The 72,089-nt window shown below is 40.3% G+C and overlaps 3 protein-coding genes across 3 annotated transcripts; 1 reads left to right on the forward strand and 2 right to left on the reverse strand.

The window, feature by feature from the left end:
* Positions 1-12,253: 12,253 nt before the first annotated feature.
* On the reverse strand, positions 12,254-27,386 carry pctp (phosphatidylcholine transfer protein). Its single transcript, XM_061712205.1, has 6 exons — positions 27,222-27,386; positions 24,258-24,375; positions 21,400-21,479; positions 21,142-21,313; positions 19,463-19,530; positions 12,254-12,980 (listed from the first exon to the last, which is right to left on the reverse strand). The coding sequence occupies exons 1-6, from the start codon at positions 27,345-27,347 to the stop codon at positions 12,906-12,908; spliced, it is 639 nt and encodes a 212-aa protein (XP_061568189.1). The 5' UTR covers positions 27,348-27,386; the 3' UTR covers positions 12,254-12,905.
* A 1,590-nt stretch (positions 27,387-28,976) lies between these two features.
* On the forward strand, positions 28,977-33,204 carry tmem100a (transmembrane protein 100a). Its single transcript, XM_061711138.1, has 2 exons — positions 28,977-29,180; positions 31,379-33,204. Exon 2 carries the CDS (start codon positions 31,466-31,468, stop codon positions 31,895-31,897), a length of 432 nt encoding a protein of 143 aa, XP_061567122.1. The 5' UTR covers positions 28,977-29,180; positions 31,379-31,465; the 3' UTR covers positions 31,898-33,204.
* A 428-nt stretch (positions 33,205-33,632) lies between these two features.
* On the reverse strand, positions 33,633-34,169 carry LOC133422556 (cell surface glycoprotein 1-like). Its single transcript, XM_061712576.1, has one exon. The coding sequence runs from the start codon at positions 34,167-34,169 to the stop codon at positions 33,633-33,635; it is 537 nt and encodes a 178-aa protein (XP_061568560.1).
* Between the last annotated feature and the right edge of the window lie 37,920 nt (positions 34,170-72,089).

Raw genomic sequence — 72,089 nt, forward strand, 5'->3', positions numbered from 1 at the left:
AAGGGTTAGATTGATGCCCCCTACCCCTCGTTATGTCCACTAGCCCTAGATGCAAAGAGGAATTGGGACACCACTACCCTCACGGGAACGTGCAAAATTTAGGGGTAGGGATGAAAACGAGGGGTAGGGGGGGGAACTGGCCCTAAGTGTACTGTTAACTGAATAAATGTACTATAAACATCCTCATTTGAAGCATCGCCACGGAAACGACATCTGAAAAAAAGTTCTGCCAGAGCTGAAATGAAGACCAGCAGAGCTTTTAAACATCACCAGTCATGGGTTGACAACCTTATCGAAGGCTTTCAGGGTGAACCATAGATGGTTGTTCGGTCTCCTAGCAACCGTTTTACCTCTCATATGTTATGTTCCTGTAGCAGGATCCATCTCCTCTCGTTCTCTAAATAAAATCAGTGGATTTGCTGCCAATAAATGAGGACTTTAAGGCAAATATGCGGCTCAAACGCAACAAGGACGACTGCATTTAGGCACAGGTGAACACACTTTAGGACAGGGATATTCAACTGGCCAGGAGATTTTATGTGGCCCCTGGTCATATTTCAAAAAGGGGGGGGGGGAGTAGTGTTGTCCCGATCGATAGGACGTCACTTCCGGCCGGCAAGCAAAACTAACATGGTTTACATATCGCATTTTGTTAATTAATAAAAGTTTCAGATGCTCGGTAGCCTTTTCAGTTGGTTAATGATTCATTGGACAGTGTTTGTACATGTTAATCTCTGCTGGAGATGTTTTTTATTACTTCAGATTTTTTGCCAGTGTTGCACAGTGATAATGTTTGTCACATTATTTGTTATTAACCTCCGTTTATAGAGGACTTGTTTACATCATTAGGCTTCTAGGATTGGCCTGAAATTTTTTTCAATTGAATCTCTAAATGAGGACTTTGGATTTCAGACGGACTTCTAAACCTCCTATAGTTTCATGGTAGGGCTGGGCGATATGGACCAAAAGTCATATCTCGATATTTTCTAGCTAAATGGCGATACTCGATATATATCTCGATATTTTTTCTGTGCCTTAATTGGGGTTTCCCCCAAAGCATTATAGCATAGCATCTCTGTTAGCATCTATGTTAGCATCTCTGTTAGCATCTCTGTTAGCTTAATTTTTTTCTGAGGCAAACCCTTAAAAAAACAGTCAGTTTTAATACAAAGCCTCGTGCCAAATGTCACACAGGTACCTTTATTAACAGAGATCTGCACAATATCAACATGTATAAAACAAATGAAATAAAAATAAACTGCCTTCATATATAGAATAAAAATGCTTCTTGAATAAAATAAAACAAATATCCCTTTCCTGCATAACAATTAAATTAAAATACACTGTGCAATTAATACAAAGTAGACAGTAACAGGCAGACTTTTCCACTGAGGTTGACAGTTGTGCAAATAACAAAACATTTGTGCAAATCTCAAATAAAACATGCAAGTCAATTTGTCACGAAATAAGCTAAATCAAAATCATTAAAAAAAAAATGTAAAAAAAAAAATAAAAAAATATATATATATTTTTTTTTTAAATCGATATAAACGATATTGTCTCGTACCATATCGTGTTTGAAAATATATCGATATATATTAAAATCTCGATATATCGCCCAGCCCTATTTCATGCGATTGTTTTGTTTTGCTGATATAATGCACTGATGTGTCATAAATGAATGGTTAATATTTTGGTTGCTTATTTATAACATCAAACTGGCTACTATGGACTGAAATGCTTGTGCTCAATGCTTAATATAATATTCAAATAAGGAAATCTTGGTGGAAAGTGGTGCTTTGTCATTATGGCGTGTTTTATTAAAAGTAGGTCAATATCTTTATTAAGTTTGCACAATGCATGGTTTCAAAATGAACTTGCATTTTAAATAATATTTCTTTATCTGAATATTATATTTAACATTCACAATGAATAAATCTGGAGACAATTAATACATAATTCATATGTAAACTAGACAGATATATCCTCCTGCTCATTCCTGAGCACAAATGTATTATATACATAAATCTTCGTCTTTGAGTGCAAAATACATTTTGAAAACCCCCAAATTTTCAAATTGTGCGGCCCTCTCCATACAGTCTTTTTGCAGATGTGGCCCCCGGCCTAATCTAGTTGAAGACCCCTGCTTTAGGAGCTGCATCCTTTCAAGGGTCTAAATACTTCCTGTGGTCCTGACTGAGACGAGTGAGCTCACAGAACCTTCACGATCCGTCTCTTTCTGGTATCCATCATGTTGTTTTGGACTTGTTTCTGTCACAACCTTGATGGCCAACATGTGGCATCTCCAGCTTGACCACTAGATGGCAGTAGTAGATACATGAGTGAATACAGAGATAAATAACTGGTGGTTTTCTGGCGGCTACGGGTGAAACGTGCACTAGGATGAGCTACCAGGAGTGGAGGAAGTGATGCTGGGCCACATGTTTTAAGTTACACCACAGAAACTACATGTATGCGTAACTAAACCTGAGTCTGAGCGTATCACACTGCTTCTCTCACACTTGGATCCAGTCCTCGAGTTTAAAAAAAAAAAAATCAGGGGGGATGGTGGATTTTATCATATGGGGACAGATAATTTGTGCTGATTACAAATAATATATTACAAATAATAGCAGTGACCAAAACACCTGCAGAAATACTGCAGGAATGACATAGCAGCAGTTAAATGCAGCCTTCTGTAAGCTTCAAATATCCACTGGGCTTACATCAAATACATCAAAACACAACAATAAAAAACACTTTTCTGAACTTATCAATATGACTCTGTCCTTCACAGGATAAGTAACATGGATCACTGCAAAAACTCAAAATCTTAACAAGAATATTGGTCTTATTTATAGTTAAAATGTCTCATTTTAGTAAAAAAAAATCTCATTACACTTAAAACAAGACTCATCACTGGAAAAAAACAACAATTTTCACCTGTTTCAAGTAAATTTTCACTTGAAATAAGTAGAAAAATCTGCCAGGGGAACAAGATTTTTTTGCTTGTAATGAAAAGATAAATCTTGTTCCACTGGCAGATTTTTCTACTTATTTCAAGTGAAAATTTACTTGAAACAGGTGAAAATGGTCAAATAAGTTATTTTTCTGGTGTTACTTTTCTGGTAATGACTATAACTGTTGAAATTCATTGATGAAATGACATAAGGGATGGAAAGGAGGGATGGCAGTTTTACAGGGGGGATGATTTGGACCGTTTTTATTTCATTTACATCCCCCCTCAACTCCAGTACTGGTTGGATCCAACTCTCTTGTTGCATCTCTGTGGAGCTTTCTTTGTCCCGGTGGAGTGTTTGAATTTCACCAGCAGCACCAAAGAAGATCTGTAAAGTTTCTCCATCAACGGGCAGCAGGACTGGACTTCTTTTGTCCAGACTGGCCCACAATCCGCGTGCAGATACTGTCCGTTGATGTACATTAGTTTTAACTGTAAAATGTGAAACGGGTCCGTCAGTACGTGCACATGCAGCGATTCAAGCTGGTTGCAGATTGGTTTGAGACATCTGACAGACTTTTAAACTGCATGTGAACACCATAAGCCAGTCAAGTCAACCTGGTCAAACCGGATTCATCAACCCGCTTGGAACACCTAGATAAGCCAGTCGCAACCGCCTTGTTAATGCCATGTGTACGGGGACATAGATATTACAGTCTGCGCATGCTCGAGATTTTCCCCCGGGTGGGGTTATATAATAGATCCATGGGTTTTCCCCCGGGGGAGGGGATTCACCCGGAAGTGAAAGGAGACGACGCGACGCGTGCTCAGTAGTAGCACCCTGGGGTGTCGTTTGACTGCTTCAGGGGTGTCGTCAAAATATTTCCTATTCTGACATTTCATATATAAATACTGTATTTTCGCGACCATACGGGCGCCGTGTGGATAAGCATAGTCTCAGTCTTGTGTCATTTCTGTATTTAAAACCGACCGACCGAAAAGGCACACACACAAGAACACACACACAAGAACACACACACAAGCACACAAGCGTGCGTATTTAAAAATACAGCGGGAGCAAAACTTTGTTTGATTGTAGGCTACTTTATTTCAGTTTGTACATTAATCAAACCCATCGAAGTCTCATCCTCTGTTTCTGCATTAAAGAGCTCCGCTAAATCAGCTGTGCAAGTCCGAACTCCTCGCTGTCAGAGTCACGTTCCGTGCCGTGCGGCGCCTCGGAAATGCACGCTTTTGCAAAAGCTCGCAAAATAATCCCAGCAGACACGTTAGCCCACGCATCAACAATCCATCTGCAAACTGTGGCATAACTTGGCCGGCGCTGCTTCCACTCCTGGAGAAACTCTTCTCCCTCTCAGTCATCCGTCGCTCACACGCCGGTGCAGCCTTAAGTCTGATTTATGGTTCTGCGTTAACCAACGCAGAGATTACGCCGTAGGTAATGCGGCGACGCACACGTATGGTGCGCTTTGCCGCGTACGTTACAGCGTAAGCTCTGCGTCGATTTAACGCGGAACCATAAATCAGGCTTCACTTTGAACGGCCGGCGTGGAGCCGGCTGGAAAAGTCTCTTTAGGCAGTCTTTCTGTTAAAAGTCACCATAGTTTCTGTCCATCAGCGTGGCAACTAAGCACAACAGTGAACGATGACTTCTAGTCTGGTGCAGTTAACGTGTTCAAGTTATTGCTACAAAATAAACAGGACTTAATGCATTTACAGTCAGAGCGATGCAGTGCGGTTTTTAATTATATTTTACTCTGGGGTGTCGTGAGATTTTATTCACTTTTGAAAGGCTTCATGACTGAAAAAAGGTTGAGAAAGGCTGTTTTAGACAGATTATTAATAGGAAAGCAGTGAGAATGCACTTTTTCCTTTCCTTGTTGTTAGGCGGAGGTCAACCGGAAGTGGCTCTTTGTTGAAATGGTTATCTTGGGTACAGCGCCACCTAGCGTCACGGAGTCAGCCATGCTCTGGTTACAGTGGCTTATTCAATCTGATTCAGTCTGATCTCAGAACAGCATGTGTGATCAGACAAGTGATCCAATCTTCTGCATGTCATTATCTGATCAGATCTGCAACCATGTTGAATCGCTGCATGTGTACGTACTGATTGTCTTCTTGTCTCTTATTTGACACACATTTTCTGTTATATTGCTCTCTGTATGATGAACTGAGAACTCCATTATTTACTGAAATGTCTGTTAAAAACTCAGAAATGTTCTGGTGCTCTGACGATGATAGAATGGACGGGTTGTTTTACTTCAATGTTTTTAAGTTGGCTCATTTTGTTTCTGAAGCCTGGATAAAGCGTCAGGATTGTTTTTATGTTTAATTGGTACAGGGTCTGTTGTCTGGCTTTCATTTGCTTTATGTTCCTTTTTTTGGTGTCTTGTAAGCCACTCGGGCTGGGCACTTCATGTGCATGACACGTAAATAAAGTTCAATCAATCAATCAATCAAAAATATTTGATGTAATTAAATCTGAAAATTTCCATAAATAAGTGTTCAAAAAAAGAAAAGCAAGGGCAATAAACCACAAACACTGACATAAACACAAACACTGTTACTTTATACCACTGCCGGCCCATTACTGCCCCCCCACCGGGAAAACCCCCGGTACTCCCTAAGGCCAACCGACCGATGATGAGCAGGTTAAAGAGAACTAGGATCAGAGGTGTCTTCAGTATTCACATTCATTACTCAGGTAGAAGTATAGATACTAGAGTTTAAAAATACTCCTGTAGAAGTTGAAGTATCAACTCAAGTTTTTTACTCAAGTAAAAGTATAAAAGTACTGGTTTCAAAACTACTTAAAGTATAAAAGTAAAAGTAATGTAAGGGGGAAAAAGCCATTAAGGACAAAAGCCATTGAAAATGATGTATCTTAGTATAATGTAAATATATTAAAGAACCATATATGTGTACTATTGAGCATTAACATGTGTTTCAGAGAGCAGGAGATATGATGACTAGTTGCCTATAAGTATTGTAATGGTGCAAAAAGTCAAACTTCATGTTCATGTTATCATTTATCCTAACCTTTATTGGAATGTACATCCAAGTTTAGTTGCAGGAATCTGAGGGAACGGATGTAAGAACAAAACTGGACAAGAACATCTGAAACAACCACAACCAAATTCACTCGATCCGGATGGAGCAATTTAACTGGATAGTTTTTATTTAAAGGCTGAAATGAAATAGAGTAACGAGGCTGTTTTTAAAATGTAAGGAGTAAAAAGTACAGATAATTGTGTGAAAATGTAAGGAGTAAAAGTAAAAAGTCGCCTGAAAAATAATTACTCCAGTGAAGTATAGATAACCAAAATTTCTACTTAAGTAAGGTAACAAAGTATTTGTACTTCGTTACTTGACACCTCTGCTTAGGATCATGCAAAAAGCATAAAAGTGCTGTAAATACACATCGAATTACTTTGAGTTACTAGCCTTTAGTTAGTGTTCAGTAAAGCCTTTAGTTAGTTAGCGATCGTTCTGCCATTGCCATGTTCCTGCGCTATAAAGACGTCCAGTGCAGGAAGTGCAGGGAAGAAATGCTAAATACAACAGGCATCTGAAAAATGCTTGAAAAATAATGAAGTTAAATAAATCATGTGATAACACATGGGTACCTCTGTGGTCAAGTGTGGTCTAATACAGGTAAGGCTTCGACAACCAACGTCATCATCAGCATACACTTAATGCCAGAGATGGTAGTAACGAGTTACATTTACTCCGTTACATTTACTTGAGTAAGTTTTGGGAAATGTTGTACTTTTAGGAGTAGTTTTGAATCACTATACTTTTTACTTTTACTTGAGTAGATTTGTGAAGAAGAAACTGTTCCTCTTACTCCGCTACATTAGGCTACGTTGAGCTGTTACTTTTCTTTTATCCCTTTTATCCGCGTACACGTCAATCTCATGACATCACTGAGTGATTCTTTGGGAAAATTTTTTATTTTTGCATGTTTTGTCACATTTACACAGACTCAAACACACACAGAGTTTCTATGAGTTCATGTTTGTTCTAGTTCTGCCTGGTTAAAAAACAAAAGTATGAAGGCTTGAAATTTTTTATATATAATATAATATAATATAATTTGCCTGAATATGATTATTTTGTACTTTTGTCTGTTTAAATGGTTGTGTTAAAAAAATTAATCAGATGTTACTCAACAGTTACTCAGTACTTGAGTAGTTTTTTACTTTTTCAAGTACTTTTTTACTTTTACTCAAGTAATTATTTGGATGACTACTTTTTACTTCTACTTGAGTCATATTATTCTGAAGTAACAGTACTTTTACTTGAGTACAATTTTTGTCTACTCTATCCACCTCTGGTTAATAATAAATACACTCAAGATTGGTCTTCAAGGTTTCACCAAAGTCCCTGTACATGGTTAGACTTCAGAATCGTAGGCCGTTTTCGAATTTGCATACTGTACTACAAGTATACACTGATTTGGGCAAAGTGTAGTAAGTAGTATGCTGTATGTGAACAGAAGGAAATCTGCAGTGTGCGAAAAATACCCGGATGTTGTACTGATCTGGAAAAAAATCCGCAGCATGCTTCAAACCAGCTACCTTGCCTACGATATCCCAGAATGCAATGCGGCCTCGGCCGGGCAGCGCTTTTTTCTTTGATTGTTCAAAACTTTATTGAGAAAACAGCTGCAATCGGACAGTGATGTGATGTGAAGGCAGAAAGGACTAATTGCACTGTGGAGAGGGAGAAGGAGGAATATAAATGTAAGTAACTTTAATATATAACCTTTTTAATTCAATTTAGTGTAAGGACAACGATTAAAAATTGTGGGTTTTTAATAGTATGTTAGGTTTTTGTTAGTTATCTTAGCGTGCTTTCTACGTAAATAAAAGTGAACTAAGTGTTATGACAACGTTATATATCGGTAGTTCGTTGTATTTTCATGAAATAACTTTCATTGCTGTGTTTTGACAGAGAATTTGTCCGGGAGCTGAAATAAATAGATGCAGAGAGAGGGTTTGAACAAGGAGGAGAAGATGGAGAGAGAGCTACTCGACAGAGAGGAGAAGATAAATAAAATAAAATTAACTTCAATAGACTGATATGTTCATTTCAATACATTTATTAAAATCCATTTCCATCCCTTATGTCATTTCATCAATGAATTTGGTTTTACTGCTATTTCAACATTTAAGATAAGATAATCCTTTATTAGTCCCACATCGGGGAAATTTGCAAAATATGGCCCGACTGGAATCGAACCCCCGTTCGCTGTACGAAAGTCACTAATCAACCCATTGAGCTATAAGATATACAGCTCTGTACAGCTTCACTTTATATTCAGACAAACTAACGTGACAGCTACAACAATTAGATTTCATGATTTAAATGATTTATTTCAGCCGGCGACAATTCTCCACAGGGCTGCAGGTTTCTCCCCGGGACGAGGCCGTGGGTTGACCCGGCGATCGCGTCTGTTCTCCGGCCGTGAGCTGCTGATGCGGCCGGACCGGCGGCTCTTTTGATCCCCGAAACATCGGATCAAATTTCTACGCCTTACTTTTACGCCTGAATGTTAAAAGATGTTAAAACGTAATAAAGTGGCATATTAACAGCGCTACAGCTGGAATTACAACAGCTTCTAGTCCAGTGTTTCTCAATCCTGGTCCTCCTGCATGTTTTAGATGTTTCCCTGCTTCAGCGCACCGTGATAAAAGTAAGTGTGTCATCAACAGAGTTGTGCAGACCTTGGTGACAGCTAATTAGGACCTTTAATTAGAATCAGGTGTGTTGGTGCAGGGAAACATCTAAAACATGCAGGACAGGGAACACGAGGACCAGGATTGAGAAACACTCTAGTCTGCTTTTAAATCTCATCTTTCGCTGACGTTTTGGTGCGAGATGCATTCTGGGATACACTGTAGCACACTGCTGTGTGAACGGTCTGCTGGACCAGCGTACTGAATCCTTCATTCAGTAGGCAGTATTCAGTGCATACTTTGCAGTATGTAGCATATAGTGCGGTAGTGTCTGAATTCGAAAACGGCCATATTCTGGAGGCTCGACCTTGTTTGCTGTTTACCTGAAGGGTGACGGAGGCCACGCCCGTTCCGGTCCCACCTGGAGAAGGCCCCGCCCCCGGTGCTCGTCACCTGTCAGGAGAGATTTCCTGTTTCAATCACTTCATTCTGACTTTAACTTTCAATTAATTTCATAACTTTCGTATTGTGTGGGAGTTTGGGGCTCGACGTATAAGACAACAGTAAATGCTATAGTCCTCTTACAAAAACGAGCCATACGTATTATTAATAAGGTGGGATATTATGAACATACAAATCCATTGTTTATAAAATCCCATGTTATGAAATTTTATGATTTGGTTTATTATAAAATAATGCAAATAATGTATAAAGTTAGATTAAAGTTACTCCCTGTCTGTGTACAACGGTTTTTCTCAATACATGAGTCAAAATATAATTTGCGTGATGTTTGTAAATTTGTTATACAAAAAGCTAGAAAAGAGACTAAAAGTAGATGTATATCTGTTGTGGGTGTTAAATTATGGACGCTAACCTAGATTTACAAATGTGCAGCTAATTTTCAGTTTACAAAAAAAAGATTTGTAGAGCAATCTTTCAAAGCTACAAAGGTTAATATTTATTTGTTTTTGTTTGCTGCTGTTCTTTGATATATATATATAAAATGTCTTTACTATTATATATGTAAACCTTATTGCTCCTCCTTTTCTGGTTTTTCTGGTTTAGTTTTGCTATTATTTGTTTGTATGTAGGACAGGCATTAATATAAGTACTATGCTTCTGTCTATTAACGGTATGCCAATATAATCCACATAAACACAAACAAATAACCTTAAACAAAGTGAAAAGTGTCTGAATATTTGAATATATATATAATATATATAATTTTAGAGTGACCTCATTGATGACGTGTTATGAAGTTGAGCAGCTTGTGTATCAAAGAGAACAAATATATAATGAGAAAAACACATGGGTCTTGCACGAACATGTATTATTACCAACAAAGTAAGAGAGGTTACTTTTAAAATACTTCATAGACGCTATCCAGTCAAGACCGATCTTATTAAATATAAGATAAACATTGACACACTCTGTTCTTTTTGTGGTAATCTGGATGAAACTGTATCTCACTTATTCTGGAACTGCACATGTACCCATGTTGTCTGGATGGACCTTAATAATTTTATAAATGCTAAGGTTGATTCTTTCTTTAAGTTGAGCATTCAACATGTACTACTGTATTTGGTGTATCAAAAAATGATATGACAAGCCCAGACAAAGTATATTAATCAACCTTCTCTTAAACCACAAAGCGGTTAAAACGAGAAGCCTATGTGAAAAATATGATATTTCCTGATGTTTTTGTTTTTATTTATTTTTCCTCCTTAAACTTCAAGCCTTCTATTTTATTTTGATATATAATTTACTGTTATAATTGGTAACTGCATTTTATCCTGAAGTTTTGTACCTTTTCTGTATGTATCTGTCAATAAAAAAAAAATCAAGTAAAGAGTTGCACCAAACCACAGCTGACAACGAAAAGAGACACATATAGAGACACAATTAATAAACGCAGGTCCCAAATAAACGCCTGTTGATTTAAGCCAGGGGTAGGCAACCCTGGTCCTCGAGTGCCACTGTCCTGCATGTCTTAGATGCTACCCTGCTTTCAGCACATCGTGATAAAAGTACCTGTGTCATCAACAGAATTGTGCAGCCCTGGATGACAAGCTGATGACGATGATTAATTAGAATCAGGTGTGTTAAAGCAGGGTAGCATCTAACTCTGACATGCAGGACAGTGGCACTCGAGGACCAGGGTTGCCTACCCCTGATTTAAGCAAATAAACCCCCATTCCTTTTGGTGTTTTACGCAGTACTGGAGTTGAGGGGGGATGGCACCCCCCCCCCTGAAATAAAAACGGTCCAAATCACCCACCCTGTAAAACTGCCATCCCCACTTTCCATCCCTTATGTCAGTGTTTCTCAATCCTGGTCCTCGAGTACCACTGTCCTGCATGTTTTAGATGTTTCCCTGCTTCAGCACACCGTGATAAAAGTACCTGTGTCATCAACAGAGTTGGGCAGACCTTGGTGACAAGCTAATGAGGACCTTTAATTAGAATCAGGTGTGTTGGTGCAGGGAAACATCTAAAACATGCAGGACAGTGGTACTCGAGGACCAGGATTGAGAAACACTGCCTTATGTCATTTCATCAATGAATGTGGTTTTACTGCTATTTCAACATTTAGAGTCATCACCAGAAAAATAACACCAGAAAAATAACTTATTTGACAATTTTCACCTGTTTCAAGTAAATTTTCACTTTAAATAAGTAGGAAAATCTGCCACTGGGACAAGATTTATCTTATTACAAGCAAAAAAATATTGTTCCACTTGCAGATTTTTCTACTTATTTTAAGTGAAAATCTACTTGAAACAGGTGAAAATTGTTGTTTTTTCCAGTGATGAGTCTTGTTTTAAGTGTAATGAGATGTTTTTACTAAAATGAGACATTTTAACTAGAAATAAGACAAATATTCTTGTTAACATTTTGAGTTTTTGCAGTGATCCATTTTACTTATCCTGTGAAGGACAGAGTCATATTGATAAGTTCAGAAAAGTGTTTTTTATTGTTGTGTTTTGATGTATTAGATGTAAGCCCAGTGGATATTTAAAGCTTACAGAAGGCTGCATTTAACTGCTGCTATGTCATTCCTGCAGTATTTCTGCAGGTGTTTTGGTCACTGCTATTACTTGTAATATATTATATTATTTGTAATCAGCACAAATTATCTGTCCCCATATGATAAAATCCACCATCCCCTCTGATGTTTTTTTACAACTCGAGTACTGGACACAATTAATAAACACAGGTCCCAAATAAACGCCCATCTGGTGTTTTACCGTATTTACATTTAATTAGTATAACTTTAATAAATACAATAGTATTAAATGAACTGATGTGAAGATCCTACCTGTAAATATTCATCTTTATTGAACCAGCGCGTGCAGGATGACGTCACCGCCTCGTGCGGCTTGATGACATTGATGAGAAACAGCTGCTGCTGATGAAGCCACGCCCCTTCCGGTTCCCTTTTCTGATTGGTCGTTGACAAAAAAACTGCTCCAGGGTACAAAAGTCAAACAAATAATAAGTTGCTCTCAGTGTGGAGGTAACCATGACAACCAATGGACTTTCACTGATGCTTTTACACGGTTTATGCCTAAAAAAACAGACCAGTCACAGCCTTTAGGGTAAAAGAGAGGTTTATTTGTACCAGCAGCACAGCGATATTACACAGTAATAGTCCGTCCACGACCAGAACCAACCACGAATCCCAGTCCAGCCCAGATCAGAACTTTTTCTGAGGTAATAATGCAGCCGTTGGTGTGTAATTGGTGATGGGTCAAAAGCAGAGGACACATTTCCCCCAAGGGGATTCAGAAAGTATGCATATATATATATATCTTTGTTCATTCTTGCATAAAGTATTTAACACTCAACATTTCTGCTGGTTTATTGAAGAGACGACTGAATTCCAGTGGATCAAACAGACAATCATTTAAAATACATTGCATCCGTCTGGTGTAACACAAACATCAAACAGGATAAAGACGCAGTTTTCTTTTTCATCCACACTAATGTTCCATTCGGACATTTGATTAAAAAGATTTGATTGCATGATTGCACAAAGGAGACGCCACAGCACCGGTAAATACAGCACGAAGGGTCATGCAACAACATGCCCGGGTGAAGAGGAACATGAGGAACGTGAGGAACCCACAGCACGTCGCATTCACCCGTCACAGCTTCAGCAGCAGGAAAACCACGAGACGACAGCCAGAAATCCCCCCGAGCCCTTGAGTTTCAGCCTCTTCCTCCTCTTCCTCCTCCTCCTCCTCACTTCTTCTGGCAGTAGCTCTGGTAGTTGCTGCAGGCCTTCTGCATGTCCGTTAAGAAGCCCGGGACCCCGCTCTGCTCCAGAAAACAAACACAAACACACACATATGGAGAGTGTGTCACAGAAGAGCCGATCAACACAGCTCAGAAGATCACCATCAACAAGGAATACAAACACTGTAAATATCATTCTACTCTGCCTTGCTTTTATTTCTATTTTTTATTAATTTTATTCTATCTTATTTTATGTTTTATTTATGGCATTTTATTTATTGTGGCACAAAATTGTAGAATCGCTCAAAATTTCATTTTATGTAGGGGCTATTTGTCCTCCAGGTGAATTATTAAAAAAACTCAAAAAGTATCAAACTATAATAAACTGAATCAAATCAAACGGCCACTGAGACGCCTAGGGAGTGACTTTACGATGGATAAACAGAGTCCATTGTCCAGGCAAAAAATAAAGTTTCCAGGATGAGTTTACCTCATCCTAACAATTCACAATTGTCATACATTCATCTAAAAAATTACAGTTGAGTCACATAGTAGTATATCTTAAGATTATACAAATAATGCAAAGATGAAAAGGTCCTTCCATCATATTCATGTCTTTGAATAATGTTTGATGTTTTTTTATCTGTGCTGTATTTATTTGTACCAAGGGACTGCAGATGCAAATTAGCCTAAGGCTAACTCTGGTGCAATGCATCAAATGTTTACATTTATGTTTTGAATTGCACATGGTCAAATAAAACTTAAAGGGGACCTATTATGAAAAACAGGTTTTCTCTTGCTTTAACATATATAAAGTGGTCTCCCCTCAGCCTGCCAACTCAGAGAAGGAGGAAAGCAACCAGATTCTGCAGTGTCTGTACAGCCGCCCGGATGAGCCGTCCAGTGTGATGTGGATCTACGAGCCAATAAGATTCTGCCCATTTTCGTTACGTAACCAAAATGCAAACCACGGCCACAACTATAAAACCGTGTAACTGCATGAGCGTCCGACTATCGTAGCACTGCGTGACATCGGACGCTCTCTGTCCATCTCCCTCCAGCAGCTGCCACTTTATTGAGGTTTTTGTAGTGAAATGAGGAGGTATCATAGAGATAACTTCTCATTTCAACTAACTGGATCAGCCGTTCCTCATCCGTGACTGTTTCCTACAGCGCTTTCAACCGGCTTTCAACGCGAGCTGCAGGAAGAAAATAGAAGCAGGGCGTCCGACAAATGTTCAGCTCAAAACGGCGCGTTGTGCTGCGTCGCTGCGGCCAGTTAGGACAGTCCAATAGAAAATAAAGCAATGGAATTGATTTTGTCGCTGACGCTCACATCGCATGCAGTTAGGACACAGTAACTCCGCCGGCCGGAGCTTCCGCCGTTTTTTCGTAGCGGTGTATCACGTCATTCATTCAGCCAATCAGCACAGAGCCTCATTATCATAGCCCCGCCCACTCAGAATCCTGCATAGATAATGAAGTTAGAGAATGGGATGATAAAGACATGGATCAGATGCTGAATTTCTAATTTATTTAGCAAAAACGGTGTGACAAACATAATCCATCTATCCCAGGGGTCTGCAACACAAAATATTTTAGAGCCATATTGGACCAAAAACACAAAAAACAAATATGTCTGGAGCCGCAAAAAATGAAAAGTCTTGTATAAGCCTTAGAATGAAGGCAACACATGCTGCATGTTTCTATATTAGTTAGAACTGGGGGAAGATTTTTTTTTCATTATGCACTTTGAGAAAAAAGTCGAAAGTTTGAGAAAAAAGTCTAAATGTCAAGATTAATGTTGAAGTACAATCTTGAGAAAAAAGTCGAAATGTCGAGATTAAAAAGGAAGGTAAAAAAGAAAAAGGAAGAAAAGAAAAAAAAGGAAGAAAAAAAGAAAAGAAAAAAAAGAAGAAAGAGAAAAAAAGAAGAAAAAAGAAAAGAAAAAAAGAAGAGAAAAAAAGAAGAAAAAAAGAAAAGAAAAAGGAAAGGAAAAAAAAGGTCAAACATTTTTGAAAAAGCTCCAGGGAGCCACTAGGGCGGCGCTAAAGAGCCGCATGCGGCTCCGGAGCCGCAGGTTGCCGACCCCTGATCTATCCCATCTTTTCAAAAACACTCCTTATTGCAATCTTATGGCAAAGGTCATTATTTCCATCTTAAAAACATCATAAATGAAGTCTATCCACTCATCCACCGTAGGTTTCTTTCTAGTCTATACTATTCAGCGAGCGTCATGAGCGAACTCCAGAGGCCCCGCCTGGGGGGCATCACGGAGGGGTAGGGGGGGCTGCTGGCGTCATCCTGCAACACATCTGCAAACAATAACACAGGGAAAGCAGGGCCGAACCCGTTATGGGCCCGGATCCAAACCCCCGTCAGAGACGGACTTCGGCGGGCCGGCCGAGAACACGTGTTCACTTCAGAGACGCTGACGTGCCAAAGCTTTACGCGTCGCTCTTAATCAGAGACTGGAAATGACGGCGGGCGAGTCGGGAGGCTTTAGCAGCTGCGAGTGACTCACGGGAAGTCTTTCAAATCCAGTCTGAACTGTGAAACATCCCAGAATGAGGCGGTTTTACATGAACCGAAGTCGTCTAAATCGACTATCCATCACGGCCGAGCTCAGAGCCGTGTCGGGAGCCCACTTCATCACGCTTTATCGTGAGTTCCCTTCATCATTTCTAACATGGAAGAGGAGTATGTGAGCGCGGCCTCTACCCATAAGGCTTTGTTTAGCTGTCATGACTGAAACTCGAATCCATCATTGTTTAACATCTGTTTCTCTGTTTTTCTGAGAGGGTTTCAATCAACGTTTGGCCGGCTGGAGGCAAATAAACAGTTCCATGATGGTTTGGATCAAAATGTCCACCGTGGGGCGAGTCAGGGGCGAGTCATCTCAGTACCGGGCGGCTTGTTGAGGCTTATTAGGTACACTCTGATTGGCCTGTGAATCTGGAATTAGGTGTGAGGTTAATTGCGATAATTACGATCCTGCAGAACAACACTAGAGATCGGGTCAGGGGTGAAGAAGACTGCAGGCTTCAAATAAAAGGAGGACCAGATAGATGGAGGTCTGGACAGAACCAATGAGCTGAACACATTATTCAGACCTTCAGACCTCTACAGGAGACTCTTCAGACCTCTACGGGAGATCCTTCAGACCTCTACGGGAGACACTTTAGACCTCTACGGGAGACACTTCAGACCTATAAAGGGAGATCCTTCAGACCTCTACGGCAGATCCTTCGGACCTCTACGGGAGACACTTCAGACCTCTACGGAAGATCCTTCAGACCTCTAAGGAAGACACTTCAGACCTATAAAGGGAGATCCTTCAGACCTCTACGGGAAATCCTTCAGACCTATAAAGGGAGGTCCTTCAGACCTCTACGGGAGATCGTTCAGACCTCTACAGGAGATCCTTCAGACTTCTACAGGAGATCCTTCAGACCTCTACAGGAGATCCTTCAGACCTCTACAGGAGATCCTTCAGACCTCTACGGGAGATCCTTCAGACCTCTACGGAAGATCCTTCAGACCTCTATGGGAGGTCCTTCAGACCTCTACAGGAGATCCTTCAGACCTCTACAGGAGATCCTTCAGACCTCTACGGGAGATCCTTCAGACCCATAAAGGGAGGTCCTTCGGACCTCTACGGGAGACACTTCAGACCTCTACGGAAGATCCTTTAAACCCCTACAGGAGACTCTTCAGACCTCTACGGAAGAGCCTTCAGACCTCTACGGGAGATCCTTCCGACCTCTACGGCAGACCCTTCAAACCTCTACGGGAGATCCTTCAGACCTCTACGGAAGATCCTTCAGACCTCTATGGGAGGTCCTTCAGACCTCTACAGGAGATCCTTCAGACCTCTACAGGAGATCCTTCAGACCTCTACGGGAGATCCTTCAGACCTCTACAGGAGACACTTCAGACCTCTACGGAACACTCTTCTGACCTCTACAGGAGATCCTTCAGATCTCTACGGAACACTCTTCAGACCTCTACAGGAGACTCTTCAGACCTCTACAGGAGACTCTTCAGACCTCTACAGGCGACACTTCAGACCTCTACGGGAGATCCTTCAGACCTCTACGGGAGATCCTTCAGACCTCTACGGGAGATCCTTCAGACCTCTACGGGAGACACTTCAGACCTCTACGGGAGACACTTCAGACCTATAAAAGGGAGGTCCTTCAGACCTCTACGGGAGATACTTCAGACCTCTACGGGAGATCCTTCAGACCTCTACGGGAGATCCTTCAGACCTCTACGGGAGATCCTTCAGACCTCTACGGGAGATCCCTCAGACCTCTATGGAAGATCCTTCAGACCTCTACGGGAGACACTTCAGGCCTCTACGGGAGACTCTTCAGACCTCTACGGGAGACACTTCAGACCTCTACGGGAGACTCTTCCGACCTCTACGGGAGATCCTTCAGACCTCTACGGGAGACTCTTCAGACCTCTACGGGAGATCCTTCAGACCTCTACGGGAGATCCTTCAGACCTCTACGGGAGATCCTTCAGACCTCTACGGGAGACTCTTCAGACCTCTACGGGAGATCCTTCAGACCTCTACGGAAGACACTTCAGACCTCTACGGGAGACACTTTAGACCTCTACGGAAGACCCTTCAGACCTCTACAGGAGACACTTCAGACCCATAAAGGGAGACCCTTCAGACCTCTACGGGAGACACTTCAGACCCATAAAGGGAGGTCCTTCGGACCTCTACGGAAGACTCTTCTGACCTCTACGGAAGATCCTTCAGACCTCTACGGGAGACTCTTCTGACCTCTACGGAAGATCCTTCAGACCTCTACGGGAGACACTTCAGACCCATAAAGGGAGGTCCTTCGGACCTCTATGGAAGACTCTTCTGACCTCTACGGAAGATCCTTCAGACCTCTACGGGAGACACTTCAGACCCATAAAGGGAGGTCCTTCGGACCTCTATGGAAGACTCTTCTGACCTCTACGGAAGATCCTTCAGACCTCTACGGGAGACACTTCAGACCCAGAAAGGGAGGTCCTTCGGACCTCTACGGAGACTCTTCAGACCTCTACGGGGGAGATTCTTCACACCTCTAAGGAAGACACTTTAGACCTCTACGGAAGATCCTTCAGACCTCTACGGGAGATCCTTCAGACCTCTACGGGGGATCTTTCAGACCTCTACGAGAGACACTTCAGACCTCTACGAGAGATCCTTCAGACCTCTACGGAAGATCCTTCAGACCTCTACGGGAGATCCTTCAGACCTCTACGGGGGATCTTTCAGACCTCTACGAGAGACACTTCAGACCTCTACGAGAGATCCTTCAGACCTCTACAGGAGATCCTTCAGACCTCTACGGGAGATCCTTCAGACCTCTACGGGAGACACTTCAGACCTCTACGGGAGACTCTACATACCTCTACGGGAGACACTTCAGACCTCTACGGGAGACCCTTCAGACCTCTACGGGAGACACTTCAGACCTCTACAGGAGATCCTTCAGACCTCTACAGGAGATCCTTCAGACCTCTACGGGAGACACTTCAGACCTCTACGGGAGACACTTCAGACCTCTACGGGAGACACTTCAGACCTCTACAGGAGACACTTCAGACCTCTACAGGAGATCCCTCAGACCTCTACGGGAGACACTTCAGACCTCTACGGGAGACATTTCCGACCCATAAAGGGAGGTTCTTCGGACCTCTACGGGAGACCCTTCAGACCTCTACGGGAGACCCTTCAGACCTCTAGAGGAGATCCTTCAGACCTCTACGGGAGATCTTTCAGACCTCTACGGAAGATTCTTCAGCCCATAAAGGGAGATCCTTCAGACCCAGAAAGGGAGGTCCTTCGGACCTCTACGGAAGACTCTTCAGACCTCTACGGGAGACACTTCAGACCTATAAAGGGAGATCCTTCAGACCTATACGGGAGACCGTTCAGACCTCTACGGGAGACTCTTCAGACCTCTACAGGAGATCCTTCAGACCTCTACGGGAGATCCTTCAGACCTCTACGGGAGACACTTCAGACCTATAAAGGGAGATCCTTCAGACCTCTACGGGAGACACTTAGACCTCTACAGAAGATCCTTCAGACCTCTACTGGAGATCCTTCAGACCTCTACGGGAGACACTTCAGACCTATAAAGGGAGATCCTTCAGGCCTCTACGGGAGATCCCTCAGACCTCTACAGGAGATCCTTCAGACCTCTACGGGAGATCCTTCAGACCTCTACAGGAGATCCTGTTGACAAATATATTTAGGGGGTAACCTGAGCACTAACCCCCCCCCCCTGGCGAGCATTTGTATGTAACTGGCTGGGATTCAGAGCATTTTCCTCTTTTGCCACAACTCTGACGTTAGTTACACTTCGTTTGTCTAAGTGAGGAAATTCCTTGCATGCCCCCCCCCCCCCGGACTTAAAAGATTAATCTAGTTTAATGAGGTTGAGGGTTTTATGTAACAGTCTAAGTCTTTTGCACATTTGCTGTATAAATGGCGAAGAGATTAATTTGCTGACGCGGTGCACGAAGCCGCGCATGAGCGCACTCACCTTGGCCGCCCAGTTCACCAGCCACGTCGGGATCATACCGCCGGGGTTGTCGAAGTAGTTCATGAACACTGAAACACAGCAGAGTCTGTTTTCACACGAGAGCTGCGACTGGAGATCGACTGGTTAGTGTTCAAGTAACTAAAAAAAAAAAACATGCACAGTTTCATATATAAAAGGGCTGCAGCACGTTTTTACATGTTTTTAAGCTTTAAACTAAATTATATGAGAAAAAAATAGATTTAATACTACTTACCTGATTCAAAATCTCACTACGAATTATCAAAATATATAACAACAGCCGGTAAATGTCCATATTTAAGGACTGGAATTGGACAACGCTTGTTTAAAGGGTTAATAAAACAGAAAATTGCAGTAGCCTAGTCTTAATTCAGTTTTAGAGACCTGGACGGGTTGCTGTTTGTGTCTCTGCCTGTTGCTGTGTCCGTTTGTTTGTTTTCTCTCTTGCAGATTCCAAAGGCTTGTGGGTTTTCCTGTTTCTCTCATTTCAGATTTGCAGCGGTTGCGACCCCTTAACACCCCCCCCCCAACTTACACCACCTATATGTGAGGGTGCTTTCAGACCTGTGGCCCGTTTGTTTTGTTCCGATTCAGGGGCTAAATCGATACAGTCGTCTCGTTTTTCGTTTGTGGCGTTTGTCTTCACAAGAAAACCATCTGTAGCGATTCAAAGCTGTTCACAAATGCCATGCGTGAACCAACTGTTCTCTCATTGGTCAGAAATGAATGCAGACGGAGTTTCCTCTTCCGTACCCCGGGAAAAAACAACAACTATGGAGCACCGTAAGCAAGTGTGGCTAGTTTTTTACTGTATGTTTCTGTGTGTTTCTGTGTGGATTATGTTCTCACTGCAAACAAACTGCTCCAGGTCTGGAACGCTTGTTTTGTCCCGCATCCAAGCGATTGCTGTGTTCACATATACCAAACGAATCGATCTTTATGGGGAAACACTCCCTGTTTCGGAACAACTGCCCCAAACGGGACAGGTGTGAAAGCACCCTAAGAGGGCTACATATATGTTTTAAAAACCAAAAACAAAAAAAAAAAGATTAAAGAGATTAAGGCCCCGTTTACACGTAGCAAAAAATTGTGGTTTTTTCATGCGTTATGGCCGTTCATTTACACGAAAACGAAGCTCAAAGTCACCAAAAACGATCATTTCTGAAAACTCCGGCCAAAGTGGAGATTTGCAAAACTCCGTCTTCACGTTTGCTTGTAAACAGAGAGAAACGGATATTTAGGCTTCAGAACGTCACATTATGCTACAGAAACGTCTCCAGCGCCATGTGTGCGACCTGTGTTTACAATTTGTTTGGCCACTGTCAATATTTTCTTGTATTTTACCTGTTTTATATTCTAAAGTCACACTTAAAGTAACTCCACTTCTCTGTCACTCCAAACGTTCATCTTGGAAGTAACTGGAAGTTACTCGTGTCATTTGTTGATGTTTTTTTCCAGGATTCTGATTGGCTAGCATGACTTTATCTTCTCGTTACACTGCCCCCTGCAGGTTTGGCTGCTCATAGCACCTTAACAGCAGATTTATGCGGGTTCGTGTAAATGATGGTATTTTTCAAAACGTAGAGGGGGAAATATCCGTTTTTGTAAATACCTGGCTATGTGGAAACGTGGCCTAAGAAGGAAGTTGCTAAAACTGTCACCTTTAGTTCCACTGGAGCCGTCGGTCTCCATGGCGACGCTCTGTTTGTAATCTTTGACCCGCAGCACGCCGCTCTTCTCGGCGCACGGCGTCTCCTGGGAACTCCTGGCCAGGATGACCCGGATCTTCCTGCCGTCCACGTCCAGGTCCCTCCGCTCCCGCACGTAGACGTACTGAGGTCGGCGGGGTTAAGGGCCGTCTGCCGTGAAACCTGAACACCTGAACACTGAGGTCCAGCGGGATTACAGCTCAAGGATACGTCTCTGTTGGACAGGGGGAACGGGTACTTCACCTCCCAGTAGATCGCCGCCTGGCCGCTGAAGTCCTGCTCATACAGCTCTGAACACACACAAGTACACGCTTGGAAATGAAAACAGCTTTAATTCCTAATAAATAAATGCTGTATTTTTGTGAAACCTTTGAACTTAAAGCTAAAAGTGGTCACATTTTCATTAATTTATTTAAAATGCGTTTAAAAATCAAAGAAACCGTGTCCATCATTGTCCAAATAGTTCTAGATCAGGGGTCGGCAACACAAAATGTTGAAAGATCCATATTGGACCAAAAACACAAAAAACAAATATGTCTGGAGCCGCAAAAAATGAAAAGTCTTGAATAAGCCTTAGAATGGAGGCAAATGGTGAAAGGTGAAATGTCGAGAAAAAAGTTGAAATGTCGAGAAAAAAGTCAAAATTTTCGAGAAAAAAGTCTAAATGTTGAGAAAAAAGTCGAAATGTCGAGAAAAAAAGTCGAAATGTTGAGAGAAAAGTCAAAATGTTGAGAAAAAAGTTGAAAAGTAGAGATTAAAAAGGGAAAGAAAAAGGAAGAAAAAAGAGAAAAAAAGAAAAAAAGAAAAAAGAAGAGAAAAAAAGGAAAAAAAGAGAAAAAAAGAATGAAAAAAAGGAAAAAAAAACCTGTGGCTCTAGAGCTGGAACAGGTTGCTGATCCCTGTGATAGATGCTACATTATTTAAAGTGAATTGAATTGAAATATGAATTGTCTAAGCCTTAGAATGAAGACACATGCTGCATGGATCTATATTAGTTATAACTGGGGGGAGATTTATTTTTCATTATCCACTTTGAGAAAAAAGTCGAAATGTCGAGAAAAAAGTTGAAATGCCGAGATTAATGTTGAAGTACAATTTTTAGAAATATGTCGAAATGTCGAGAAAAAAGTAAATTTCGTGAATAAAGTCGAAATGTCGTGAATAAAGTTGAAATTTTGAGAAAAAAAGTTGAAATTTTGAGAAAAAAGTGGAAATGTCGAGAAAAAAGTCCAAATTTGGTGAAAAAAGTCAAAATGTCTAAATTAAAAAGGAAAGGAAAAAGGAAGAAAAAATAGATAGATAGATAGATAGATAGATAGATAGATAGATAGATAGATAGATAGATAGATAGATAGATAGATAGATAGATAGATAGATAGATAGATAGATAGATAGATAGATAGATAGATAGATAGATAGATAGATAGATAGATAGATATTATTGATGTCTTTATCGTCACCAAACAAGTTTAGTAAAATGACATTTGTAGCTCTCGTTTGCAAAGAAAAGACAAAAGAAAAGAAGAGCAACAGCAACTATACACTAAAATACAATAAAATTAAAAAAATGCATCTAAACTCAGAGGCAGACTTGATCCAAACTCACGAACTGGAGCCTATAGGGGGAAAAAAAACTACTTAAACTACCACAAATATAGATCTACGTCTGAAAATCAAACAGAACATATTTTCTTTACGCTACACACTCGAGCTACGACGCGTTACCTGCCCGTTACTGCAGATGTGCATGAAAACAAAGAGGGATATCAGTCGTACAGAATGAAGATTTTAAAGAGACAAACCAACCAAAAATGTGGAAACATAAGGAATCTGTTTTAATAAAGTTCATTTTGTCCATGGATTTATAATTTAATTTTCTAATACTTTTTGTCCAACCAAAATTTTTTAGGTTTCTTTCATTACTTTACATGTTTCGGCGATAAATGACGGGTCACAAACACCATCTTATGTAGGCCTGTGGTGAAAAAAATAAATTTTCCGATTCTAAATCGATTCTGATATTAATTCCTTAAAATTGATTCATATGTCTAAAGATTGATTTTTTTTTCATTATTATTTTATTTGTATTTATTTATGTTTATTTGATATGGACATAGCAATTACATTGGACAAACCAGATGCATTGTTTAAGTGTTTTAGCACAAGTGCTAATTCGCAACACTTGTCCATAGGCAGCTTTTGAAAAGAATAGAGAGCAATAAAATATTACATTATATAACAAGAATTGGGAAAAAATAAATAAAAATAAAATAAATAAATGAAAAATGAAAAAAAAAAACAAACAAAAAAACAATTGGAGAGGAAATCAAAGATTTCAAAGATTATTACATTACAACCATGCCCAAAAAATAAATGTTTTGTTGGACAGGAGAATAACTGGTGCCATGTTTTAGCCTTTAAATATGTTTAAAAGTATGAAAAAATGTTTTCAGTTAGTTTTCAAGTATTCATTTATAATTGCATAAATTGTCTATATTTCATTACTTTATATACCATCTTGGGGTTATATTTGTATAAAATGCTAAAAACCAAATTCTCAAAATTTTTTAAATCTAAATAGACCGAAAATGGTAAACATAAAAACAGAATGTGGGGAAAAATAAAACCAATTTCATTCGTCCTCTGTTTGTTTCTATTTCTAGTTCTATCAGCATTCTGGGAGCTGATTGGTCCTTACAGCATCATTAGCTGCAATACTTGCTGTTGAATCTCAATATAATACTAGTATTAATATGTTGCAGAACTACAGTCATATAATTCATGCAACAACTCAAAAAACAGTTTTAATAACACTAACCCAAATCAATATCGGAATCAAATCAGATCGAATCAAAGCGTGATAATCGATTCTGAATCTTAAGAATCCGAATTGACTCGATTCTTGACATTTGAATCGATCCCCAGCCCTAATCTTATGACTCTGATGAAGGCGAAAGAAATCGCAGGAACATGCTTGGTCATTAACAAACCTAAAAAATGTTTGTCGGACAAAAAGAATTGGAAACATTAAATAATGAATCTGTGATTTGGACGGTGAAGACTTTTACCTTTCACGTAAGTATCCCAGTGTTTCCGGTACTTCAGGTCCATGTAGACGTCTGCACACAGGTCGGCGTCGCAGCCGGCCAGCACGCCGAAGATCTTGTACTCGTAAAGTCCGGTTTCCTGCAGAAAACACATGTAAGTTCTCCCCAAACCAGCCGCTCTGACTCCAGACCTCCATCATCAAGTATTTGATGCAGCAAGCCTCAAAAGAAAACACACATGTGTCCCAGGGCAGGAAGTGGAGCACGACAAGGAGGCTGACGGATGTTTCTGCTCATATTCCTGTAATCTGTACATGATAAAAAGGTCATACTGTCTCTATTATGACTTCTTTACTCACAACAAATGTCTTACTTTATCCATAACAGGAAAAACATTAGTCGAAACACAGTTCAGGGGGACAGAAGACTCATCTAGGATGATTAAATGTGCACTTTTATCCATGTTTGCTCTGGTTTCTGGATTTATTAGAGGAGTTTGCTGCTGCAGTTCATTTTGACTCGATAAACTTGTGCTTTCTGGGGTGATTAAAACACTAAAGATACACTTTTTTGTGTTTACTATTTTTTCTCTTGTGCATTGCTAATTTTTCTACATTTTATATTGCTCTTTTTTATTATTTAGCAATTTATTGGTTATTTCTATTTTAATTTTTTGTATAAACCGTTGAGCGTGTGTGTGTTTGGCTGCTGCACGATTGAATTTCTCCTCTGGGAGATCAATAAAGTCTTCTATTCTACTCTATTCTATTCTATTCTATGCTGATCTTAGGATTTGGGAGTTGTCGCGTGTCAGGTTTTGAACAGGTTACATGTCAGAAACAATCAGCCGGATCTGGAAATACTGGTTGTACAAGGGTAAGGGTGCAAGTAAATAATAGTCTTAACTTGAAATGTTGAATGTTCACAAATATTGGAAATGGCCTGGAAATATCACAGGAGTGGCTATTTGAATTCTCTACAATGCTATAAACAACAGATTTAATACTTGTTTTATGGGACCTTTAGAATAAGAAGCACATCATCCTTTTCGACAAAAAAGAAGATAATTCTGTTATTTTTATTAATTCATGTTCACAAAAATGAGAACAGCATCAGAATGAATTTAAACAATAGTCATTTGCATCATAGGTAAGAATAAACTAAATAAATATGTGTGGAGGTTTGGGGTAACACCTATAAAACAAATACAAACCCTATTTTCTTATTACAGAAAAGATCTTTAAGGATAATTAATAGATCTGACTATTATGAATCAACAAATAATCTCTTTATTAAATATAATAATCTAAAATTCCATGACATAGTAGAGCAGAAAACTGTTTTATTTGCCTTTAAAGCCCAGCAGAAACTGCTTCCAATTCCATTTAAGTTTATTAACTCAAACAATTCAAGTGTAAAAAAATATTCCATTAAGGTTCAAGTAACTCAAATATTTATTTTTAAGGTAACTTGGTTAAATAAATTTGATAGTACCATTTCATTCAGTAAACTGAACTTAAAACTAATACGTATTATACACTCATATGTAGTATTTCCTTCAGAGTTATTTAAAAGTGTTGATTGTATTAATTTGCATCAAGCCAGACTAACTTAATTGAATCTTCTTTACATAAATGTTAGCACTTAAGTTCAAGTTACTCAGTTTTATTCCTCTAAATTAAATGATCACATTCTAGTGGTCACAACTTCTAGCTCCTCAATTCATTTTAGGAAACCGATTTGCCTTAAACCATTTTAGTTGTCGTAAGTTAAATAACTCAACTTTAAGTTGCTTTAACACAATACAAACACAGACATCTTATACCAGCTTCAAACATTTATTTAATTCATTTTTGAGTTATCTTAACTGATGGCAATGAGTGACCACAACTTTTTCCAAAGTTTAAGTTATTTCAGCTTACTTCTGTTATTAAGATGTACTGTTAGCTTTTACAGTGTGCTAATGTCTCATATTTAAGCTGATCACAAGAGAAAAAGGGTATAAACTACTTTTTTTTCCCTTTCTCTTTTCCTTCCGGCCCCATCTCCACAATCTGTTTAACCTACAACTGGCATAGAACCTTAAATTCCACAACCAAACAATACGTATGATCTGGTTTTGCATTGCTGCAGCCCATTCCATCTTCACTCTCCCCTCCCATCCTCCTTCTCTTTCCCCCATTATAGCACTTTAACTTTAAACCCTCAGCACTTTAATCGTAACCAGCACTTTAACTTACTCTGGCACTTTACCGCCTAAACTTTTAACTGCTAAATGTGAAACTATGTGTGTAATGTATTCACTATTGTAATATATGTAAATGTCTGTAAGATCGTGTTAGTAAGATTGATGTGTCAGGTTGTTCTCCTGTTCCTACTATCTTAAATAGAAGCAAAATAACAAGAACAGAAACTTTTTGCACGTTTTATTTGTATTTGTTTTAACTTGTTGTTTAACTTGTCTTTCTTTTATATTTTTAGCCGGGGGACTGCCAATGGAAACTAGCTCTGTAGCTAAAATTAGGTGCATTTGCATTTTTAATTCTAAATGTATATGAATGTACACTGTCCCTTCTCAAATAGACGGAATTGAACTGAATTGAATTGAATAAACTACGACTTCAGCCTACACCTTTTCGGCAAAAGCAATGTTTATTTTACTTTTTTTCATTTTTGTTTTGTAAAATAACTTGTACAATGGCCAAAATAAAGACTATTCATTCATTCATTCATTCATTCATTCATTCATTCATTCATTCATTCATTCATTCAAATAGTTCTAGTTCCTAGTGCTGGAAAGGGGCGGGGCTTAGCCTGATTGTGGGCGTGTCTACAAATGAGGAAGTTCCACAGATTAATGTCTATTTCTATTTCCATAACAGTAATAATTAAACCAGATGACAGCTGTGGTCGAGGGTCGATGATGATTTAATTTGTCCCCCTCATGAGTGGTCCCCCCTCCCCCCGTCACCATGGCAACCGTACCTGGTCCAGGAGGCGGTAGATGCGGACCCCCATGGTCTCGGTGAAGAGCTCCCATCCTTCCACCCGCGGCTCGTCCAGCTCCGACCAGGCCGCCTGGAAGTTTTCATCCGAGAACCGCAGCGACATGACGGGCTGTCCGGCTGCTGCTGTCACGAGAGACGGACGGGCGGAGGACCGGGGCGCTTCCGCCGCAGGACTTCACAATAAAACACCCGTTCACTGGTGGAAGAATAAAACCATTTGTATTCATAACGCACTTTATAATTCAATCCATTCTCAAAAAAAGCAACAGAAATAAGATGGACTAAAATTGCAAGAAAAAAAGAATGTCGTGGACTGATGGAATTATTAATAATAATAATAATAATAATAATAATAATAATAATAATAATAATAATAATAATAATAATTATTATTATTATTATTATTATTATTATTATTATTATTATTATTATTATTATTATTATTATTTTATTTTTTTTATTTTTTTTTTATTTTATTTATAACACTTTATATTTGAATCAAATCTCAAAGTTCTACAATAAAAACAAGTAAAAAAAAGCAACAAAAATAAGATGGACTAAAATTGCAAGAAAAAAAATGTTGTGGACTGATGGAATTAATAATAATAATAATAATAATAATAATAATAATAAGAATAATAATAATAATAATAATAATACTTTTTATTTATTTATTTATTTATACGATCAGAATTTGTAAACATCAGATGTCAATACTGATTAATTTAATTGTTGTTTTTACATGTTTAATAGTATGTATATAAGATCCTAAATTACATAGTTAGAAGGATTTTTTTGGATTTGGGTTTACAAAGGCTTTAAAACGGATTTTTTTATTTCTGAGTCAAATGTTGCAGTTTCTGTCAATCTCAAATTAAATTATCGCAATTTAATGATATATAAAATGCAGGCTACAACTTTTATTCTTTGTCCCCCCCTGGAATTATTCTCTAAAATGTTACTGTTTATTGTCCCCATGTTGAGTTCATTTTGTAATATCGGTGCATTTTGTAATAAACGTCCAAAATGTAATAACTTTGTCATTTCATTTTGTAATAAAGTCGCATTTTGTAATAAACTGACGCATTTTGTAATAAACTACCCCAACGCATTTTGTAATAAATGTTGCCGCATTATGTAATAAGTTTTTACATTTTGAGAAGATTATTACAAAATGCACTTGCAACTTTTTTATTCTCTAGAAAATGTAATAACATGGTGTATTATGTAATAACAATTCTAAATCATAGTTTATTTGTTTTGGTTATTGGCCTATATAATTCCAAACTTCAAATAGGCTAAAGTTATATTTGGAGTATTATACATAGATTTATTGGGCTACATAGCTTTAAAGGAAATGCATAAAAAACAACAAAAGTCACTGTTGTATAAATTCATTGTTAAACAAACAACAATAATAGTTATTATTACATAATAGAAAATAAAAAAGTTGCAAGTGCATTTTATAATAATCTTCTCAAAATGCAAGAACAAAATGTATTACAAAATGGGGCAGTTTATTACAAAATGCGGCTTTTTTACAAAATGAAATGAAAAAGTTATTACATTTTGGACGTTTATTACAAAATGCACCGTTATTACAAAACTATGAAATGGGATTTTCGCCCCTGCTGAAATCCCTGACATTAGTGTTGACCAGAGCGGTGGTTTTATTCTGAAAATCCCCCCGTGGATGCTGCGCGCTTCACGCCCTCAGATACTTAGAGCGCGTCTCAGGGAGGATGGCAGTCCGGCCCCGAGACCTTGGCGTGGGGCTTTTCCTGGGAGCAGCTGCTCATGAATGGGACGCAGAACCGGAGATCCGGACTCTGCTGAAGGACCAGAACCGGACCGGACCGGCTTTTCTGCAGGTTTCACTGGGAACCCAGTTTAGGTGCAGTTCTGTTCACTGTGGACTATGGAAAACAGCTGTGAGGTAACAAATCCTTCCTACTTTCATATATATATATATATATATATATATATATATATATATATATATATATATATATATATATATATATATATATATATATATATATATATATATACATATATATATATATAAAATCCATTTTTATCCCGCCTTCCAGTCTAATTCTGCATTTTCAAGACAGGCAATGCCCCAGGGAAAACCCTTTTTTAATGCAGTCACAAATAAATGCTTTTATTGTGAAACACAAATGTGTTTTAAAGCTGTGACTATAGTGGAACTCTTCTGATCCAGATGTTTGCTGCTGCATGTTTGAGCTTTCCCCTCTGGATGTCTGTTCTGGGATTTAACAGGGATAAATCTGTGTAAACTATTTAAGAACTTATGAAGTCAAGTCCTGTGTATTCTGAAACCTGGAAGTCTTTCACGTTATTTAATTTTAATTTTCAGATTTCCTTTAGGGGGAGAAAAAAAAAAGCTAAACTCTCTGACTAAGTGATGTTGGTGTCACCCTTCATCCCTGGGACCGGGCTCTGCCCGGGTTCGCTGGGTCACACCGCAGCAAATGTTTCCTTTTACTGGCAGTTTAGAGTCCACATTATCAAATATTTCTGCAACAGTAAGAGTTTAAAACTGGAAAAGTGACATTTTAACGTTTTGAATGAGAAACAACCAAGAAACGAGTTCAACGGGAGCTCCTTTGTCTTCTTCCCTCTCTGGGGTTGCAGCAGCGGGTTCCATTCACCGTACAGACTGAAAATTCTCATAATAGCAGTGAATAAATGATAAAAAACTGTAAAAGACGGTAACTCAAGAGACGGTTAGGGTTAGTCACTCTGAAGACGAATAAGGGAACATCTGATGAGGATGCTGAGTGAAGCTCAGACGTGGCAAATGAAGCAAATGAAGCGTCTCAGAGACTCTGAAGCATCAAAGTGAAGAACTAACTGCAGGAATAGTGTTGTTTCTGTCAGCCTGTTTCCATTTTAGTTTTATTCTAGTCTTTGGGTCAAGCTATCATTTTAGTTTTTATTAGTTTTAGTCACGTTCATTCTCCTTTTAGTCGACTAAAAGTCTCAGCATTTTAGTCTTATTTTAGTCAGAATTGTCCAGGACCATTTTAGTCTAGTTTTAGTCAAAGATCGTATTTAGCCAAACCAATTTTACAATTCAAACAAGGTTATCTTATTATTATATTATGGTTACCTTATAGACTCAAGAATACATTCATTCCAGATACAGAAGACTCTAATTTGAGTTTACAACATATTTATTTTTCCGCATTTCTCCACGTCTTTTTCTTTTTCAACGACACATTGGGTTTTCTTTTCCACGTCTATGTAGGAAAGTGGATCCAAAGATGGTTCTTCTTCTTCTTCTCCAGCCCCAGAGAAGAAAATTAAGACACATTTTAGCAAGAGACTACTAGGAAAACTACTGAAAACATGGACATTAAGGATCTTTGTTAGAACATTTCGTCTCGTTTTGGTCAACGAAAATGAAGACACATTTTAGCAGAGTTTTTATTTTGCAATCTACATTTTAGTCTAGTTTTTATTCGTCTATGATATTGCATTATATATTTAATTATCGTTATCGTCACATGACCAGCATTTTCGTTGCTTCTCGTCTCGTTTTCCTCAGGTGATAAAGGTTCGTTGACGACGATATTTAGTCATAATTTTCATTGACGAAAGGAACTTTAGTCTCTCCTCTTATGAGATACGGCAGCAGGGATCCGGCCCGGTTACCGGCCCTGCAGTAAAGTGCTGAAACACAACATCTGGCAGCCATGCGGTGCTGGTGGAGGGCGGACGTGGGGGACGGGGTGCCCCCGCTCCCCCCCCGGCCACCCCTCCCTTCATTGTCATGCAGCATCTGAACGTTGGGCAGATGTGGCGCCGGCGGAGCTGCTCGCGTTTCACAGCGCGGCCTGTAATGTCATATCCTGCTCTCCAGGGAATGTCTCAGCTGGTGCTGCGCCGCGCCGACCTGCGTCATCCCGCGCCGGCCGGGTCAGGGGCCGGCCGCCGTTGTGCAAACGGGGGTCACTCGGGTTTACTGAGGCGGAGGGTGGCGGCCGGTTGTGAAACGCGGCTCTAATGAAAAGCATCTGCTGGCGTCTCTCCGGCCAGCGTTGTGCAACGACAGCTCAACTCCCCGGCTCCTTGATTGCATCGTTTGTTTGTTTTCTTCCACAGACTCGGCGGCCCTGAGGCGGAGTAGCGGGACGAGCGCCGCGGCGAAGGGGCCGACTCCGGGAAACGCGCCACTCCTCCGATGCTGAGATGCCGGAAGAATCCAGCAAGGACGCCAACAAGGACGCCATGAGAACGCCGGCGACCTCGGAAAAGGCCGGCGGCGCCGAGCGCCCTGCTAACGCCCACGCTCCCCTGGCGACGACGGTTAGCATCCCCCTGGTCAACGACGGCCAGCTGACGGCGGCCACCGGCGGCGCCGAGCTGTCCTGCTACCGGTGCACCGTGCCGTTCGGCGTGGTGGTGCTGATCGCCGGCGTGGTGGTGACGGCCGTCGCCTACAGCTTCAACTCGCACGGCTCCACCATCTCCTACCTCGGCCTGACGCTGCTCTCCGCCGGGCTGGTGCTGCTGGCGTCCAGCGCCATCTGCTGGCGGGTCTGCTGGCTGCATCGCCGCAAGGAGCGGCGGCGCGAGAGCCAGACCGCCCTGGTGGTGAACCAGCGAAGCATCTTCTCCTGAACCCCCACCCAACCCCGAACTACGACCACCGGGACTTTCACCGGGACTTTCACCGGGACTTTCACCGGGACTTTCACCGGGACTTTCACCGGGACTTTCCGAGTCTGCGGCGGGTTTCAGGCCACGTTTACACATAGCCGGGTATTTACAAAAACGTAACGTAACGTTTCCCCCTCTACGTTTTTAATAATACCATCATTTACACAAAGCCGCATAAATACGCTGTTAAGGTGCTATGAGCATCCAAACCTACAGGGGGCAGTGTAACGAGAAGATAAAGTCATGCTAGCCAATCAGAATCCTGGAAAAAAACATCAACAAATGACACGAGTAACTTCCAGTTGAGAAGTGGAGTTACTTTTAAGTGTAACGTTAGAATATAAAAGAAGTAAAATAAAAGAAAATATTGACGGTGGCCAAACAAATTGTAAACACAGGTCGCACTCATGACGTTTCTGTCGCATAATGTGACTTTCTAAAGCCTAAATGTCCGTTTCCCTCCGTTTACAAGCAAACGTGAAGACGGAGAGTTTTTGCAAATCTCCACTTTGGCCGGAGTTTTCAGAAATTATGGTTTTTGTTGACTTTGAGCTTCGTTTTCGTGCAAACGAACGGCCAAAACGCATGAAAACACCACCGTTTTTTGCTACGTGTAAACGGGGCCTCAGAGCGGAGCTGGGGGCCAAACGGGGCCCGGGGGGGCCAGCTGCGTTTCCACCTGTAAAAGCTCCCAGCGCAGAACCCCAACCCCCCCCTAAAGCTTTGAAGACATTGTAAGGGATTGATTTTTTGCAAACAGACGCCGAGCATCTGGCAAGCCGGGAACGCGGCCAGGAGAAATGTATCACAATTAAGATGAATTAGCGGCGAGCGCGGCGGCGGGGAGGAAGCCGGCCATTAATCTGCGGCTGCTCTGATTGTGACGGGAGGAGAAAAAAGCCCCAGGAAGGAGGGCGGAAGCGGGAAAGTCCGAGAGGAATGATTCACACCTCATTTACTAGCCCTCCACTTGCACACGGCTGGTTCTGAACTGGGCCGGGGAAACGGTTCTGGTTCTGGTACGCCACGTCAGAGAGCTCATCTGTTCAACCTTAAATACTCTGCAAGCACTTTGATCCGGCACATTCACCATACTCAGTATTAGACTACGTGTATTAGTTAGATTTAAGTGTGTTTGCTTACTATGGGATGTCTGAAGCATTTAAAGTGTCCGTTTGTGTCGTCATGAATATTAAATGTAGCACGTATTTACTATGTACTGATAACAGGATGATTACAGTCTTAATAAAGTCCTTATTACTCAAACACCTTGCAGATTTCCAGACAAATATGTGGTTTATTGGAGGAGGGGGGTCGTCTGGTGGGGCCGGGTCGTCCGGTGGGGGCGGGTCGTCTGGTGGGGGCGGGTCGCCTAGTGGGGATCAAGGTCGACTGCTGGGGATTTGGGTTTTTTGGTTGGGGCGGCTGGTTTGGGGGTGTCCGAGTTTTCTAGTGGGGACCCGGGTCGTCCTGTGGCAATTTGGGTCTTCTGGTGGGGTTCGGTTCGTCTGGTGAGGAGCTGGGTATTCTAGTGGGAACCGGATCGCCTAGTGGGGATCTGGATCTTCCTGTGGAGATCCGGGTCTATTGGTGGGTCGTCTGGTGGGGGTCCAGGTCAACTGCTGCGGATCTGGGTCTTCTGGTGGGGGCAGCTGGTCTGGGGGTGTCCGGGTTTTCTAGTGGGGAACTGGGTCGTCTAGTGGGGTCCGGGTCGTCCGGTGGGAACGGGGTCGTCCTGTGGCAATTTGGGTCTTCTGGTGGGGATCCGAGTCGTCCGGTAGGGACCGGGTCGTCTGGTTGGGGCCGGGTCGTCTGGTAGGGACCGGGTCGTCTGGTTGGGGCCGGGTCGTCCGGTAGGGACCGGGTCGTCTGGTTGGGGCCGGGTCGTCCGGTAGGGACCGGGTCGTCTGGTGGGGGCCGGGTCGGCCGGTAGGGACCGGGTCGTCTGGTGGGGGCCGGGTCGTCTGGTAGGGGCCGGGTCGTCCGGTGGGGACCGGGTCGTCTGGTGGGGGCCGGGTCGTCCGGTAGGGACCGGGTCGTCTGGTGGGGGCCGGGTCGTCTGGTGGGGGCCGGGTCGTCCGGTGGGGGCCGGGTCGTCCGGTAGGGGCCGGGTCGTCTGGTGGGGGCCGGGTCGTCCGGTGGGGGCCGGGTCGTCTGGTGGGGGCCGGGTCGTCTGGTGGGGGCCGGGTCGTCCGGTGGGGGGCGGGTCGTCTGGTTGGGGCCGGGTCTTCATTTCATTTAATTTTTCATTTTATTCTTTATTTCATTCAAAAAACAAAATTCAATACAAACACAAATACAAATGTTCCTAACTTGTGAATGAAAAGGGAGCAGAAAGAAGAAGAATCTTATCTGATCTGCCCCTTTCACAAATAACATAAATTAAAAATAATAATTAAAAAAAACAACAACTAAGTGAATAAAAACAACTAAAATAAAATAAAATTAAGATAACATTAAAATAAAATTACCACCGCCTAGGGGTATGTCAATCAAACTCACCATTTTTTGTTATATTTCCTTAACATACAGGCTTTAATTGTTCTTTTGAATGTAATGTTTGATTTGGATTCTTTGTTTTCTTTATTCAGATTGTTCCATAAACTGATTCCTTTCACAGAAACACAACGTTCCATCAATTTTGTCCTGCATCTTGGTTTTTTAAAGATCTCTGTTCCTTTTCTTCTGGTGGGGGTGGCTGGTCTGGGGATGTCCGGGTTTTCTAGTGGGGAACTGGGTCGTCCGGTGGGGATCCAGGTCGACTGCTGGGGATCTGAGTCTTTTGGTTGGGAACTGGGTTGTCTGGTGGCGATTTGGGTCTTCTGGTGGGGTCTCGGTTGTGTGGTGTGGAACCGGGTCGTCCGGTGGGATCCGGGTCGTCCGGTGCAGACGGAAACAGCGTAGTCGCTTCTCTCTGACTGCGATCTGAACTTCTTCCCTAGAAAGTCTCCAAACAACCTGAGAAATGTGTTTGTGTCAGTTACCGGCGGACAAACAAGCGGCGCGTTTCCGAGGAAATGTGGCCGCGGGAATCGCTGGCGTCAGTGTTTGTGTTTCCAAGAGACAGTTTACAGATTAGAGGAGCGATGGCTCACTGCGTCAACATTTAGCTCTCGGCTGGATGTTGATAAGAAAGAAATGTTCAGCTGGTCGTGACGTACGACCGTCGACTGAAGCAAGGTTCTTTTTCCAAAGGGCTCTTATTTTGAAAATGTAACAATTTCTTTGCTTGATAACATTTATTTTGGTGCAGATGAGTCCAAGTGATGACTCTTTTCTAGTGTCTTTGGGGTTCCAGCAGTTCTGGTTACAGATGTTTCGGTTGATGCATCTGAAAATAAGACAATAAATGTAAGTTATTCACGGATTCGAGCAAAAAGATATTAACGAGATGTCAGGCGAAGTCTGCTCCGGGTAGCGTGACATCATCCAGGCTTAGGGCTAGGCGATATGGACCAAAAGTCATATCTCGATATTTTCTAGCTGAATTTTTTGTGTGCCATAATTGGGGTTTCCCCCAAAGCATTATAGCATAGCATCTCTGTTAGCATCTCTGTTAGCTTCATTTTTTTCTGAGGCAAACCCTTAAAAAAACAGTCAGTTTTAATACAAAGCCTCGTGCCAAATGTCACACAGGTACCTTTATTAACAGAGGTCTGCACAATATCAATATGTATAAAACAAATGAAATAAAAATAAACTGCCTGCATATATAGAATAAAAATGCTTCTTGAATAAAATAAAACAAATATCCCTTTCCTGCATAACAATTAAATTAAAATACACTGTGCAATTAGCACAATGTAGACAGTAACAGGCAGACTTTTCCACTGAGGTTGACAGTTGTGCAAATAACAAAACATTTGTGCAAATCTCAAATAAAACATTCAAGTCAATTTGTCACAAAATAAGCTATATCAAAATCATTAAAAAAAAAAATTTGTAAAAGAATTCTTTTTTTTTTTTTTTTTTACAAATCGATATAAACGATATTGTCTTGTACCATATCGCATTTGAAAATATATTGATATATATTAAAATCTCGATATATCACCCATCCCTATCCAGGCTTAAAGCCAACTCTTCACAAAACTGATGGGCGAAGTGTTAGAGGGTTTCCCCGCCGGCGGATCACAGGAACCCCCCCCACCCCCACCGTGGACATTTCCAGCTGTTTTTTTTTTCTGTTTTTTCTTTCCTCAGTTTGCTCTAATTGTCTCCTTTCCCCTTTCTTCACAATTAAACCCGTCAGGATATAAATTCTCGATCGGGAAAGGAAGTTGAAATCTTCCAGTTTGACCCCCCGTCGGGTTTTAAATAGCCCCGGACACGGACGGAGTATTTATAGGCAGCATTTGCGTTGCTATGCGTCCCCGTGACACCGAACACGACGACTAAACGCTTTTCTTGCGTCAGAGGAGAACCTGCAACGAGGAGCCGGACCGGAGCCGGGAACGCGAGCCTCCATGTGAAAGTCTGACAGCTGCTCGCCCGTCGCCGTCGGCGTCTTCAGCCTCCGGATGGACGTGCGTCACTTTGTGCGCCTCACATGGTTCCCATTCCAGCCGGTACCACGCCGCCGGGTAATTTATCAATAAACAGGAGGTTCTCGGGGGGGGGGGGGATTACGTTTCCACAACAGAGGTATATCACGTTACCAGCAGAGGAAATCTACTTCAGCACAGTATGAGTAAAGTAAACACTCCTGTTATGATAAAAGCTCAGCTCTTCTAAATTAAGGATTTATCTTTTCCTCCTTTAGGATTCATTAGAGAGGAATATGAAAAAGAAGTGCAGAAGGAAGTCGGATAAGGGCTCTAGGAAAGACATTAGGAGGGAAGGGAAGGAGACAGGCCTGTTTTCGTTCAGCGTCTGGGTGTTGGTCCTTCTCAAAGGCCTGAGCAATGAATATTGTAAATATCAAGCTGGAGTTGTTTATTTCTGAGTGAGGCGGCTTACAGGAACCTCCAACATGAGCACGTCATGGTTTTCCTTCCTCAGACGTTTACTTCTGACTAGGTTCGGGGATCAAGAGGTTTCCAAACAGTCAGACGTGGATCTGATCGGGCTGCTGCAACATGAACATATTAATCACTAAAGTGACTAAATATCGTCGTCAACGAACCCTTATCACCTGAGGAAAATGAGACGAGACGCAAAGAAAATGCAGGTCATGTGACGATAACGATGCTTAAGGCCCTGTCCCAATACTCCCACTACCCCTAGTTTTCATCCCTACCCCTAACTTTTGCGCGTTCCCGTGAGGGTAGTGGTGTCCCAATACCTCTTTTCACCTAGTGGTAGTGAAGAAAACTAGTGTAGTGGCTATGAATCTGGCCCTACGGATCGAGGGATTTCCGATGCTCACTAGTTGTTCTAGGGACAGAAAAATTTCCCAGAATGCTTTACGTCGTCATTTGCGGACTGAATAAAAAAAAAAAACATGGCGGACATTTCTTATTTTTTAGTGAATAAAATCAATATTTTGAGTTAGTTTCTGCATAAAAATGCGTTTTGATTACATTTCTAGCGAGAAATATATATTTTACTTTCATAATATTCACTCAGTGAATGTACATAATCACTCGTTTGCCCGTTGTTGCAACCTCGCCAGAATAAAGGCTGATTTATGGTTCCGCATTACACCAACGCAGAGCCTACGGCGTAGGTTACGTACCCTACGCCGTAGGCTCTGCATCCATTTAACGCGGACCAATAAATCAGCTCCGGAGCCGGCAGGCAGAAATCTCTAAATATTCGGAGCAAATTTCTTAACAGGCGTAGCTACAATTGTTAGATTTCATCTATTAAACCAACATTTATCTTCCTAAATGATTTATTTCAGCCAGCGGTAATTCTCCACAGAGCTGCAGGTTTCTCCCCGGACCGGCGGCTCTTCTCATCTCCGAAAACATCGGGTCAAATTTCTTAACAGGCGTTATTTGGATAAACTGAGCCCAGGTTGGGGATCTTAACGGTTACTTTTACGCCTGAAAAAATATTAAAACTTAATAAAGTGGCATATTAACAGCGCTACAGCTGAAATTAAAACAGCTTTTGTCTCTCAGCTTCCTGATTTTAGGGGTGGTGCTGAAAGTAGGAGTAGGGGGAGTATTGGGACAGACCTGGGAAGATTTCAAGTGCCCTAAAATCTGGCCTTTCTTATTTAGGGGTAGTGGTAGTGAGGGAGGGCTAGTGAAAGAAAGTATTGGTATTGGGCCTAAATATATGAGTCATTCTATAATTAGGGGTACATGTCATGTCCATGGGCTGTATTTATCAATTTACTAAATATTCACTTAAAGCAATGATCAACTTTATATCAGGGCACATTTCTCTTTCATTTAATACAAAAATGTCAACAGATTCCATCATTTATTTAAAAAAAGATGCTTATTCTATACTGGATTTTATTGTTTTTGTGCTGTCCGATTTGCTAAATGTCAGGTTTTGCTCTTCAGATTAACACAAAAATAAATTTTTTTGTATTTAATTTCCATAATTATTTGTTCAAAATAATCATTAAAATATGAGAAAGGTGTTTTAAAACTATTTGGTTCATGCATGTACATTAAATCATCCACTTTGTGTGTGTCCGAGAAATCTCTGTCAACTGTGTTACCCATTGAAAAAACCCCTATTAATCAGCAATGGTTTGCTCCAAAGTCACATGTCCAAAATTATATGATGTCACTTCCTTCAGGGAGGGAGATTTGAAGACGGTGTGGTACATTTCTACTCCTCCTCTTCAATATTTCATCAATATTATTGTGTGCATATAGAGTGGGTTAATTGATCGTCAACTGTGTTATCAACATGTTCTTGTGAACTTGCTTTACATGTTATTTTTACAAAAATACAGAGAAACTGTATAAAAACATGAGTTGATCAAGGCCATGTAGTGACAGGTCCAAGGTCTGCAGTTAGCACAAGGCCCTAAAATGGCCGAAATGTCAACTGTGTTACCTGTCAACTGTGTTACCCACCTGTGTTACCCAACTGTAACACAGTTGACAGGGATTAACACGGTTGACAATGTTGGCAGTTTATTGTCATTTTTTATGCTTATATTGAGTGTTGTTGATAAAAAAACATTCATGAACTATTGTTATAACACAGACATTACATAGTAATTACATAGGAGTTGTCTAATTACATAGTAATTTTTGCCTGTCAACTGTGTTATGAATGGTTTTTGTGTCATATATCTTTTAAATATTGACTAAACTGTAACAAAAAAGATGGGGGGATATCTGTAGAGAGGGAGGTCTTACATAAGATTGGTGAATAACTCTAAATTCAGTGTAATATGCATTTATTTTGAAAAAAAATATTAATCCCTCCTGATAACATCCCATAGAATGTCCATTATGAAGCTCAAAATTCATATTTTTAAATCAGTTAGACAGGCAACCTTAAAACCCCTGGTGAATAGACTCAAAACCTTTCAAACAAATGTATGATCAAATGTGTAGTACCTAATTCTTGTTGTATATGACACAACATTTGTCCGTAACACGGTTGACAAAATAATGAGTCCAATGTTTATTTTCATTAAAATATTTAATATGTAATTAGAGTTTAAGCTTGGCAATTAATGAATTTAGCACATTTAGGGGGTATATTATGGAAACAACTAGATTATTTATCAAAAAAGAAAAGTCATTTTGTCACTTTTGGTTGATATGAAATGTACCCCTAATTATAGAATGACTCACATAATGCAATATAGTCAACGAATAAAATGAGACTAAAATGTAGATTACAAAATAAAAACTACTGTATTTTCCGGACTATAAGTCGCTCCGGAGTACAAGTCGCACCAGCCACAAAATGCATAATAAAGAAGGAATAAAACATATATAAGTCGCACTGGAGTATAAGTCGCATTTTTGGGGGAAATTTATTGGATAAAATCCAACACCAAGAACAGACATGTCATCTTGAAAGGCAATTTAAAATAAAAATAGAATAGAGACAACAACAGGCTGAATGATTGTACGGTTTGCTTACGTTACATGACACATTTGAGAACGAGCCTGGTATGTTAACATAACATATTAAGAGTTATTCAGATAACTATAGCATAAATAACATGCTAAGAAGTTTACCAAACCATCCGTGTCTCTCCAAATAACTAAAATCCAATGAAATCTTCATCCTCGGTGTCAGTTTTAAACAACTCCGCTAACTCCGGAGGTAGAAGATGCAGCACTTCCTAGAGCGCCCTCTTGTGGTTTAGTGTGAAAATAACGTGTGAAATGATAAACCGGTAATAATGTGTTAATACTTTCACACATAAATCGCTCCAGAGTATAAGTCGCACCCCCGGCCAAACTATAAAATAAAAACGCAACTTATAGTCCGGAAAATACGGTATGCTAAAATATGCCTCTTCATTTTCGTTGACAAAAACGAGACAAAATGTTCTACCAAAGATCCTTAATGTCCATGTTTTCAGTAGTTTCTCTGGTTTAATGTCCATGTTTTCAGTAGTTTCTCTGGTTTAATGTCCATGTTTTCAGTAGTTTCTCTGGTTTAATGTCCATGTTTTCAGTAGTTTCTCTGGTTTAATGTCCATGTTTTCAGTAGTTTCTCTGGTTTAGTTCTGCTGGGTGACGTTAGTCCTCAATTCCAGTCGCTGCAGCAGGAATCAGATCCAGAAGATGCAGCTGCAGAGTTAGAGGCTGATGCCGTTAACGCAGAGCTCTAGTTAACGTCAATTAAAAACAAAGTTCCACAGAGAAAGGGGCCGATGGCTGGGGGGGGATCTGCTCTGGGGCTGGAGAAGAAGGTGCCTCATTTACAATAATAATTACCAAAGTTTCGCCTAAATACACCGTCTAAAACCCTTTTTGTTGTGAATAAGCCAGAATCCGGAAATAAAAACCTCCTGTTATTGTAAACGACTGACTTTCACCCTCGTCTTTGACTTCATTCCAGCCTCACGTGTTGTCGGTCCTCGCTCAGGTCACTTCAAGTCACGATGAGGAAAAGTAAAAGGTTCAACACTTCATGCAAAGATTTAAAAAGTCTCTTTAATCCAGAGACAAATTTTTCTTTTGCGGAAAATAATACAAACTCCAGAAGCACCACCGCCTTCTGCAGGTGGGAGTTTGTTAAACACAGGTCTGAAGAACAGATTTAGTAAAGACGATGGACTAAAGTTGCTTTCGTCATTGAAAATTATGACTAAATATCGTCGTCAACAAACCTTTATCACCTGAGGAAAACGAGACGAGGGGATCTGCTCTGGGGCTGGAGAAGAAGAAGATCCATCTTTGGATACACTTTCTTACATAGATGTGGAAAAGAAAACCCAATGTGTCGTCGGAAAGAAAAGGATGGGGAGAAATGTGAAAAAATAAATATGTTGTAAACTCAAATTAGAGTCTTCTGTATCTGGAATGAATGTATTCTTGAGTCTACAAGGTAACAATAATATTACACTGTAATTAAAGCTGCGAGCAGCGATGAACGGATCCTCGCACCCTTGTGCACGTTCAGGCTGCAGTGGAAGCTTGTATGACTTACATGTAGATTCTTCAGGCCTGGACATTTAGAGGATGAAACCACCCACGACTCTTTATATCAAACCATTCAAAAGTTATGGCAGAAAGTAGGAACTATCAGATATCGACCAATCAGAAGAAGGGGCGGGGCTAATTCATGCCAATGAAGGTCAAGTACTCAATACCAAGTCCGATGACACCACACACATGTCTTTATGTCAAACCATTCAAGTTATGGTAGAAAGTAGGAACTATCAAATATGGACCAACCAGATGAAGGGGGGGCGCGCTTTTTGGCGTCTAGCGTCGCCACGGTAACGCTTTTGACTGAGAAAAGTAATGGCCATCGTTGCAGGATGGAGACGCACGTTTTGATGTATAACACACCTGGGTGCACGTTACGGTTCGGGCCGCATTAACTGCCGAAGGAATGGCATAAATTTCGCCAAAATGACTTTTGACGATTAATTCAAAATGGCCGACTTCCTGTTGAGTTTGGGCCATGGCGCCAAGAGACTTTTCTTTAAGTTGTAACATGATACAGGTGTGTACCTATTTTCGTGCATTTACGTCAAACAGTATTGTGGGGCTTGAGGCACAAAGTTTTCTAGGGGGCGCTGTTGAGCCATTTTGCCACGCCCATTAATGCAAACCATTAAATATCACATTTTTCGCTAGGTCTGGCTTGCGTGCAAATTTGGTGACTTTTGGGGCACATTTAGGCGGACAAAAAGGCCCTCCTTTCGTTGTAAAAATAAAGAAAGAAGAAAAAATTCCTACAGATACAATAGGGCCTTCGCACTGTAAGTGCTCTGGCCCTAAAAATAAGATAACCTTGTTTGAATTGTAAAATGGGTTTGGCTAAATACAATCTTTGACTAAAACTAGAATAAAATGGTCCTGGACAATTCTGACTAAAATAAGACTAAAATGCTCAGACTTTTAGCGACTGAAACTTGACACGACTAAAAGGAGAATGAACGTGACTAAAACTAATAAAAACTAAAAAGATAGCTTGACCCAAAGACTAGAATAAAACTAAAATTGAAACAGGCTGACAGAAACAACATTACTAATTACCAACTCTAGTCCAGAGGCCAGAGATCTGGACCTCTGCTCAGCACTATAGGCAACAACGGGAAAGCCACTGGCCCGGGTTCGGCCTCCATAGGCTGGGACTTTGGCAGGCGGCTGGTGAGCATCTCTGCTGCGTTTCCCTCAACTAAATCAACAGTGGACAGGACCCCACCCGCCTGAAGGAAGTCCAGAATGAGAGCCGAGCTCTAAGGTAAGCCAAACCCTGTTTTTGAAGCTCTTCTCGGTGTCACGCATCGGCTCGGCTCCTTCCTGCCCAGAGAGGTGTGTCTGCTCTGTGATCCCCTCAGTTTGTTTTGGTTCGGCTGGAGATTTATGAACGTGACAAAGGTCACGACGCTACGGCAGAGGCAGTAAAGACGTATTTACATGTTAGGTTTGAAAGGAAAAAGCTCTGCATTATTGATTGTAGATAATCAAAGCACACATGCTTTCCGCAGGCTAAGTAATTGGACGTATTGCAGTTGGAGATGGTTGCAATTTAGTGAAAACTGGTGTGAAACCAGTTCTGACTTCAAACAAACCTTTTCAGTTCCCTCTCAAATGTTTTGAAGGTGCCGTTTCTGGGAATAAAATCTCATTAAAAGCTTTGGAAAGTGCTTGTAAACCTTTGTTCTTTCATAAACGTCATGTGCTTGGAGAAACCTCGTACACGACCATTGAAAAAGGCACAAAACGCAGTGTGCCGAACCTGCACATGTCACACAGCAAAGAGCCAGCGATATTTCATATTTCATGTGACGATTCTGTCAGAAACCTCTGCATAAGCGGCTCTTCCCGCGGCCCTTTCATGTGCTGCCAGGAGTTCTTGGAGTGTCGGCGGTGTTGGCCGCCCCGAGCTCCCAAGGGTGCTCCTGGCTGGTTCGCCCTCATTTTACCACATAATAAAGGGAAAGCGCTTCCTGGCTGTTTCCTCCCATTTTTACAGTAAATCCCATTTCAGCAGGACAATGGTCTCATCTCCAATACAAGGTGACAAAACAATCATCCCAGCTTCACATTGACCCAGAAACAAAACATCCAGATACAGTAATGCAGCATAAACGCATCATACAAATAGATTACTGCATTATATCCTTATAAAAAAAATACACCAAATGTATAATAATAATAATGGCAAATTTATCTACGTGAGATTATAGTGTTAATAGCTGAATGAGTCAAACAGTGTTAGTGCGTTTGCGGGCTAGTTACTATACCAAATGTATAGTGTGTAGTAAAAAAGAAAAGAAAAAAGATGCCATCCATGTAAAACCAATGTCCAAACCAATGTAGATTTCAGTAAACCTTTGTTTATTAGTACGAATAATGAACAAGGAATAACTCGTGAGTCGTGGTGGGGATTCCCCACTGAAGCTACATCTAACGCGGGGGTCGGCAACCCGCGGCTCTAGAGCCGCATGCGGCTCTTTAGCGCCGCCCTAGTGGCTCCTGGAGCTTTTTCAAAAATGTGTGACCTTTTTTTTTTTTCTTTTTTTTCTTTTTTTTCCTTTTTTTACTTTTTTTCTTTTTTTTCTTCTTTTTTCCTTTTTTTCTTTTTTCTTCTTTTTTCCCTTTTTTCTTTTTTCCGACCCTTTTCTCGAAATTTTGACTTTTTTCTCAACATTTCAACTTTTTTCTCAACATCTCGACTTTTTCACGAAATTTTGACTTTTTTCTCAACATTTCAACTTTTTTCTTGACATTTCAACTTTTTTCTCAAGATTGTACTTCAACATTATTCTCGACATTTCGACTTTTTTCTCGACATTTTGACTTTTTTTCTTGAAGTGAATAATGAAAAAAAAAAATCTTCCCCCAGTAGCACTAATAATACCATACATTAGTAATATAATTTCAGTCACTTCTATCATTATAATAATTCAACTCATTTCAATATCAATAATAAATTCCCAGTCATATGGTCTGCAGCATTAGGTGAGCCTTAAGTCGTTTTTTAAAAGTGAATTTGTTTTGTGAGCCAGATATGTGAGGAAGTAAAGAGTTCCAGGACATTCCAGAGCTGGCATTTCTGGTGTAATGGTTAAGTCTGTCTGTAGTATTTAGCAATTGGTTGAAAAAATATTCAGGTATCTGATTGAATATGATGTTTTTCTAAAAAACATCAGGATGTTGTAGCTTAGTTTAACTTCAACTGTGAACCAGGAAAGTCGGGAGAATATCAGCTCAGTTTGTACGTGTTGAGCAGTGAAGAAAGAGATGATGTCACCACTAGGAAGAGAAATTCAAGAGAAAAAAGAGAGACGCTGTTAATTTCTTTAAAACACAACCACTATAACCACAATTCAAGTTATTGAACAGTTGATTTTTATCCCGGTCCCCTACGGAGGGTTTGCTCCCGGCATCTGCTAATCAATAAATAAATTATGTTTTGTTGACAAAAGTTTCTCCATGAGCTGAAACATTAACTTTCTCATGATTTGTAACTGGACCAGTAAAAAAATTGCATAATGTGCCTTTAAAGCAGCACTATGTAACTTTTCCACCTTAATCTAATATTTCATCATCATCATTGTGATGGAACATCAACTTCCAACAGGTTTAATGAACCTCTGTCATGGTCTGAGGGGTCTGTATCGCCTTCACTGGCACTATGTAACTTTGAGGAGCATGGTAGGAACCCTGCCACACTAAAAAACTACACATTTTTACGGCTTTGACTGTTTTACGGCATACGCCACTTCCCCCTCCTTCCCGATTCGTAGTGGAGACGAAAATGGGCGGGGCTTGGAGCGCAGCTCCGCAGAAGCTGTTGCTGTGTTGTGGCTGCAGCAGCTCCACATAACAGACGTGGGGAAAAGATCCTAATGGTTTAACTTTTCACCGCTTCCCTGCTTGGAGGCAGAACCACGGAGACCAAGTATCTGATATAACAAAGTAAAAGAGTGAAAGAGTTGTCGGCTCGCTTTGGATCGCGGCTGTAACGACCAAACACCTTCCACACAGTAAACCACAAACACTCACACAGACCGGGTCGGATCAAAACATGGGTTTTATTCCCCACTTCTCCAGCTAAACGCAGTTGCTGGCCAGCTTTCTGCGGTGCAATTAACCCCAATCTTCAGATAAAACTAGTTTGTTGAGGAAAAAATATTAACTTTTATTTGTAGCTGCAGAGGGAAAAAATAATCTCACGAGGAAAACAAAAATATTGCTCACGCCTCGGAGTCTCTTCAGCATAATATAGCAGTCAAAAAAAAAGAAAAGAGAAGTAAGAGGGATACAAAGCATGTACTGTATGTTGTACTATTATACAAATTTATTGAAACACATGGCGAGTCAAACATTTACCAAAGCAGCGGCCAAACACTCCTAAACAAGGTAGTAAGACGTGGGTTGTGCAGAACTGCGGCAGTAAATCCTTCTAAAGAGTGGAGCTCCGACGAGGAGCTCCATTCTTTAGTAGGGATTTCATATGGATCCAAACCGTTAATAATCATTATTTTCTCTATATACCACTCCCTGGCTTCCTTGTTTAAGGTATCCTGGTAAATTCCAGTTCCTTTCCAGCAGTTTAACATCTTTTTTTTTGCGTTCCGTCTGTTCACTTGGTGAAACAGAAAAGCATCACGTCTTGTCTCATCAAAACAAATGCAGCGACGGGACAGGGGTTTTCCGGCAGTACGCGCTGGTGCTCATGGGAAACGTAGTGTTCTTTCTGGTAAAACACTACCGATTTTGTCCAAAAGATGCCGCCAAACTCAGAAAAGCTGAAAGTTACGTTGTGCTGCTTTAAATGACCAAAAAACTGAAATTGTAATATTTGACCAGCCTGCCTTAAGTGAATTTTCTTCTCATTGTCGTCCTGTTGTAAAGAGCCTTGGTGCTTATATTGATAATGCTTTCAAATTGGGCCAACTGTCCTGGATCTGGATTAAAAACCAGAGGAGACAGAGCTGTGGCTGCCATCCTTTTCCATTTCTAAGGTCTGAATCTAGCCAGGATGGTAGTAAGACCCAAATGTTCTGCTCCCGTTTTTATCAAGGATGCATCCAGTGATGATTTGTGGAGATTTCAGATGGCAAAGTATCCCACAAAAAAATGATGCACATACAAGGAGAGGAAATAGTGGAATTAAAAAAGGATTCAAAAAAGTTATATCTTCGTAATTGTGCAATAGATTTTAGTTTTAAGGTGTTTTTATACAAGAATGTTGTTCTTCTAATTTTTTATTGTTGTTATCAAAATAAAACCTATTTTAAAAATCTGCTGTCCATCTACTTCTTCATCATTATCTGCCTGTAAATCAGTAAAGTGGACTGTCAAACTGCACATAATGACCATTATTGAATAAAATGCGATTGTTGTTAATAATTATCACGTTTGTTTTGTTCCTCATGAGTTCCCATGTAGCTTTCTCCTCTGTTGTTACTTTCTATTGGTGTGAATTTTTAAAACGCATCAGTTTTCATTTCATATTTCAATTCACTTTAGATAATGTTGCATCTATAACAATACAAGTTGTCTTTAGGTGCATTCCAGAGACCCAGAAAATGACCCCCGAGCAATTACGTAAACAATGGCGGGTAAAAACTCCCCTTTAGGAGGGAAGAAACCTGGATCAAGGTCAGGATGTCAGTAGATATCTGTCCATCAGAGACATTTATATAGACAGGTGGAGGTAAATGGAGGTTTAACTCCATGGAGGTTGATTTCTTCTTTAATTTTGTTGATTTTACCCCTAAAGAAGCTCTTAAAGTCTTCACAACTGAGAGCTGCAGGAATGCACGGCTCAACATAGTTGTGACTGTCAGCCTGGCTACAGCGCTGAACAGAAAACGTGGGTTATTTTTTATTATCCTTTATCAAAGCTGTTCCAGCATTGCAAAAGGCTTTTTTTATATACTATTAAATTAACTAGACCACTATTTTCTTGCACGATGACAATCTACAGATTTACAAGAGTACCACTTCCTTTCCATTTTATGCACTTTGTTCCAGCATGCGGATATGTGACTTATATACCAGGGAGTTAAGCTGCTGTGGTTAGAGACCCTCTCTCTCAAAGGAGCAACTGCATCTAAATCTGAGTGCAGCAAATCTGCAGAGTTACTGACGAGGAAATCAATATCTGCAGAGGTAGAACCGAGGTCACAGCCCTCAACTGCTTCACTATGTTCCACCGTAGGAAGATGAGAAGCAATGGCCTTCCTTAAATTTAGCAACAGCGTTATTGGATAAACATATCCTAAAATAATACCTTTATTATTGGATTCAGCATTGACAATATTAAATTCAAATGTTATTAAAGAGTGGTCGGCTAGGAAAGAGTTCAGTTTCTATACCACACCGAGGACAGGATTAAGGGTGTGATTAGAGCAGTGTGTTAGTTAATTTATCGATTCTAAAAGAGAATTAAAAGTTTACTTAAGGCCATCTCTGTCAACATCCATATGAATTTTCAAAAAAAAGTCAACCAATATGATGACTTTGTCTGTACTGATCAATAAACTAGATAAGAAATCTGAAGACTCAAGCAGAAACTGTAGATCAGCACCAGCATGGGGCCGGCACACTACCACTAACAAAACTGGCTTCTCTGATATCCAGCGGGGGAGTTTTAGACTAAACATCTTAAGTATCCTGTGGTTGATTTATGTCCTAAAAAAGCAGGATAGTGGCTACAGAAGTGTGCTTAAACATCTCCGGTTCACGGACGAGCTTTCTTGCGCTGCGGTTGGGCTCTGAACCACATCTGCAGTCTCAGTCCTCAGTTTAAAGCTTGTGGTCAACGGCAGAAGAAAATCGTCTCCTCAAAGTAAAGAAACAAAAGCTTCAAAACAAACAGCCTTTTCAGGCATCGAGATTATTACGTCCATATGCTGAAGGGACTCTTCCCCTTCATCATCATCCTTTGACCAGGGGGTGAACTCGCAGGACGTTTGTTTTTCTGAGGTTCTTTTTACTTCATACTAAGGCCTGATAAGAACCAGATGATTTATTTTCCTTCTATGTACTGGATATATAAAACCTTAGAATTGTAAGTGAGTGTAATCTCTGTTTCACATGACCTTATGAATATATGGATGCTGCTGGGAGGAAATTGGAAGGTGAGGAGGTCATTTAAGCAGCACACTGTTGTAACAGGATGTAGCTTCTTCGCAGTTTTTAGATTTTTTTCTCTCTTCGACTTTGTTGGACTAAAACCTTCTCATATACCCCTCACAAACCGTTCAAGCTGTTTCCACTGTTCCCTCCACCCACTTACCCAAAATCCACCGATACACAACATCAAAACTTGCAAACAATATATCAAGGAAATACACCTCCTATAGTTAAAACCAGGGGTCGGCAACCCATGTTGAAAGAGCCATATTGGACCAAAAAGACAAAAAACAAATATGTCTAGGGCCGCAAAAAATTCAATGTCTTGTATAAGCCTTAGAATGAAGGCAACACATGCTACATGCATGTTTCTATATTAGTTATAACTGGGGGGAGATTTTTTTTTCATTATGCACTGCATTATGCACAAAAGTCGAAATGTCGAGAAAAAAGTCGAAATTTCGAGAAAAAAGTCGAAATTTTGAGAAAAAAAGTCGAAATGTCGAGATTAATGTTGAAGTACAATTTCGAGAAAAAAGTCGAAATGACGAGAAAAAAGTCGAAATTTCGAGATTAAAAAGGAAAGGAAAAGGGAAAAAAAGAAGAAAATAAATAAGAAAAAAAGGAAAAAAGAAGAAAAAAGAAAAGAAAAAAAGAAGAAAAAGATGAAAAAAGGGAAGAAAAGAGAAAAAAAGGGAAAAAAGAAGAAAAATAAGAAGAAAAAAAGGAAAAAAAAAAGGTCAAAAATTTTTTTTAAAGCTCCAGGAGCCACTAGGGCGGCGCTAAAAAGCTGCATGCGGCTCTAGAGCCGCGGGTTGCCGACCCCTGGTTTAAACGATATACTGATGAACGCAAACCATGGGAGAGAAATTTGTTTTATTCATCTGTTTTGCAGCAACTTTTTAAATCAGTTTTTGAACTAGTAGCCTGCTATTTTGGTTGTTTATCCAAGTTCCTCTCCAAAATCTGCCCATTCTCCCTACAATTGCCTGATATGAAGCCATATGAGACCATAGGACTTGTTGGATCCATAAATCAACCCAGAGGGAAACCTTTGCGACAGTTTTCAATGCACCATGTCAGCATAGTTCAGGTAAAGTGTGTCACCATCCAAAAAGTGACATGAACTAAGAGAGGTGTTTGTATACCTGCCCAGGATCTTTTCCCAAACCTAAACACGTTTTTTTGTTTCCTAAACCAGACCAGATAGCTGCCGTACTCCCTTATGGAGGTCTTGAATTCGGTGTTTTGAGGTTCTGTAACTTTCTTCCGCTCCATCGTCCCCTGTTTTATGAATGCATTAGGAGCTATTGACAATATTTTTTAACAATTCTTCTCCTCAAATGTTTGCAAAGCTTGTTCATGACAATTTCTCCATGCCGTTCCTCTGAAAAGTATTAGATAAGGCGGTCCGTGCTATGATAAACCTCGCTAGTGGAGTGCCCCAGGGCTCAATTTTAGGCCCAGTTTTGTTTTCATTATATTTGTTGCCTTTGGGATCGATATTTGAAAAACACAACATCTCTTTTCATTGCTTTGCTGACGATGTCCAAATCTATCCACCATTAAACTTAAAAAACGATTGGTTTGGAACATTGCCAAAATGTCTCAACAAAGTAAAAGACTGGGTGTCATTGAATTTTTTTTAAACTTAAATGACCAAAAAACTGAAATTGTAATATTTGACGAGCTTGCCTTAAGTGAATTTAAGTGAATTTAGTTTGAATTTGTTTTGAAGTTCTGTAACTTTCTTCCGCTCCATCGTCACCTGTTTTATGAAGCTCTTGTGGCTCGTTTACGGGTCTGAACTTCAGAAATACGGCTGTATTTGCTGCCTGACGCGAACTGTCAAAAGACACTGACATATGAGGACAGTTGTTAATATCTGTCTGTGTGCATATCTAATCAGATTTCCCATCATCACATAGGCATCCATACGTCAGGCTTTTTGGAGCAAACGTCTACACAAAACTTGAATTCAGACTTCTTTGGCTGCATCTATTAGGACGTATACAGGACATTCATGGAAACTTCTTCTGCTGCTTTGTCAGGTTATTCTCTCTTGCTCATCCACGAGATTGACATTTGGTGCCCATAAAAATGGACTCCTATAACCAGTACTGGAGTTGAGGGGGGATGAGGGGGGATGGCATCCCCCCTGAAATAAAAACGGTCCAAATCATCCCCCCTGTTAAACTGCGATCCCCCCTTTCCATCCCTTATGTCATTTCATCAATGAATGTGGTTTCGAAAAAAGTCGAAATGTTGAGGAAAAAGTTGAAATGTCGAGGAAATAGTCAACATTTCGTGAAAAAAGTCGAGATGTTGAGAAAAAAGTTGAAATGTCAAGAAAAAAGTAAAAATTTCAAGAAAAAATTTGAAATGTCGAGATTAATGTTGAAGTGCAATCTCGAGAAAAAAGTTGAAATGTTGAGAAAAAAGTCAAAATTTCGAGAAAAAGGTTGAAATGTCAAGATTAAAAAGGAAAGGAAAAAAGAAAAAAGAGAAAAAAGGAAAAAAAAAGAAAAAAAGGAAAAAGAAATGTCAAACATTTTCTGGTCTAGTCATCCCCCCTGAAATAAAAACGGTCCAAATCATCCCCCCTGTAAAACTGCCATTCCCCTTTCCATCCCTTATGTCATTTCATCAATGAATGTGGTTTTACTGCTATTTCAACATTTAGAGTCATCACCAGAAAAATAACACCAGAAAAATAACTTATTTGACAATTTTCACCTGTTTCAAGTAAATTTTCACTTGAAATAAGTAGAAAAATCTGCCAGTGGGATATTCTTGTAAAGATTTTGAGTTTTTGCAGTGATCCATTTTACTTATCCTGTGAAGGACAGAGTCATATTGATAAGTTCAGAAAAGTGTTTTTTATTGTTGTGTTTTGATGTATTTGATGTAAGCCCAGTGGATATTTAAAGCTTACAGAAGGCTGCATTTAACTGCTGCTATGTCATTCCTGCAGTATTTCTGCAGGTGTTTTGGTCACTGCTATTATTTGTAATATATTATATTATTTGTAATCAGCACAAATTATCTGTCCCCATATGATAAAATCCACCATCCCCCCTGAATTATTTTTACAACTCGAGTACTGATTATAAATTACAGGGAGTCCGACTGTAAGTTATACAGGATGCTCATGTGGATATCACAAGAACCAGGCCCAGCTTTGGTGACACTTCCCTCTTTTTTTTCCTCTGTATTTTGAGTTTTTAACCGAACACCCGAGAAGCTAACGATGCCACAGTCAGTCTGAGCTACAAGAACTGTTATATTAACGTGTTTACTTAAAATGTTGGCAGGAAAATACTAAACTTTTGGGAGGAAATTCAGTAAAAGAATGTTCAGGGTGTCTCCCACACAGAAAGTAACTTCAACTCTGGGCCCTCTGGTCAAAAAGGTCACCACTCCCTGATTTTTGCTCTGATCGAAACGTCAGCACACCAGCATAACTGTGGGCTGAGGAAGATAACTGACAACATTCATGACACAGTCATGGAGAAAACATCCGTCTGGGGAGCAAATCTGAACCACGTAGTCAATAAATCTGAAGTCGTGCAACATCTTCAGCAGCAAAGCAGCTTTATCCCCTGCAGTCTGCAGGACCACCCGGAATCCTGATCAACAACAGAACAAGGCCTGAACGGAGCCCACCCCCCCCCTCCCCACTTTACCCTCCTGTGTGAATATAAACACTCAAACAATCAGTGGGAACCCCGGCAGGGAAGGGGTGCTTTGATCAAGTCTCAGGGTGCTTTCTTTGCTTTTTATCAGCTGTGGACATTCCTGCAAGCGCTGCCTGGGAAAATGCACGCAAGCTGTTGTGATGACGTCAGCGAAACTATGGTGAGAAGTCAGTTTTATGGCTCCTCGCTGATTTAAACTGGGTGTGAATTGTTGGCTGCAACACAAAAAGCACACACAGGCACTTAAACCCAGAGAAGAATGGGAGAGAGCTAGAACAATATGCTTTCACTTCAGGAACCGAGGCTATACAATGAAGTAGAAAAAACTACGAATGTCACTCAGCTTGTAACGAGCCGTGATGGACGGCAACCTGTTCAGGGTTATCCCACTTGTGGCCCAGTGGCAGCTGGGATAGGTATGGGTCATTATGTTACCAGACATGCTACGCTACACACGTCCTCATTCTTTAATAAGTAATTTATGTGACATGCTTTCACAAAATAGGTCTGCAAAAGTGGCCTCCAGGAACCTTTATGAGGGGAAAAGCGTTCGTCTAGCATAGGAGTCGGCAACCCAAAATGTTGAAAGAGCCATATTGGACCAAAAACACAAAAAACAAATATGTCTGGAGCCGCAAAAAATGAAAAGTCTTGTATCAGCCTTAGAATGAAATGGCGAAAGGTGAAATGTCGAGAAAAAAGTCGAAATGTCGAGAAAAAAGTCAAAATTTCAAGAAAAGTCGAAATGTCGAGAAAAAAGTTGAAATGTCGAGAAAAAAGTCATAATTTCGAGATTTGAAAGGAAATGAAAAAGGAAGAAAAAAAAGAGGAAAAAAAAGGAAAAAAGAAGAAAAAATAAGAAAAAAAAGAAAAAAGAAAGAAAAAAATAGAAAAAAATTGAAAAAAAAGAAAAAAGAAAGAATGGCGAAAGTCGAAATGTCGAGAAAAAAGTCGAAATGACGAGAAAAAAGTCATAATTTCGAGATTTGAAAGGAAATGAAAAAGGAAGAAAAAAAAGAGAAAAAAAGGAAAAAAGAAGAAAAAATAAGAAAAAAAAAGAAAAAAGAAAGAAAAAAATAGAAAAAAATAGAAAAAAAATAACAAAAAAGGGGGAAAAAAAAAAGGTCAAACATTTTTGAAAAAGCTCCAGGAGCCACTAGGGCGGCGCTAAAGGGCTGCATGCGGCTCTAGAGCCGCGGGTTGAAGACCCCCGGTGTAGCAGGAGAGGGTCTCAACCTGGCCTACAGGGACTAGCTGGGGGGTAGTGGACATCAATCCTGTGAACACAGCCCATTTAAGCCATTTAGACCAGAAATATTATGCTGTAAATACATTTGATGAAGATGGAGATTGCAAAAAAAAATAGCCTTTCGAGTCAGTTCAGACGTTGTTGGAGTATAACAGCGATGAAAAGCTGCAGCTTTTTCTTTTAATCTCCATCGCTACCACCGCTAACAAAAATGCAAGTAGCATCTCTTATGTACGGTGGCCGAGACCCGCCATTGCTGAAAATTAAAGAAAAGCTGCAAATAAAAAGAAACGCTGCTGCAAATAAAATAAACGCTTTGCAAATAAAGTAAACGCTGCAAATAAAAACAAACGCCGCTGCAAATAAAAAAAACGACGCAAATAAAAAAGCCACAACAGAAGTGAATTACCGGGGACTATTTTTGCTGATGCACCGGTGTTTTTTACGTGAGAGGAGAAGAAGAAGACGAAGAGGACGTAAGTGAAAAGGAAGAAATAAGAAGAGCGAGGAATAAGAAGAACAACGAACGAGAAAATAAGTGAAAGGTTAGTGTTCAACGTCGCTACGTGTAATTTTTAATGTGCAACACTGGTGCATCGGCAAAAATAGTCCCCGGTAATTCACTTCCGTTGTGGCTTTTTTTTTATTTGTGTTGTTTTTTTATTTTATTTCCAGCAGGGTTTCTTTATATTTGCAGCGTTTCTTTTATTTGCAGCGGTGTTTCTTTTTGTTTGCAGCGTTTATTTTATTTGCTAAGCGTTTATTTTATTTGCAGCGGCGTTTGTTTCTGTTTGCAGCGTTACTTTTTTTTTCAGCAATAGCGGGTCTCGGCCACCGTAAGATAGCCTTTCGAGTCAGTTCAGACGTTGTTGGAGTATAACAGCGATGAAAAGCTGCAGCTTTTTCTTTTAATCTCCATTGCTACCACCGCTAACAAAAATGCAAGTAGCATCTCTTATGTCTACTTGTTTCTTCTTCTCTTTTCTTGATTTGCTGCATTCTTCTTCTTTGTCTCCTTTTATGCTCTTGGCCATTTGCGAAACAGCAAAAAATGCACGTTATCACCCCCTGGTGGTCAGCTGGGATGTTTGCTCAGTCAGCGGTTCTTGTGTGGCGCTACGCTAAGGAGATGGCCGGTCTTGTTATACCCCTTTTCCACCAAACCGGTTCCAGACTGGTTCTGGTTCTGGTTCTGGTTCTGGTTCTGGTTCTGGTTCTGCTTCTGGTTCTGGGCCAGTGCTGAGTTTGGAACCAGGCTTTCTGTTTCCACTGACAAAGAAATGGCTCCGGGCCAGAAGAACCGGTTCCAAGATAGCACCAAGTCTTTGCTGGTCCAGAAGACAACCTGTTTGCAAACCCTTTTAGAGATGTGTCCACGGAGGAGCTACGTGGACCAAGTCCTATTAGAGCAAATACCGTATTTTCCGCACTATAAGGCGCACCTAAAAGCCTTACATTTTTTCAAAAGCTGACTTATAATCGCCTTATAATCCGGTGCGCCTTGGATCAATATTGAGCCGCAGCAGGTCTCGTACATTTCTCCATACTTGGCCTTGCTGGGGTTGAAAGTCGTGACGAATGGATGGCGTTTTGGCGGGTATACCGGCTTTTCGGCGAGTATGACGTTTATTTTGAGCAACGAAAAACAATAAAATATATTTATTCTAATATGTCAAGATCACAATAATCTTCCAATTTAGAACTAAAATATTAAAGAACTAACACAAATAAAATACACTTCAATTAAATACTCTTTTTTTTTTTTTTTTGTAATTTATTTTCCCAAGCCACTCGGAGCCGCAGTATAAGGATGAAAGAGCCGCGGGTTGCCGACCCTTGGTCTAATGGATGCAGAACGTAACCCCAGCCTCTACTGTAGCACCTTATAAATGGAAAAAGTTTTAAAATACGTCATTCATTGAAGGTGCGCCTTATAATGCGTACAATAATTATAGTGCGGAAAATACGGTACCTTGTTGTTGCTTCAACTTTCACGCAAACGCAGCAGCGTAACCGACGTTTGCAGCGATGTAACTGACGTGGCTCCTCTTAGCACCGAGCTGTGGAAAAACAAACGGGTTTTCAGCTGGTTCACAAGTTGAACGAGTTGTGAACCAGCAACGGCACTGGCCCAGAACCAGCTCTGGAACCGGTTTGGTGGAAAAGGGGTTTGGCTCCAGTCTGGCCAGTTTACCCTGAATCCTCACTAATGAAAACACACTCGCTCTGCCACTTCACGCCACCACCAGCTTCGTAGTTAAGATTGTGCATTCACTGAGGTCATAACAGCACACAGCAAACATGATGGACAGCACCTGAGAATACGTTGTGGTTTCATGCGTGATCGTCTGGTTTCCTCCAGGCCGTTCGGGACGTAGAGTGAAGCACAAGAAAGTGTTTTGTTCTTATTTCTAAATCCAGAACACCATAAAAGTTTAAAGTACAGTATGTTGTGTTCTTCACATTGTGCTGTCAGAAAAGTCCTCTCTCCACAAATAACCCAGCTGCCAAGTCCTGTCTGAGTCCAGAACTGTCCTGACTACGAAGCACGGTGGTGGCGCTGTGATGATATGGGGCACAAGGTGTCCAGTTTAGCGTGAACCTCGCCTGGAAAATCTTATTTTCTTAATGCCAGGAGCGTAAGATAACGACATTAGGTTATCTAAAAAAGAAAGTTTGTTGTTTTACTTTGTCAGTTTCCTTGTTTTGTTTCTTTTCTTAAGCTCCTCCCCATTTTGTATCTGAACTTTTTCAGATCATTTTGAATTCCACTCAGTTTTGTATTGAAATACAAAATCAAATGATTCTCAGTCTTTATTGTCTCTTCAGTATTATACAAGAGAAAAATGTTCAAGCACTTTTCTGTACTATATAGTGATGTAACTATCCTTATATCATTATATAGTCCATCATATTGTTATGGGAACAATTTAAATGAAACATTATTTGTCCAACGTTAAAAAATTAATGTGAAGTGTTTATAGTTAAAACGACTACATGGACAGATGTTGATTTGATTTTTGATTTGAAGATTTTTATTTCGTACATGCATGTTAAAATAATACATATTTGTAGACAGAAGACAGTACTTGGTCAGACCTCACGGATCCACCAACATGTTCCAAACGGAGTAGGATTGAAGTAAACACTTATCCAGTCTTACCCCTGAATCTTACTTATAAAACACACATAAACAAACACCCCTACTTTAATAACTATTCAATATAGTGATAAAATACTCAATTATATGTATATACTGTATAAATATAGTAAAAAACTAAACAGATCAAAGCAAACAAAAGAAAACAAAACAAACGCCCAGCATTTAGTTGTGCTACTATGTATGTTTGTACTAATAGAAGTAATTATAATGCATAGTATTACATTATCATTACTTAACTATAATAGAGAACAATAGACAGCAATGATATAACAATATACTTGAATATAAGACTAGATATGGTTCATATATTTACCTCATATTATTTACATAAAAATTACTATAAATCTATATATCGACATATCTACATATAACTATAAATCAATATATATTAATAGAGATATAGATATACTGTACCTATAATATAACTCGATATATTTCATTTCATTTTCATTTTATTCTTTATTTCATTCAAAAAAAATAAAATAATTCAATACAAATACAAATGTTCTTAAATTGTGAATGAAAAGGGAGCAGAAAGAAGAAGAATCTTATCTGATCTGCCCGTTTTTCCAAGAAATAACTTCAAAAATAACATAAATTAAAAATACTAATAATAAAAAACAACAATTAAGTGAATAAAAAACTAAAATAAAATAAAATTAAAATAAAATAAAATTAACGCCGTCTATGGGTATGTCAATCAAACTCAACTAACATATTTCATTATATTTACTTAACATACAGGCTTTAATTGTACTTTTGAATGTAATGTTTGATTTGGATTCTTTGTTTTCTTTATTCAGATTGTTCCATAAACTGATTCCTTTCACAGAAACACGTTCCATCAATTTTGTCCTGCATCTTGTTTTTTTTTTAAATCTGTTCTTTTTAAGTCATATATCTATATATATACCTACATATAACATATCTATATCCATAATATAAATCTATATATCTACATATATGAATAAATGTACATATCTACATGTTTATTGGCATCTGTAGTTTGAATAAAATGTTTCTTTGTATTTTTTTTTAAATGGTGATATGTTTTGACTGTGTTTTAGCTCCATGTTCAGGCTGTTCCACAGTTTCACACTGTATAACATACAGATGTTTTACAGTCTGCACAGACCCGGCTGTGATTGACACGCACAGCGCGGCCGTCGGTTATAACTGGACGAGAGGAAGCCATGAACTCTGGGAGGAGCCGTTCCCACACCCAGAAGAAGAGACGCAGATCGCTCTAACACAAACAGTCCGCCACTCAGGAAGGAAAGGGCTCTCTTTGGCCCTTTATCTGATCTGCAGGATCCTCGGCCCGTCCGTCACCCACCGCTGCTGCCGGCCGGGCGGGCGGGGAGTGTGGGCCCGCCCGCTTCCGTCGTCCTCCTCCACCGCACAAAAGAGCAGGGAGAATCATACACAACACTGATCAATTATTTCTACAATCCAAATCACTAACATTTCTGTTCAATACAGCACAACGAACGTTCAAAGCAAAGAATAATTCATTACCGGGACATTTACAGGGGATATTTTTTGGAAGAGAGGGAGCTACAACCTCAGGGGTCAGTTTAATTTTAAAGTTCTCAACACTGAAGAGCTTCTGTATGTATATATATATATGTATGTATATATATATATTATTATATATTATATATGTCGACCTGCGGAGTGAAACTGTGGAACAGCCTGAACACGGAGCTAAAACAAAGTCAAAACATATCACAATTTAAAAAAAGATACAAAGAAACATTCTATTCAAAATACAGATGTGAATAAACATGTAGATATGTACATTTATTAATAGATATATAGATGTATATTATGGATATAGATGTTATATGTAGGTATGTAAATGGATATATTGAGTTGTATTATACGTATAGTATTTGTGTATCTATATCTCTATTAATATATACAGATTTATAGTTATATATATATTTTTATGTGTATAATTGGAGGTAAATATATGAACCAGTATATAAAGTATATAGCATATCTACTCTTATATGGTTATTCAAGTATATTGTTATGTCATTGCTGTCAATTGTTCTCTATTATATTGTAGTATTATAGTGAAGCAATGATAATTTAGTACTATGCATTATAATTACTTCTATCATTACATACATACATAGTAGCACAACTGAATTCTGGGCGTTTGTTTTGTTTTCTTTTGTTTGCCTTGATTTATTTTGATTTTGACTATATTTATGTATAATTGAGTATTATATCACTGTATTGAACAGTTATTAAAGTAGGTATGGGTGTTTTATAAATAAGCTTACTGAAACTCGTCTTGTTATATGTTAGAATGTTATATGTAAGAATGTTATATGTAAGAATGTATGTAATATTCAGGGGTAGGACTCAATAAGTGTTTTCAATCCTACTCCGTTTCGAGCATGTTGGTGGATCCGTGAACTATTATTATATGAAGTGCTGTATATATATATATGTATGTTGTATGTTCTGTTTCTGTCTTTTTTTATCATGCATGTTCGAAATCAAATCTTCAAATCAAATCAAATCAAAATCAATCTTATTGACAGGGACTCACAGGTTTTCACTCAAACCAGAAACAGAGTTGAACCGATATCTGCTGAGGTTATTCGGGGTTACGTCTCCCGGAGACAGATGTGTCCACATCGCTGACACGTCACTGTGGTAAAACTTTCATCATAGTTTCATCACCGCGGGAGCTCCAATGCATCAGGAGTTCGTCTTGTTTTTCTCTTTCCTAAGAAACCAAGAACAGTCTCTGGGTTTCAAGACTGAGGCTGCGCTTACAGAGAAGTGCAGTTCTCTGAACAACCACCAGGGGCTGACTCCAGAAGTGAAGCAACGCTTTTGACGCCCAGAAATAAACATTCCTGCATCACGGTTAAACAGAATAAAGAAAGAAAGAAAGAAGACGCGATCATGTTTTCCATAGCTAGATTTTGTATGCATGATAACTCTGTGGAGGTTTATTTATGTATGCCATCAGATAAAACCATATAAAACTAAAAAAAACATGATTTAAAAAAATATATCTTTTCTTTTTGAATGACAGCTGTGGTGTCAAATGGCCATTTCTGAGCTTGTAAATAGCTAAAAGAGCTTAATTCTTATTATTTTAAAAGAGATTATGACTTGTATATATATATATATATATATATATATATATATATATATATATATATATATACATGCATACATACACATATATACATATACACATAGTGCATATACATATACACACACATATAAAATACATATATGTATATATATATATATATATATATATATATATATATATATATATATATATATACATATATATAATATATACATATACACACATACATACATACAGTACATACATACAAAAAACGCACGCACGCACGCACGCACGCACGCACGCACGCACGCACGCACGAAAAAACGCACGCACGAAAAAATGCACGCACACACAAAAAAAACACATGCACGTACGAAAAAACGTACGCACGCACGCACACACGAAAAAATGCACGCACGCACAAAAAAAACACATGCACCTACGAAAAAACGTACGCACGCACGCACACACGAAAAAATGCACGCACGCACAAAAAAATACGCACGCACGAAAAAACGCATGCACGCACGAAAAAAATGCACGCACGAAAAAACGCACGCAATGTTCAGCTGAAAACGGCGCGTTGCGCTGCGTCCAGTTTGGACAGTCCAATAGAAAATAAAGACATGGAATTGATTTTTTCGCTGACGCTGCAGTTAGGACAGCCATGTCAGTTGGTGCTAACTTGTTCCGGTTCTTCTCCCTTCGAACTGGTTCTTCTACCTTAGAACCGGTTCTTCTGGCCCAGAACCAGTTCTTTGTCAGTGGAAACAGAAACTCAGGAACCGGTTTGGTGGAAATATATATACATATATACACACGTGTGTGATATTTGTACACTGAAACACCTCTAACTCACATCATTCCAACTATTTTCTTCAATTCCTCCTTTTTTTACAGCCAGAGTGCAGATGCTCTGAAACAAAAACACGCGTCGTTAAATTCATACGGCAGGCGTTTTGAATCCAGAGTGACTAACGAGTGATGACAGCGGCCCGCGGCGCGGGGCCGGGTATCCTGCCAGAGGACCTCCCACCCCCGCGGGCCGTATTAAGGCCAGGGAGCACCGAAGGGTGCTGGCCGGGGGCCGGGGGCCGGCCCGAGTTTACGGCGCAGCAGGAGCTTCCTTCAGCTGTCTCCCGCTCGTGTAACATCACCTCCCTGCTGACCTCATGGAACGTCTCTGCACTATCTCAGGCCGGGGACACAAAGCAGACGGGGGGGGATCACGTTCCCGGCCAGATCACCCCCAGGACGTTCCCCCTCTCTGGCCCAATAAAGAAACCTTTATTTCCATCTGAGAGAAGTTACTTTTCATGCAACCAGAACCGTTATGTTGTAAGACTTTAGTTTCTTCAGATTGTGTTCATGGCTCCTGCCGTCGGTGTTAACAAGCCTTTACTTTCCATTCCTGTTAACACAACGCCAAACGAATTAGCTGAAGGGCGATGTCGTTACAACTGGGTGGTCACGGTAAGTTGTGAGCGGCCTAAACGTAACAGGATGGAGTTTAAAATCTTCCTGCTGGTCTACAAAGACCTGAATGGTCCTGGACCAAAATACATGCTGGATCTGTTAGTTCCTATGAAGCTCCCAGACCCCTGAGGTTCATCTGGATCTGGTTTGTTGTGGTTCCCAAGAACAAGAACCAAGCAAGGTGAGGCAGTTCAGTTATTCTGCTCCTCACCGGTGGAACAAACTTCCTGTAGACCTGGGGTCCGTTTCACAAAGCAGGTTCAAAAAACTCTGAGTCTAGTCCTGAACTCCTAGTTTATCTACTCTGAGATCGGAAATTCTGAGTTTTCGGTTCCAGAACAGCGGTTTAGAGTTAATTTACTCAACTCTAAGTAGTTTCACCTGGAGTTAAGCGCTAGGCCACAACTATAAAAAGCCAGCATCAGTGGCGGTGGGTTGCCTCCCTGCTACCTCTCCCCTCTGTGGGGTTGCCGGTGGCCTGGGTTCCGGGTTCTTCCTCGTCGGCCCTGGTCTCGCGGGTGGCGGGGTTGCTCCCCCCCCTCCCCCACTATAGATACACTTCAGGTGGAGCTTTGATAGGATTATTACACACACACACACACACACACACACATACACACACACACACACACACACACACACACACATACATACACACACACACACACACACACATACACACACACACACACACACACATACCCACATACATACACATAGCCACATAGACATATACACACTCACGTACACGTATACATATTCATACATTCATGCATGCACACATACACACACACACACACACACAGTTACATTAAGCCACACACACATATACACGCTCATACACACAGACACACACACTCACACATATATAGCCACTCAGTCACATACGTATACATACACATACACACACATACACAGCCACACAAACATATACATACACACACACACACATACACACATAGCCACAAAGACATGTACACACATGCACGCATACTCACACACACACACACGCATGATCATATACATACACGCACACACACACACATAGACATACACACTGGCCTGTTCACCTGCATGCTTGCTCTGTAGTTTTTGGGGTTAGTTAGCGGTAGCTTAGCTCAGACTGTGATTTGGGTTGATTGCTGCTTGGGTTTTGGTCGGCTCCGTGTTGGTTTTGTTGGTTTTGTGTTTTGTTTGTGGTTTTTGTTGCAGATTTCCAGTGTTTGACGTGTGCTTCCGTGTGTTCCTGCTTCCTGGATTGGCAGTGGATGTCAAGCCCCCACCCCCCACCAACCACTCCCCCAAAACAAAACAAAAAAAAAAAATCACTGGGTTTGTATGTATATATTTATGTATGTGTATGCGTATGTAGGCGTATATATGTATGTATATTAAATATAGCAATAATGCACATATATATGCCTTTGGTTTTTACCTACATGGTATCAATCATTAATATGTGTGCAGACAAGGTAAAAAAAAAAAAAAAAAAAAAGCCAGCATCAGTAGAGCCCTGATACAACGATTCACCATGGCAACCAGCGACAACAAAAGATCCACATACTTTTTCTTTTTTTTTTTAAACTTTATTTAACATTTCAATTTACAAAATCCCTTTGAGGAAACATTAGTTTGCATCTGAAGATCCACATACTTCACGCCACTGGAGTTAGAAGTGTTAATACGTGCGTATGGCGAGTATGAGAGCATATTTCAGAAAAAAAAAACACAGCTGCAGCAGCAAAGGAGAGACAATTGGCGTGGGAGAAAGTTGCTGCAGTCAATGTGTAAGTTTGAATGCAGCATTAATTTAACATTTAAGCACACTGTCTTATAGTATTAGATGGAATGATATTGAATGAAATTTTATTGTCATTTAGATCAGGGCCGTCAATTGGTACGGCAGCCGCCACACCTCGGCTTCAGGGGAAAATGTAAATGTTTTTTTTTTAATACATTTATGGAATTACTCTGTGTCTATTTGTATTGATTTATCCTATTACTTAATACATATAAAATAACTACAAATGCATATCAGAACAACATGATGGATGGATTTCACTTGGTATTATCTTTCCCAACACTTGTACCCCTCATATCTTGAAGTGGTCGGTCGCTATCAATCTGGTTTTTAGCGCTCTCTGCAGTGTTACTAACTTACAAAAATGAAAAGGAAGCAGACAACCACGCAATTTAAAAAAAAAAAAAAGAAAGAAGGCAAGTGATGGTCCAATGTTGCCCAGTCAGGATATTAACGAGGCTGTTAGCCACTGATGGATTAATTATGCAAGTTCATCTTAAGGTAAGATATCAAATCATCATCATCAAGCTGTAAAAAGGGCATGAAAATAGTAAACTAAAGAGGATTAAAGAAGATCTGAGCAGATGGAGGCCGGTCTCATCCAAAGACGACGCGGTTTTACCTGAAATGCTTCGTTCTAGTCCAGACTTTTCCCATCTGTACTTCATCAGATCCCTGTGGGCCAAATTAGCCTCACTTCGTTTAGCTCACCAATCACCTGACATTTGGGGCGGGGCTTAAAGAGACAGAGCTTGGGTGAAGGGAGAAAAGAAGGAATGAAGAATAGAAAGGAAGTAAGGAAGAAAGGAGAAAAGAAGGAAAGAAGGAAGGAAGTAGGAAAAGGAATAAGGAAGGGAGAAAAGAAGGAAAGAAGGAAGGAAGTAGGAAAAGGAATAAGGAAGGGAGAAAAGATGGAAGGAAGGGAGAAAGGAGGAAAGAAGGAAATAAGGAAGGAAGTAGGAAAGGGAGTAAGGAAGGGAGAAAAGATGGAAGGAAGGGAGAAAGGAACGAAAGAAGGGAGAAAAGGAAAGAAGGGAGGGAGGAAGGAATGGGAAGAAAGAAGGGAGGGAAGAAGGAAGGAATGGAGAAAATAAGGAAAGAAGGAAGGAAAAGCAAAGAAGGTAATAAAGGAACGATTGACGGAAGGGAGGTAGGAAGAAAAAGGAGTAAAGGAGGGTAAAAAAGGAGGAAAAGAGGAAAGGAAGAAGGAAGGAGAGCATGGCAGGAGGAAAGAAGGATAGAAGAATTGGGTCATTTTGACCCAAAGACAGCACAAGGGTTAAAAATGTTCATATATTCAAAGTTCCTATAATACTAAGTCATGAAAACAGCCTAAGGAACCCAACAGATTGCATTAAATCTTTCCTTCAGTGTTAATCCAAATCCTTAACAAACACATGGAGACAATGGAAATTAAAACAACTCATTAAAATGGCAATTTATATTAAAAAAAGAGGAATCAGAGCCAGAGTCAGAGTTTGCCTCCACTGGTTGGGGTTTGAGATGGATAGATCAACAAAAACAGAGGGATCAGTCCAGGATCCTCTTCCTACGAGACACAAAAGACAATGACACAAAAGTAAAGACAACACAGCGAGGACAGCGCCCAGTGCATCGTGGGAGGTCTCGGGCAGCAGCGTCAGACAGCAACTGCAAGACGACTTGAATGTATTGAGTTTTTTTTAAACCTGTCACAGTATAAACCGTCTGCATTGCCGTCACTTCCCCACTGGACCAGCCCCTTTACTCGCACTGAGTGGCAAAACATCAGCAAAAATGTCTGCAACTAGTGGAGAAGACGGGATAACAGCCGATTATCAGCATAAATTAAAGGCAGTTGGACTTGACAGTGACCCGTACAGTTACCCCAAGAACCAGTGGTCCATGGACATTAGTATTTGGTACAGTTACCCCAAGAACCAGTGGTCCATGGACATTAATATTTGGTACAGTTACCAAGAACCAGTGGTCCATGGACATTAATATTTGGTACAGTTACCAAGAACCAGTGGTCCATGGACATTAATATTTGGTACAGTTACCAAGAACCAGTGGTCCATGGACATTCATATTTGGTACAGTTACCAAGAACCAGTGGTCCATGGACATTAATATTTGGTACAGTTACCAAGAACCAGTGGTCCATGGACATTAATATTTGGTACAGTTACCAAGAACCAGTGGTCCATGGACATTAATATTTGGTACAGTTACCAAGAACCAGTGTCCATGGACATTAATATTTGGTACAGTTACCAAGAACCAGTGGTCCATGGACATTAATATTTGGTACAGTTACCAAGAACCAGTGGTCCATGGACATTAATATTTGGTACAGTTACCAAGAACCAGTGGTCCATGGACATTAATATTTGGCCACGAATCCAGTTTCCTGATATTTATATGTACTTAATTCCTACGCCGGGGAAATACACGAAGCAAAGCTTGAAGGCTTACAAAAGTCTTGACGCTTGGTCCAACTTCTAGGGGGAGGATTTGTTGGCGAAATCAAAGTGATAAGGACACCGAACTTTATGATTTAACCGTTTAACGTTAGATACCCAAAATCCAACATTACCTGATACAAAATGGGAACCACAAATCCACGTTTCGGTGCCTGGAATCCAGTTGTTTCTGTGAATTACAGCGATCCATTTGTCTCTCTTAAGCTTTTTTTTCGTCAGTCTGTAAAACGATAACTCTGATTTCTTGCTAAATCTATGAGTTCAGTCGATCGGCACAACAGCTCTTTCCCATTTTAGATGTTTTCCAGTTTCTCAAACTGAAAGTTACGCTGACACTCAGTCTTTCAGACACTCAGTCTTTCTGACACTCAGTCTTTCAGACACTCAGTGGGCAAAACCCACTGTGAAGTCGCATCTGTGACGTCATCCACATTCCCTCTACTGTCACAAACATGTCACATAATTGCAACTAGTGCAGAGGTGTGGTAAGGCCACACTCTGCAACAGGCCACTAGCGTATCTCCATTCAGCAGAAACATGTTTTGACATAATAATTCTCCTCATCTTGGCCATTTCTGCCTCAAACACACGACTTAACCACAAAACCATTGCACCAAATAACTTATGGTTGGATGGTTTAAGATGCATGGCCTTTATGTTGCATGTTTGTCTTGTAAGTGTAAATTATCTTTGCATATTCTTTTCCGTTGGAGGAAATTAGGTTGCGGGTCGGTCGGGTCTGGCCCACAGGCTTTGACTTGTCTGACATTGGACTACAGCAACATCCCTTAAAGGTTCACAGCCAACTGTTTCAGGACTGTAAGTTTAATTTACCCTTGTACTGTCTTCGGGTCAAAATGACCTAATTCTCCTTCTTTCCTTCCTCCTGCTCTCTCCTTCCTTCTTCCCTTCCTCTTTCTCCCTTCCTTCCTTCCTTCCTTCCTTCCTTCCTTCCTTCCTTCCTTCCTTCCTTCCTTCCTTCCTTCCTTCTTCCTTCCTTCCTTCCTTCCTTCCTTCCTTCCTTTCTCCCTCCTTCTTTCCTTCCTTCCTTCCTTCCATCCTTCTTTTCTCCCTTCTTTCCTTCCTTCCTTCCTTTCTCCCTCCTTCTTTCCTTCCTTCCTTCCTTCCTTCCTTCCTTCTTCCTTCCATCCTTCTTTCCTCCCTTCTTTTCCTTTTTCCTTCCTTCCTTCCTTCCTTCCTTCCTTCCTTCCTTCCTTCCTTCCTTCCTTCCTTCCTTCCTTCCTTCCTTCCTTCCTCCCATCCTTCTTTTCTCCCTTCTTTCCTTCCTTCCTCTTTCCTTCCTTCCTTCCTTCCTTCCTTCCTTCTTTCCTTCCTTCCTTCCTTCCTTCCTTCTTTTTAGCCTTCCTCCCATCCTTCTTTCCTCCTTCTTTTCCTTCCTTCCTTCCTTCCTTCCTTCCTTCCTTCCTTCTTCCTTCCTTCCTTCCTTCCTTCTTCCTTCCTTCCTTCCTTCCTTCCTTTCTCCCTCCTTCTTTCCTTCCTTCCTTCCTTCCATCCTTCTTTTCTCCCTTCTTCCTTCCTTCCTTCCTTTCTCCTCCTTCTTTCCTTCCTTCCTTCCTTCCTTCCTTCCTTCCTTCCTTCCTTCCTTCCATCCTTCTTTCCTCCCTTCTTTTCCTTTTTCCTTCCTTCCTTCCTTCTTCCTTCCTTCCTTCCTTCCTTCCTTCCTTCCTTCCTTCCTTCCTTCCTTCCTTCCTCCCATCCTTCTTTTCTCCCTTCTTCCTTCTTCCTTCTTTCCTTCCTTCCTTCCTTCTTTTCTCCCTTCTTCCTTCCTTCCTTCCTTCCTTCTTTTTAGCCTTCCTCCCATCCTTCTTTCCTCCCTTCTTTTCCTTCCTTCCTTCCTTCCTTCCTTCCTTCCTTCCTTCCTTCCTTCCTTCCTTCCTTCCTTCCTTCCTTCCTTCCTTCCTTCCTTCCTTCCTTCCTTCCTTCCTTTCACCCTTCCTTCCATCCTTCTTGTCTCCCTTCTTTCCTTCCTTCCTTCCTTCTTTCCTTCCTTCCTTCTTTTTAGCCTTCCTTCCTTCCTTCTTTCCTCCCTTCTTTTCCTTTTTCCTTCCTTCCTTCCTTCCTTCCTTCCTTCCTTCCTTCCTTCCTTCCTTCCTTCCTTCCTTCCTTCCTTCCTTCCTTCCTTCCATCCCTCCTTCCATCCTCCTTCTTCCTTCCTTCCTTCCTTCCTTCCTTCCTTCCTTCCTTCCTTCCTTCCTTCCTTCTTTTCACCCTTCTTCCTTCCTTCCTTCCTTCCTTCATTCCTTCCTTCCTTCCTTCTTTTCACCCTTCCTTCCATCCTTCTTTTCTCCCTTCTTTCCTTCCTTCCTTCCTTCCTTCCTTCCTTCCTTCCTTCCTTCCTTCCTTCCTTCCTTCCTTCCTTCCTTCCTTCTTTTCACCCTTCCTTCCATCCTTCTTTTCTCCCTTCCTTCCTTCCTTCCTTCCTTCCTTCCTTCCTTCCTTCCTTCCTTCTTCCTTCTTCCTTCCTTCCTTCCTTCCTTCCTTCCTTCCTTCCTTCCTTCCTTCCTTCCTTCCTTCCTTCCTTCCTTCCTTCCTTCCTTCCTTCCTTCCTTCTTTTCACCCTTCCTTCCATCCTTCTTTTCTCCCTTCCTTCCTTCCTTCCTTCCTTCCTTCCTTCCTTCCTTCCTTCCTTCCTTCCTTCCTTACTTCCTTCCTTCCTTCCTTCCTTCCTTCCTTCCTTCCTTCCTTCCTTCCTTCCTTCCTTCCTTCCTTCCAAGGGTTAAAGAGGAAGGTTTTAGGCCCAAACACTAGCCAGGAGCTGGTTCCCCGACTGACAGGCCTGATAACTGAAGGCTCGGCCTCCTGCTCTGTAAACTCTCGTAACTCTGGGTAAACCTGCAGTCTGACAGTAAAGTGCTCTGTTGGGATAATATATAACGAAGGAGGAGCCTCAGACATTCAGTAAAGCTATTATCTTAAACATCTTACTCATACCTGCCATTATTACTTCTTACATGAATGTTGTTAAAGGTGACGAGTCTCTAATGTACAAAAATTACCAAAGCAGGCAAAGTTTATTTAGTTGGTTTTTCCTTGGAATTACATTACAATTACATTCAGCAGATACTTTTATCCAAAGCAACTTACGAAACCAGGTGTGGATAAGTGCAGCTAAGTGCCTCTAAAGGCCCATTTATGCCCCCTTACGGACATAAATAAGTACGTCCGTTTAAGTGTTGTCGTACGTCGCCGCCTTCACGCGTCCATCTTTCCTTTTATGTTGCTTTGCTTGTTACGTCAATCCATCCACTAGTGGGCGGTGCTGAGTTCAGAGCTCACTTCCATCAGTTTCAGGTTTGATGGTGGAAATGCACCACGTCAAAGTTGTTTGCAGCCACTCAAAAACACCAGAAGAAGAAGAAAAAGAGGAGCAGTTTCAGCAAACATGGCGACGGTGGACTAGATCATAAGTACCCTCTTAGAAGGAGACATAAAAAGAGGCAGTACATTAGCATCAAATACATCGTGGCAGGTGGATGGCAAATTCCTCTTCTTCTTCTCTGGTTTGTTCCTTTGCTGGATGCACGTTAGCGATACCGCTCAACCCTCCCCCTGTGGTCTATCTAGGTCAGGGGTCAGCAACCCAAAATGTTGAAAGAGCCATATTGGACCAAAAACACAAAAAACAAATATGTCTGGAGCCGCTAAAAATGAAAAGTCTTGTATAAGCCTTAGAATGAAGGCAAATGGTGAAAGGCGAAATGTCAAGAAAAAAGTCGAAATGTTGAGAAACAAAGTCGAAATGTCAAGGAAATAGTCAAAATTTTCAGAAAAAAGTCAAATGTCGAGAAAAAAGTCAAAATGTCGAGATCAATGTTGAAGTACAATTCGAGAAAAGTCGTAATGTCGAGAAAAAAGTACAAATTTCGGAAAAAAAAGTCGAAATGTCGAGAAAAAGTACAAATTTCGAGAAAAAGTCGAAATGTCGAGATTAATGTGAAGTACAATCTCAAGAAAAAAGTTGAAATGTCGAGAAAAAGTCGAAATGTCGAGAAAAAAGTCGAAATGTCGAGATTAAAAAGGAGAGGAAAAAGGAAGAAAAAAGAAAAAAAAGGAAAAAAAGAAGAAAAAAAGAGAAAAAATAGAAGAAAAAAAGGAAAAAAAAAGGTCAAACATTTTTGAAAAAGCTCCAGGAGCCACTAGGGCGACGCTAAAGAGCCGCATGCGGCTCTAGAGCCGCGGGTTGCCGACCCCCGATCTAGGTATTGATGCATTTGCTGCGTCAAGCGGCGCATCCACAAGGACTTCGGTAGTAGTTCGGTCACACAGGCAGTAATCGAGGCAGGAGTTGTATAATAAGTCAGATGAGGCCTTTCTTATTGAATGTTGAAGGGAGCAACACAGCATGACCGGGACACCTGGCAGAGTGGTCAGGGAACCCTAACATTCGTGTTGAGCTGGGATTCGTGCAGCGATTGTGGTCCAGTGGTAATAACAGGTAGAGTTGTGCATCATCTGCATAGCGGTGACATGAGAAGCCATGTGAATGAGAAATCTGGCCATGGTATAAGCTAGCTAACCGCTGATTAGGGCCCAGTGACCACTAGGGGGCCCCCAAGAGTTTAAAAAGTGTATAAGTATAGTTCTAGTTTTTCTAGTACTTTGTTGTATGCACTTAATTGTTGTTGTTCCACTTCAAATTGTTGTTGCACATTGCTGTTGCAGTTTATTTAAAACCAAAAATAAAGTAGATAACGTGTTTACAGTAAATGGTTTATAAATGATCTATTTGATTATTTTGTTTCTTTAGCAGGCCTACACTGTAGATAACACTCAGTATCACACTTAGTACTTTATCCCTTTAAATATTAAGTGTAAATCAACCCCAGGCCGCTCTTGTAGCTGAATTTGGTCCAATTTCAGATTCAAAACCATAGATGGTAAAAACCTGCCAGGATGACAGTAGGATGATGGAAACAACACTGCTGCAACTGTGACCTTTGACCTTTTATCTGTTGCTTCTCTGTGTGGCCAGTAGGGCAGTTGCTGACTTTGCAAAATATTAATTGAAAGATTTTTCTGCAAATTTGTTAATCTGTTGTAGTTTCCATGGTCTTAATCACTGTGGATTACAATCCAACTACAACAAAAAGTTCTTACATCTAGTTTTACAAGTGTATTTGTAATGCCAGGGTGTGTGAATATAGTGGGTGCGTGAATGATCAATAATCAGTATTATTGGCAGTAATAGAGGGCCCCAAAATCTAATTTGCTTAGGGCCCCATGGAGGCTTGGGCCGGCCCTGTGTGTGTCAAAGAGAAGGGGCCCAAGTACGGAGCTTGGGGCGTCCCCTGTGGCGAGGTGATATAGTGAAGACGTTTTCCCCTCCCGTAACACTTTAATAAAAGAACGTAAGGTAGGAACAGAGTAAGTTTTGGGAAATGTTGTACTTTTAGGAGTAGTTTTGAATCACTATACTTTTTACTTTTACTTGAGTAGATGTGTGAAGAAGAAACTGTTCCTCTTACTCCGCTACATTAGGCTACTTTGAGCTGTTACTTTTCTTTTATCCCTTTTATCCACATACGCGTCAATCTCATGACATCACTGGGTGATTCTTTGGGAAAAATGTTTGTTTTTGCATGTTTTGTCACATTTACACAGACTCAAACACACACAGAGTTTCTATGAGTTCATGTTTGTTCTAGTTCTGCTGGTTAAAAAAGAAAAGTACAAAGGATTGAAATTTTGTGATACTTGTTCTTCATTAATTTTTTTATTCTGTTATTATTTTATTTATTTTATTATGCATTAAAGTACTTGAATTTACTTCAAGATTATTTTAATTTAAGCTATTTTTTATTAATTTTAATTTATTTTATTATTTTATTGATTTAATTTGCCTGAAGATGATTATTTTGTACTTTTGTCTGTTTGAATGGTTGTGTTAAAAATAAATCAACAGTTACTCAGTACTTGAGTAGTTTTTTCACCAAGTACTTTTTTACTTTACTCAAGTAATTATTTGGATGACTACTTTTTACTTCTACTTGAGTCATATTATTCTGAAGTAACAGTACTTTTACTTGAGTACAATTTTGGCTACTCTACCCACCTCTGGCTGTGGTTAACTGTACTGAGGGCAAAAAGGTCAAGAAGGATCATGACGGGGATCGACCCATCGCTCTCGCTGGTCCCAGGGCCACAGACGGCAGAGTGGTTTCTTTGAAAACGTTATTTAATTACTAGCATTATTCATTGTTATGTTCCCTATCCTAATCAATTTTAAGAAAATCTTTTGCTGAATCAATAAGTTCTTGGAAAGAGTGAAATCCGATTTAGTCAGGTAAACAGTTCTGTTGCTTTTGTCATCCGTCTTCTTCATTATCCAAACTTTGAACAGATGAGAGCAAATATTACTCCAGATTTGATTTCATTATTTTCTTACGAACCAATTCAAAAGCGCCAAAGGAAAAGAACAAATAATCTACAGTGATGTATTTCTTTGTCGTTTATTAGATTTAAACTGCCTCCCACGCAGTTTGACATGAAAGCTTTCAGAAAGCAGACGTTTCTCTTTCT

This window comes from Cololabis saira, chromosome 21 (genome assembly GCF_033807715.1).
Source record: "Cololabis saira isolate AMF1-May2022 chromosome 21, fColSai1.1, whole genome shotgun sequence".
In the NCBI taxonomy this organism is placed as follows: Eukaryota; Metazoa; Chordata; class Actinopteri; order Beloniformes; family Belonidae; genus Cololabis; species Cololabis saira.

Excerpts from the sequence above, each read along its gene's own strand:
- pctp (XM_061712205.1), bottom strand. The coding sequence starts at position 27,347 with ATGTCGCTGCGGTTCTCGGATGAAAACTTCCAGGCGGCCTGGTCGGAG. Across the intron at positions 24,376-27,221 it reads TCTACCGCCTCCTGGACCAG|GAAACCGGACTTTACGAGTA; the intron begins GTACGGTTGCCA and ends TGTTTTCTGCAG. Across the intron at positions 21,314-21,399 it reads TCCCCCTGTCCAACAGAGAC|TACGTCTACGTGCGGGAGCG; the intron begins GTATCCTTGAGC and ends CGCCGACCTCAG.
- tmem100a (XM_061711138.1), top strand. The coding sequence starts at position 31,466 with ATGCCGGAAGAATCCAGCAAGGACGCCAACAAGGACGCCATGAGAACG.
- LOC133422556 (XM_061712576.1), bottom strand. The coding sequence starts at position 34,169 with ATGAAGACCCGGCCCCAACCAGACGACCCGCCCCCCACCGGACGACCC.